Source organism: Camelus bactrianus, chromosome 1, assembly GCF_048773025.1.
Source record: "Camelus bactrianus isolate YW-2024 breed Bactrian camel chromosome 1, ASM4877302v1, whole genome shotgun sequence".
Lineage (NCBI taxonomy): Eukaryota > Metazoa > Chordata > Mammalia > Artiodactyla > Camelidae > Camelus > Camelus bactrianus.
Genome location: NC_133539.1, coordinates 67110240 through 67171187, shown reverse-complemented (window position 1 = coordinate 67171187; position 60948 = coordinate 67110240). Strand labels below are relative to the sequence as shown.

At 39.8% G+C, this 60948-nt stretch overlaps 1 long non-coding RNA gene across 1 annotated transcript; it reads left to right on the top strand.

The window, feature by feature from the left end:
• The first annotated feature begins 24746 nt into the window (after positions 1-24746).
• On the top strand, positions 24747-34080 carry LOC141577959 (uncharacterized). The gene is made up of 3 exons (XR_012507650.1): positions 24747-24994; positions 30461-30519; positions 32028-34080. It is a non-coding gene; the product is annotated as an uncharacterized LOC141577959 (long non-coding RNA).
• The last annotated feature ends 26868 nt before the right edge of the window (positions 34081-60948 follow it).

Here is a 60948-nt window from a genome sequence, read left to right as displayed (position 1 = left end):
ATGGAAGCTTATTTCTCCTTATATAAAAAGTCAGGGCTGGTGGTCTTGTATATAGTCATTCAGGAACCTCGGCTTCTTCCATCTTGTGCCCCTACCAGTCTGTATGTTCTCAAAGTCCTCTCCTTTCAGCTGAAATAAGGAAAAAAGAGGGAGCATGGAATTATCTGTTGGAAGTTTATAGCCCAGCCTGGAAGTGATAAACATCACTTCTGCCCACTTTCCATTGGTCAGACTCATTCATTGGCCACACTAACGGCAAGGAAGGCTGAAAAATATGGTTTAGCTCTGTGGCCAGGAAGGGGATGTTTCTGTGGTCACTTTGATTTATCTCCTTTGATGCAGAGATATGTGGCTTAAAAATACTACACATTAAAAAAAAATTGACTAATATATTAGCTAGTCGACTCCATATTTCAGATTTACTCCTTTCTGATCATTATCCTTAGGTTACATATCAGAGACAGAATGAAGTTTTGGGCAAAAGTATGTACTGGGCTGGAATAAAGTAAGAAGTCATGCATATTATTTGGTGATCAAAACTAGGATTTTTAGATCTTGGTGAACTCTGCTTCCCAAGATTGGTCAAAATAGCTACATCAACATGTCCCATTAAACAATTCATGTTGCAACAGATAACTCCTACCTTCTCTTCTTATTTTTTTCTTTTCTTATTCTTTTAATATGTATTTATTGAACATGGTTATACACCACACATTGAACCTAGGAATCAGTGATAAGCAAAACCTTCATGGTTTCTGCCCCTGTGGAACTCATAGTCCCTATCTTCAGTATATGCAGTTCCTTTTTGACACCTTTTCAGGACTAATCATCCTAAAGAATTATTTGCATGATTCTTTCTCACTAAAATAAATAACACTTAAAGATGCAGTGTGCATAGTGGTTAAGAATAGACAGACTTGGATTTGGCTTCCAACTTCATCATTTACTAACAGAATAAACTTGCAAAAATTATTTTTATCTCAATTTTCTCAGCCTTAAAATAAGGATAATAATATCTAATTGATGGAGGTATTGTGATCAGTGATAAGAACAATAATTTTAAAATTATTAACAATAAATAAGTTAAGTTCTTTTTATGTCATTTAAGACTATTCCACCTAACTCCAAAAATTTTAATAGATTCATTTTCCAACACCCTGAGCTTTAAACATACTACATTATTTGCTCTTTCTGAAACATATTTTCTGAATTTATTTGTGGCTGTTTCATTTACTCTCTTTCTTTACTTCATATAATTTTCAATTTTTTTTAAGGCCCATTTTAGGCACTATCCACTTCATAGAGTTTTTCCAAGTATACTGGCTAGAATTAATTTATATGCCTCTTGTGTTTCAATAGCACCCATTCTTCACTGTTACCAAAACTCTTATCACATTATCATATCATTAATTGTATTATACTTACTATTTTTATATTTAACTATTTTTAAAAATAAAAATTACTTTCATCCCAATCATATAATTTTAGACAGACAATAGTTTAGGCGTTCTTTCTAGATAACTCAGTTGCTTCCTGAAAGTCTAAAGAACACGTTAAGCTCTTCAGACTTCCAGTCTGCCATTCTCACCCTGACTTCTCTTCAAAGTGACATGGATGTATGAATGAGAAAAAGTAGCTAAGTAGTCTCATGGCGATAAGAGTAATAACTCAATGTGGCATCTTCTATATTCTTGCTGATATTGTGTGTGAAGTCAGATGGTTTGTGCTGCTCCTTGGACTGTGATGATTGGAGTATGACTTGTCATGCTTTTCTTCTTTTTTTTTCAATGAGGAAACATGCTGGTGTCTGAGGGGAGAATCCTTCCTTGCCTCTTCCTGCTTCTGGTGGGGGCCATTCATCCTGGGGCTCTTTGGTTTGTGTCTGCATTGGTCCAATCTCTGCCTCTGTCATCACATGGTGTTCTCTCGGTATGAGGATACCACTCACAGTAAGTTAAGACCCACCCCAATGATTTCATCTTAACATGATTAAATTTGCAAAGACCCTTTTTCCAAATAAGGTTATATTTATGGGTCCTGGAGGTTAGGAACTCAATATATCCTTTTAGAGAGGACAAAATTCAACCCATAATGGTAATCATTATGAAATATACCCAGGACCTTCATACCAAAAGCCTATGATTCAGGAGAAGGGATTTTCCCAGGGCCTTAGTACAACGGAGGGAAGGGAGTTCCTCCCATTGCAGGGCCTTCCAGCCTTCTGCCTCACTTAAGAGAAAAAGTGATAAAACATGCTCAACAGGCGTTATGGCTTCAAGAGAACAGGTTGGAAATGTTGTTATCAGGAAAGGCAGTAGGGGACAGACGGGAAACAAACAAACAAACAAACTATACTACTGGAGAAATATTTGTGAAGGTTGCAGTCCCAAGACACACGTCTACAGAAAGACTAAGATTTTAATCAGAGGAGTAAGAAACAGTCTCCCTCCCATACACCTTATCACCACACCAATAGCCCTCTGGTATGATAACAGTGGATTACAGCTTAAAAACTGCAAGACACAGACTCTCTCTTAAGAGGAACACTTAAGGAGGCCCAGAGTCAAGAGAGGAGACAAAACAAGGACACGAAAGGAATCTGAATCTCCTGGCACTTACAGTTACTGCAAACATGAAACACAGCCCAACTCCTAACCAGATTAACACAAATCCTCCCACTAAAGGCCTGTTTATCTCAATGTCTATTACTCAATAAATGTATCCAGCTTTTAGAGCATGCCAAAAGGTAAGGAAAAACACAGTCTGGAGAGACAAATCATCCTCGGAACCATCCTCAGATAGAACGCAGGTGCTGAATTTACCACGTAAGAAATGACCCTGCTGGAGATCTCATCCTCAAAGATACCTTTCCCGTCCCGGGCAGCGAGGGACCTGGCACAAGTTCAACATGCATTTCTGATCGAGTTTCAGAAATCTCAGGTGATGGAACCATTTGTGACAATTACTAGGGAAGATTCATTTCTTCACATACCAAAGTGAACGGTGGTCACAGACGCTGTGATGTACTTCACTGTACCTTTGGTCACCTTTCTGAACTGAGGTGCTCATTCACTCCCCTGGGTGCCGAGAGTGTTAGCTGAGTCCTCTCAGCTCACACCTTCTCCTGGGACTGCTCCCTAGCTAAAGAGAGCTGTCTCACCCAAGATCCTCATTCCTCCTTCCTAGAAGAAGCCCTCACAGAATGACTGCTCAGAGTGGAAGGATACATGTGTAGCTCCCTCACTCTAATTGGGACACCTCTGAAGGGACAACCCAGCTCCAAAGCTTTCTTTCTGTAGGACTGCCTGAAGCCTTTGATGCGACTAGATTGCAATTCAACTCCCCTTCTGCCCAGTCCTGTTTTCTTTGCTCCCCTGGAGGTTTTCCTCCTAAAAGCACTCCCCAATTAGCTTTCTGCATAAATTGCCAAAAGAAAAGAAATCTCTATTTTTTTAAAAAACTGTATGTCAAACTCTACTTTGTGGGGAGCCTGAATTGTAAAAAAGGTCCCAACTTATTTGTGTACATTGTTCTTGCTTAGTTGGAAGCCTCCTATAAGGCACTAACATGCTTGAAGTCCTCCATCCTGCTCCATCACAATTCTAACCTCATCTAGTTACAGCTCTCCAGCTGTAACTCCAGCATACAGATCTTAATTTCTAGGTAAAATATCTGTTAAAGTTAAACATATACATATACTTCTAGGGATATACTCAATTGAAATGTCTCCACATATTTATAAAAGACACATAGTAGAAACTTTGTAGATGCACTATTTATAATTGTCAATTACTGAAAATACCTATTAACAATAGATGGGATAAATAAACTGTGGTGTAGTCCCACAGTGGAATACTATACATCAATGAGAAAGGATGGTCTAAAATTACAACCAGAATTACAGATGAATCTCACAATTAAGATTTGACTGAAAGAAGCCAGACACGAGAGAGCATAAGCATTATTTAATTTAAGGAGAGACAAGAGCAGAGAGTATTTATCTCTACTGTCAGGATGGTGGTTGTCTTTAGGGTAAGAGGAAAGTCACTAGACAGGAAGAGAAGACACACCAAGTAGTATGATATAAATAGTCTTCACAGTTAAGAAACAATAAAATAATTTATTCCCGGAGTATCTGACTAACAAAGGATTAAAAAGTTGTGGAAATAGAAGGGACCCCAGACATCATCTTCACTCTCCTTTTCTGGATGAGGCTGAGGCCAAGGGCGTGACTTTCCAGGGGCCCTGACTTGGGTTAAATTTCTAGTTCCCACACAATCACTGGGTGACCCTGGGCAAGTTACCCACCCTCTTTCTGCCTCAGTTCCTTGGTCTGAAATCTACTGTTAAAAATAACCACCTTAATGCATGGCTTTGAAGGTAGACGTTAAAAACCTGGGAGCATGTCTAACGTACCATCCAGCAACCAGCAGTTCCGAGATGAGTTACTCTTTCTTCCCTCAAGGTGATCTGAGGTGAGTGACTCAACTTCCAGCACCCTCGCTAGCGTGCTTCTCTAAAGAGGTACAAACAAGACATAAAGTGTTAGGTACACTGGGGGTGTGCGGGACATGCCACATCAGCCCTGTCCGCTTTCCAGGGAATCTGCCTTTAGAGTGTCTGTGTTTCATAACCCGTGGGTCTGGAGAGCCTCTGGCCCAGCAGGGAGGCAGGGGCTCTCCCTGGTGTTGACGGCACGGCCGTGAGAGTACACATGAGTCATCCTTTCTGGGAGGAAAGCAGATACAGCAGCCTGGAAAGCACACGTTAGGGGAGGCTGAGCAGGAGAAAGGAGCTTAGATGAGCAAAGACCACCATCCTGGGTGTGTGATGCAAAGCCTCGGGAATGTGTCCGAATCCAGCCCAGCGGCCGTCCTCATCATGCTCTGTAGTCCTGGGAGCCCTGGCAGCTGTTACCGTGGCTGATGCATGACACCCTGACCTTTGATGACACTGTCTTTCCTTCTTGTTTTCCACCCACTGCTGTCCCTGTTTTCCACGGACACACTGACGCACGTCTGTGGAGCTGCTCAGGGAGAAATCTCAGTCCTCACGGTACTTGTCCTAGGACTGCAAATTCCCACTTGTTCAGGAAATTGATGGGAACCCTCATTTCAGTAAAACACTGCCTGCTTCTCTGCAAGAGTCCTGCCCTGCACCAGTCATTCTCCTTATGTTTTTAAAGGAGGACCAGACTCTTCAAAGTGTATTTCCTACCTATGAGGAAGCTCCCGTATATTTTGTAAAGCATCTTCATATAGTGTACTTCATTTGCTCCTCAGGACAGCCCTTTGGTAGAGATGATCCAAACTGCTTTCTTCTCACTGCAGAATAAAGTGAGGTTCAGAGTGGTCTCCTGAATTGCCCAAGGTTACGCAGCAAAGTAAGTGGCTGTCAAAATCTGAACTTGAGTCTACTGAAAACCAGCCCATTGCCTGACACTGTGCTGGCTCACGAGTCCACAGATTCAACTCTACGGCTCCTACGGCTTAGCGGTCTGTTCTTTCCTGATGTTTGTGCCAGAAGGGCTACCAGCAAGAAGAGCTCTCTCCTGCCCTCACCATATTCCATGAGATTGAGGAAAGGGAGTGTGTGGGCCAAACGGACAACCCGAGTTCGTTTTGAGGGTCATCTCTAGGAAGCTGTATCTAACACCCTCAGCCTGGGACTGCACCTCTCCCTCCTTTATGTTCTCATAGCGCCCTGTGCCCACATTTGCACTGCAACTGAGTCATCTACTTCTGCATTTCTCTCTCTCCCTTATATATAAGATCCTTGAATTCAAGGACCATGTCTTATTCATCTCTTTATTTTCTGGCATGTGAACATGGTCAACACAAATGTTTGATTGAATGAATGACTGAATAGAGAATCATGTAGTCAACAGTATTGAGAGTCCAGAGGTATCTAAAAGGTAATGTGCCTTGACCCTCATTTTACTGAGGGGAACAGTGAAACTTAGAGGGTACAGAGGACATATTCAAGGTCAGAAAGTGTAAGACACAGGAACAGGGACCACTTCTCTAAAGGCTAGTCAGTGCTGCTCAACTCTGGATTTCAACCGTAACGCTCAAGTTCTTTCCTTTCGAATCACTCTGTTTGATTTTATTTGAAGAAAATAAAAAATACCCCAGGCTACATTGCTGGAGAAGTCTCCCCTTGCAGAAGCACCCCTGAGCCCCCCTCAGAACTGTTGACATGTCCTGGTTATCTAGCTCTGGGGTTCACCCTCTGCAGTCTCCCTGCCACGTTTGTGGGCTACTTGGCCCCTCCTCTTACTGGTTCCCCTAATCACGTTCATGTTCTTCTCCTATTCCCCAAGCACTGAGCGTGAGGCACAAAACATTTACCAAAGACATGCAGACAGCAGAAGGGAACTGCACAGCCAGAATGAGCAAACTGGGTGTTGGCTATTAGACAGCAATGTCCTGCGAGGACCTGCCCTTCAGAGCGGCCTCTGCCACATCCTTTCCCTGAGGATCAGGCCCTTGCCCCCAGTTCTGGTCTTTAGTCCTGCAGGAAGAAACCTAACATTAACTCTTCACATAGAAAGGAAAAACGTTTGAGAAGATGCATCTCAATTTCCATGATTCGTTAAGAAAAATCTGTCAAGACAGGTCTGAGGAATCTGCATCTGCATCCCTTCATCAATATCGGCTGCTCAAAGACCAAAAAGAGAATGTACTCACACATATAGCCAAAACTTTCCACGCAGTAAACCCTCCCAGAAAAGTGTGCCTCAAAGAAAAATTCTTACTTCTTTACTGAACCACAACAAGAAAATTCACAGTAGGCTTAGAATATCTATTTTGTTCCAATGTCCATCAGTCAAACATTTAGGTCCAGCGCCAGAGCACTGTTCTCAAAACGTGGAAGCTATCTGATCAGGTATAGTTAGCCGCTGGCAAATATTTGAGACTCTTGTATATTAACAACAATAATTAACATTTATTGAGTGGGTACTACATGCCAAGGTCTGTGCTTAGCACTTTACATGCATTTTCCTATTTAATCCTCCCAAAATCCTATGAAAAAAGGCACAATGATGCACTCTGGGTGTGGTTTAGGGCGCGGTTGGTTTGGTGCCCAAATCCTACCATTCATCAGTCCTCTTCTCCAGAGTTCTCAGCCAAAGAGCATATTCACCAAAGAATCAGCAGCCAAACAGGAAAGAAAGTGCTGATATTAATAATGTCTGGGAAAGCCCACAAAGGAAAACTCTTATGAAACAGAAATGGAGAACACAGCTGAGGCCTGAGGCTTAGGAGACGCAGACCCAGCGCCTACTCACCCAGCCTTCAGCTTGAGTAAAGACTAGAACAAAGGGCAGAGTGTGGTCAGCTTCCTGAACGGATGCCAGGAGTGGAAAAAGCGGTCATAAAATCTGAATTTAAGACATTGCTTTTCTGCCCAATGGCCCTCTTAGGTTCGGACCAGTCAGATTAGCAATCCCTGCTCCCTAAAACAAATCCAAGGAGGTCAGACAGAGGGCTGTGATATGGAGGAAGTAGGGTTGTCCCCACTATGGGTCAAGCAAGGCAAATCAGTGAGTTCAGAAAACACAGAGCCATCCACGTGTCCCCTTCCCCTATTTTACAGAGGAGGAAACTTCAACTTAGTCAGGTTAAATATCTTGTTCACTACCACAGGGCTAAAAAGTGGTTTTCAAAGTGGGTTCTTCGGCTCCAAATCCTTAACTTTTAACAGCTGCCTAATGATACCACCTGTTAATCACTGATTCTTGCCCTCTTCAAATATATAGGACCTAAACTCTTTCAAAGTTCTCCCCCACTATTTCTAGGAACCTTCAAGGACTAGCTCTCAGCTGTGTTTATGAACTTGGCTTGCCTTCCTCACATCGTCCCTGTCTCTGCTTTTATTTTCTTCCTCTAGCATCATTGCAGGTGTTACTCTTGGTGAAGCTGCTACCTTATTCTTTTTCATGGTCTCTGGAGACCTACGGGGTTTCCCTCTACTGGCACCTATACACTGCAAGTTTCAAGGGGCCCAAGAGGTCAGGAGTCCTCTTGTACTAAGTTCATTTTGGTTTCTCTGTAAAGGTAGAGACAATTTCCTCCTTACTATGTCTTTGACATGGACTCTGAGGAAGTGCCGCCATGTTTCCAAGAGTTTTGGAGCAATCTGTCCCTTGAGTTTCTGAATACTGAGTCAGACAGTGCTTATGAGACAGGTCAGGATGAACAAGACCACGGCAGTGTGCCACTCAGCCACCCCTTTCCCTTTTTGTGTCTGATATTTTGAATGAATGACCTTGTAGTTTATTTCAGGTGCCCACCCCTAAGATTTCAAGATTTTATAGGACATGTCTTAATCCCAAGAAGAGACCCCATTTAACTCAACTGGGAAGGCTTATTAAGAATTAGAACTAATTCCACTAATCTTTAGAGGGAGCTGCATGCCTCTCATTATTAATGTGCAAGAAAGAGGAAACTAAATGTAAAAGGACCATGTTGTTACTGGCCCCTCAAGTGCTACCAACTCTTCTACACATCGTGCCTTGGGAGCATGCCTAGGCGGCCGTGGGCAACAGCAGTCCTCTCGGATAGTTGCTGAGGACAGGAAGTCTGCCCTGCCACAGTCTCCCCTACTGCTCATTCACTCTCTTCTCTATCCCCTCGCTCTGTCCTCTGTCCTTATAATGCCAGCTTGCTCAGGGTGACTCTCTGGATGGAGATACCATTCCCCCAAACACACAATCAATTCTCACCTATGTGGTCACCCACCCTTCTGAATTAGAGACTTCCTCTATGATTGTTAGCTTCGTGGGATGGACTCAACCCCTCACAGCCCTAAAACAAGGGACGGGTTATTATCTACTCCTGGTGTTTGAATGTTCACATTTTTGACTGTTTGCTGCTCTTAAACAAAAATAGAAAACAAAATTTAACAACCTGGATTTTTGGCATATCAAACCAGCATGACTTAGAAAAGAAAAGTGTTATTTAATAAGTTTGTTCAATCCTCTTTTGTTAAGCACCTTCTCTATGGAAGCTCTCGCCATGTAATGGCAGTAGTGATCTGGATAAGACCCAGGACTTCAAAGAGTACTTACGGAGAAATAGACATGTATTGAATTCTGTTCAGAATCATTCATATGGATACTTAATATGTATCAATAACATAAATGGGTAATTTGAAGGCAGTATGATGTAAGGGCTATTCAAAGATAAAAGAAGTGGCTATTCCAGCTGAGGCGATCATGAAGGATCCGAGAAATTTGCATTACATTTTGATACATGACGAGTGGAGAATAGTGTTATTTTTAAAAGCAGTATTCTTCTTGCAAGGACTCCAGTCTTTACTTGTGGAGAACTGAATGTGGTGTTCAGTTTTTTTAATCTTTTAGATTTAAAAAAAAAAGTGTTATAAGCATAGATACACACTAAGGGGATAGAAACAGAGAGCTCAGTTATTGATGCCAAAATTTTCAAACTCAATCTCATAAGCAGTGTAAGAATGTTCGAAGTGTTCCAATGAGGGGAACCCTGTGATTAGAAAGTGATTTTTAACAGAGTCTATTGGCAGTGTGGAGAATAAAATGGGAGACGGACAAGGAAAGAGTCAAGGAGAGCAGTTGGAATCCTCTCTGAACAGCCTAGAGCTCATATGGACATGAGCAGAAAGAAAAAAAAAATGTTTGTGGGGTAAGCCTTTGTAACAAATAACATCTACTTCTTGTTTTCTTCTTATAAAATCAATTTTATCTTATTGCAAAAAGTTGGAAAAATACTGAAGAAAATAAAGTTAATCCACAACTTCTCAATCAGGAACATGGTAGTTTATACTTTTGTCTACTTACTTCTAATCTTTTTGTCTGTGTAATTAAATTTTCCAGGGTTAAGATCATAACATACATTTAATAGTGTTTTTTAACTTAATATTATAAGCATTTTCCATACATGTTTATTATTGTCTTAATCATCTTTTAGAAAAAATGATAGAAAATTGAATAGAAAAATAATCTTAAGTGATTATAACTGTTAATCATGTTTAAACATTTTGAAAAATATAAAGGCACAAGGAAGAAAATAAAATTCAACTATAAAACCACTATTTAGAAATAAGCAACAATGAGTGTCATTGAAGTACATTTTAAGCATAAAAATACATTAAAAATTGGGATAATACTGTGTAAAATGGTTTCAAACTTTTTTTTGCTTGGGATAAAAAGCATTTAGAACTGTTCCAAGTGTTGTATAATATTACATCATGGAGATATATCATGATTTATTTATTCATACCTGACAATAACTATAATAATTTATTCATTGATTCAGAGCCAAAATAACACTCAGAGGCACACTATTTCTTAATGCTTTCATTACAAATCAAGAAAGTAAGCAAGTACAAAAGATAATAAGTTACAAAGACACCAAGAAAATGAATGTGAAAAAAATAGTAGGAAGGATTAAATAGAAGCAAAAGCAAATACCACTGGATGGGGAAACAAAAAAACAATAGACGATAAATTAACAGAGCTGGAGCACTGCTCTTTGAGACTAACAACTTTTGGCCCTTCAGTGACAACTGTCTCAGGGGAAACTACTTAGTCAGGCCTAATTCCTGGCTTTCCTTACTCCTCTCCATATGAGTGACTTAAAAAAAATAATCTATAAACATGCAATTCATTTGATGGAGATTAAATGTGTTGAGCTTTTGGAAAATTGGGATGTTGTTATTTCAACTTAAAATATTTTAGCCTAAATTAAAACATATCTTGGGAAAGTCAGATCTCACATATATGAAGGTTATATCTCAAAATCCCAAGGATGCATTCCAGAGTTATGGGCCCTTGCACAAGTTGGACATCTGGGGAAAGATCTTAAACTTTCTTCTTCGATTATTTCTGTGAGGAGCACACTATACAGATGAGTAGTCTTGACTCACAGAGGTAGCAGCTGAAGGAGTAGCTTAATCAAGGCATTGTAACGTGAGTTCAATGTCAAACTCCTGCTTTCATTTTGTTTCTCCATCACTTACTGCCCCATAGTCTTGGGTGAGCTGATCTCTCCGCAACTGTTTCTTCAACTGTAACTTGAAGCACTGAGGATGCTCTGCTTTCAAAAGACTGAGAGAAAGGACGGGAAAGTACCATTTTGAAAAACATTTACCAGCAATGATTTTAATGATTTTACTACACACGAGATTTACCTATTCTTCATAGCCTTTTTTAAAAAAAAAATCTTTACAAGGCTAGCTTGCTGAATTTATAAAATTAGATTTGGACAAGACACCAAGAACCAGCACAGCAGAAAAGCACATTTGGAATCTTGAAGGGGGTCGATTTATACCTGTGATTTCTTGCCTCTTCATGTTTGCAGCTTCAAATTTCTCTATAACTTGACTCAGATCTTCTTTATTGAGGTTACACTTTGAGATCAGAAAGTTTTCCATGAGGAAAAGGCAGTCATACCTAAATCTTTCTTATGTTTAACTGTAAGAAACCCATTTACTCATTGTCATTCGTTCAGTAAACCTAAAAATGTGCTTGATTATCCACTTCATTAATATTCTGCAAGATAAAAAATAAACAAGCCATGGTTCCTGCTCTTGGGACTTTCAAAACTTAGAGCAAGGAACTTAATACAAAGCACAGAAAAAAATAGATATGGCTATTCAGAGAATATTTTCATCTGAGCTGAAGCTGGGATGCTTCTTCGGGAAAGTGGTAATTGACCTGTACCTTGAAGAGCGTAGGATTGTCAAGAGTTTTATGGGATGCGGGAGAGTATTCCACCTTGAAGTGGGGTAGAGCTTGAAAGCCTGATTCCAGTATTTTAGATGATGACGGTGTTTAGGATTTATGTGAAAATTGGTAGCATGGTCCAGCCTGCGTTTTGGGAATATTATTTTGGCCCCTAAGTGAGAGATAAGGGGCAGGAAGGTGATGGGGCATAAATCCCTCCCTGCTAGGGCAGAGACGGGAGGGCCTGGAGAGGAGCGACGTTGTGAAGGGGTCACTGAGAGGCTTGTGAGTCCCTGTGTTTTACAAACACTACCAGCAGAAAGCTTTCTCTTTCATTAATGCCTTCTCAGAGATGTAAAACTCAGTTTGCTGGCATTGATTCGCCTTTATTTACCTTCCTTAAAACGCTAGCCGTGCTGCACGGATGGTATCTTCTTGGCATGTTAGATCGCTGGGCCATTTTCTTCCCTCAGTGGGTAAATAGGCACGTCTGACTAAATTTGGAAAGTCTTGTTGCCTGAAATGCAGTAATGCGTTCCACAAAAGCCTGAGAGGGGGCCATGTGCTCGTATCTTTGTCATTGTCGTTGCTGTTGTGATAAACTCACAGTGTGGCACTCGCTCTGGAATTCACCCAGCCCTCTGCCTAGCTGTGAGCTCATGCGAGAACACATCAGCACCTAGCCCCACAGAAAGATTGGAAGTTTATTTTGCTCCAAGATTGGAAGCCAACTAATGTTTGAGCAATTCAGACAAAATGGCTATTTTTAACCACAGTACCAGTAGAAGCATTTTTTTTTTCTTTCTGTAAGTCATTTACAGGGAAACGGTGGCAGCTTATTTTAGGAGTAATCAGTTTTATCACAAGTAGTATAACATTCCTGAGTACAAATTCATTATTTCCCAAGTTTGAGCCTTGCTCTTTGCTAAATTTTCTTTGTGTGCCAACCCCTAGCTAGTTCTGTGTAGTGTTCAGTGATTGACTTTGCCATATTTCTATCTGCTCTGAATTAAGAAATGAGCATGATAAAAATAAAATAGGCATATGTAATTCATTTATGTATGTATTTACCTATTCCAGAAGACCTTTAATGATTGCCTACTGAGTTTCAGGCATCATAATAAATGCCAGGGTGGACTTAACATGGATGGCCCTTGCCCTCCAGAGCTAACATTTTCCTAGGCGTCTAAGGCAGGCCCACCGATGTCTCCACTATAACTCCTAATGTTATGTGGGTCTATGGGCAAAATTTATCATGAGTGGTATAACGTTCCAGAAACTGGAGCACAGAGGAGAGAATATTTATTCCATTAGAGACATGAAAAAAAATATTCACAGAGAATGTGCCATTTTAGATGGGCCTAAGAAATGGGCTGATTTGAACAAGTAGAAATGGAAAGAAGATTCCAGAATGAAGAAAGAGTATGAAGAAATCAAAGTGCAAGGTTTCTTTAGGAAGGCAGCATGGGCAAGCAGGAAGAACAGGGAGATACAGACTTGTGTCTGAGCCCTGCTCACTCCTCTGGTAACTGAGGATCCTTAAGCAAGTTACCCAACCTCTCTTGAAAACTGAGCTAATATTCAGTAAATGTAGTCTGATGTTACTCCAGAGGGACATGTTTCCTTGAGTAGAGTACAGGGCGTCTGGATGAGACTGGAGATGGGGCTGAGGCTGGAAACACTGGTTGGGACGAAATCATGTGAAAGTAAAGCTGAGTAGTTTAGATCTCATTCTGAAGGCAATCAGCAGCCATCTCCTTTTGAAGCAGGTCTTGGCCAAGGTCAGATTTTTGTTCTACAGAGATCAAGCTGAGGCAGGGAGGAGAATTGATTGAGAGAGACAGAAGCCAGGCTTAGTCTGGAAGGCTATTGAAGTGATCCGGGTCAGAGAGGCTGAGATTTAAACTCTGCACTGGCCAAGGGCTATAAGGAAGGAAAGGATCCACAAAAAACTGTAATGCACATGCAGAGACCGAATTGACAAGGTTTAGAGACTACTGAACGTGGAAGTGAAAAATCCCAAATTATCTCTCAGTGAAACTCTAGGAAACACGGGCAACTTTTAATTTTCTACAGTAGCACCAATATATCTACTTACTTGTCCAGCTGCTTGGAATTGGAAGAAGCTAAAGCCACACTGAGAGGAACGTGGTTATTTTCCACTGCTAAATCATTCCTAAGCACGTGGGAGGGTAGACGGAATTCAACTGCACCATCTCCTAAACCTTTTGGTGTTTATTGACCCATCCTTGGCTTCTTGGAAGATGAAGTTGAATCATCTAGTAAATTCCCCTCTCATTTTACAGCTCAAGAAACTGAACTCAGAAATAAGAACTGACCTATCTGAGTATCAGAGCATCCAAAGCACCAGAGCCAAAACTCAAACTCAGGTTTTTCATTCTTGGCCCTTCAGACTTTTCTTTTTACTTCCTTGATATGGTAAACTGCTGAGAATGCAGGCAGACATCTCTAACAGTTCAGGAGTGAGAATTAATTTATTCCACCTCCAACTACCCAGAGAAGTAAGTTGTTTAGCTTTCTTTTTGAGGCTGAAATGCCTGTTGAAGGTCAATCAAATGGAGCTAAAACATCCTGTAGTTTATATGTAAATTAATAGTAAAAGTTAGTTTATTTATGAAATAATGCAAACCTACAGGGGCACATTGCTGAGTCAAGTCAGGCAAAATGGCTTTTAGAATTTTTAGTTTTGATTACAAATTCATGGGGACTTTTTTTTTTTTTTTTTTTTTTTTACAAAATGATGAACTACAGGTTCCAGTTAGAATTAGCTCAAGAATTATTCTCCATGAATAGAAAATATTAATTCCCCCAAATTTGAGGTATATTGGCAACACAACTATTATTAAAACACATTTGAAGTTAAAATTCTCTGTCCTTTACAGTAACTCATCATTTATCCTTTCTGCTTGGGAACAAAATACCGTATAGAACATAATTCTAAATTATTGAGACTTATCTTTTTAAGGGCCATCTAAACAAGCATTTTAGATATTAGCTATTTTATGTATTTCTTACACAGTATATTTGGGAACCATTCCAGAATAACTGGGTTGGAATCATTATGAATATGGAATCACCAAATTTTAGATCTGGAAGTGTCCTTAGATGTGACCTACTACTTGTGATCCCCTATGTGGTGAATGCTATGTTGTGGTCCTAAGATCTTCCAGAAGAATAGGTAGAATTAACACTAATCTACCAGGGGTCTCCAGTTTAAAGTTGGAGCTGTCTGTTGTATCCTCAGCGAGATAAGAGTGTTTAATGTTGAAGAAAGTTTTGAAAGTGGACCAAATGCAAAGTGCAATAAACATTGCTGTCTGGGGCAGGGAAGAAAGCTATGAACTTGGGGAAGAAGAGAGCTGGGTTCTAATTCCCCTTCTGTCACTGCCCTGGGTTAAGTCTCTCTGTCTGGTGGTGGTGGTGGTGTTTTTTCTTTGTTGATTTGTAACCAGGTGATCACTATGAGTGTCCCTTTCAAGTCTGACTTATAATTGTGCCATTCTTCCACTGAGGGTGGGTTACTTTAAGCAGAGTTCAGGATAGGCTGAGTGATGAGTAGCCAATTTCACTCAGAAAATCAAACAATCAAATCCACCCTTATTTAAACCTGCTTTTTATTTTAAAAAGTTACATTTAGTGAGCACTTGCTAAGTGCCATAGTATGTGCAAAGCACATTAAATGTGTTCACTCATTAAATCTTTCAACTCTATGAAGTAGGTACTATTTGGTCTTAGCGACTTCTTAACATCACAGGATATTTTTGTCGTGTATCTAATAGGAAATTTAAGCAGGCTTGCTAGTGTTACTGTAAGCAGGATGTGAATCCAAGACAGCCATCTGAAAGCATTACCAGAGCATCTTTCTTGACTAGAGAGAGCTCATTGGCCACATGGGTCCCTGCTCTGACCAATGATACACCCTCCTGCCCAGAGTTACCAGTATCACTAGGTTGGAAACAAGTCTTAGGAAGTTTACATCATCCCTATATTTTTGAAGTTACTAAATGTGAAAAATATCATGACCTCAGTGTTCCCTTGCTGAGCCAGATTCATAGCATTACCACCAGCTGCTCTTCCAAAGGTTTCCATTTAATGCAGGTTTAAAAATAAGGGCTCTGAACTCTCTCTTGCTTTCTTTAGAGAAAAGGTGTAAGTCTGGTTGGAGTGTTTAAGAAATTCCAGGGTGATGCAGTGGAAAGAACTTGTCTCAGCTCTGCCACATGACCTTGGGCAAGTCAACCGCGCAGGCTTTCAATTTCTCCATCTCTAAAACAATGGTTGAAGAAGGCAATTCAGTTGGAAGAGAAACGACCTGGATTCGATTATGTGTCAGTTTATTGATCTTTAACATCCACACAAAATCTTTAAAACTTAAAATGTATACCACATGGTAAAACGTACACTAGCTAATAAAATGAGCAAAGCAAGTGATTTAAAACCTTTAACTCCCCTTTGCATCTCCCTCCCTTCCCTTCTTCCTTTTATTCCTTTCTTCCTTCCTTCTTCTTTTTTTTTTTTTTCCTTCCTTTTTTCCACCCAGGCACTACTCTAGGTGCTAGGGATACAATTGTGTAAGAAAGAGACAAGGCTACTCCCGTCATGGAACAGACATTCTGGTGGGGGTAAAAAAGACAATAACAAGTAACCCAAAATAAGCAATATAAAGTTGTAATGGGGCCATGAGGCGTATACAATGGGAAGATGGATTTAAAAGTGCTGGTTATAAGTAGGGACTTCTGTATTTATAGAGGGTGTTTGGGATGAGTTTCTCTGAAAAGGGAACATTTTACTGGTGATCTGGATGGTGAAATGGAGCTAACATTTTTTTCTGAGAGGAGAACATCACTGACAGAAGACATGGCAGGTGCAAAGGGGCTGGGGAAGGCATGAGCATGGCCAGTTCAGAGAACAGAAAGAAAGTCTAAGGTTAGGGGTGTGGTGAACATGGAGGAGAGTGAAGGAATGAACTTGGAGAGGTGGACATAAGACAGGCCACGTAGAGCCTGTTAAGGAGTTTGGTTCTTATTCTAAGCATACTTGAAAAATCACTGTTTTAATTTGCAATAGGATGTATTTCCATTTTTTGAGTTACTGCTCTAACTGCAATGGATTTTAAGTGGCAAGAGTAGAAGCAGAAGAACAAGTAACAGGAAATCCAGGATCCAGGAAATGGGAGGAACCAGAAGACTTGTTGGAAGAAGTAAAACTTGCATGGGAATCTGGCTTGAATGCACCCAGTCACAGGCAACCCATTACCTTTTAAGGCAGCCTACTCCATTTTGACACAACTATCTCTCAGAAAGTCCACGCTGGAGTCAATCGCAGTAGACAATAAGTGCGCAACAGGTGTTATTTCATGCATCCGTCCTAGATTCATCCTTTGTGGTCGCACATGATGACTCAAAGACCCTAATTAAAACCCACTGAGTGTACAAAGACTGACCAAACGTTTCAGTTTCCTTTAATCAGTCTAATTGTGCACAACTTTATGCTGGCTTAGTCACAAAACAGCCATTACCCCTCCCCCACATCCTAATTACCGTAAGTGTGCAATTCCTGTTAACACACAGGCTAGGATTATGCTGTGATTAAACTCCTAGGCTGCTTTGCCTATCCATATGCAGTGAGAAGGATCTGGATGCGTGGCTTTAGGCTGCTAGTTGCTAGAGAAAGAATGTCCCTCAAGCTAAGTCAAGTGGACTGGCCTTAACTGGCATTAGTCACAGAGTGACCAGAAGCCCCATGTACTAGATGAAAAGGGGCATGTTTCCAGCCATACGGGGTTGGATGGGGGTCTGGAAAGCAAGGACTCTATAGCTGCAACACAGCTGTGTTGGGAGACTGGGTATGCGGTGGCTCAGGGCTACAATTTTTCAAAGCCCATTAACTAATAGAATCGTCAGATATCCATACAATGTAAGGTAGATTTTCTTCTGCTTCTTGTCCTTTGTTCTCTTCCAATTGGTCTTTAGTACTAGTAAAGTAATTTTGAACAATTCTTTCTTATCTCAGCTATTTACCAGGGAGCCAGGAAACGGGATATGGAATGACATTTGGCCTGGAATATTAACAAGAACATATCTCATCTCTGAGATGTGGCATTTTGAGGGAAGGAGTCAGCAGGCATCCCCAAGGGCATGTGGCTGGACTAATGGTGAGCGTATCAGGTGATCCTTATCTCTGTTCCTTTCCAGGTAAAGGTTCTGCTTTGATTCTTACACCTTGTATGTTGCTTTCAATAAGTGAAGACATTTCCCTTGCATTCCCACCATCCTGGTCCGTCTTCTACACAGACACTTCAATTTCATTGTTTTTCAAAAGTGTGATCCCCAGGCCAGGAGATCAGCAACGTCTGGGCATTGTTAGAAAATGCAAATTCTTAGACCCTAGCCAGGCTTTCTGAACGTGGCACTCCTCGGGTAGGGCCTAGCAATTTCTGTTTAACAAGCCACTCCAGATGATTCTGAAATACACAAAAGTTCAAAAATCTCTGCTCAAATTGATCCTAAAATGAGGACAGAAGTAGAGTCCCACCCTTCACCTGGGGGAGGTAGTAAAGCAGGAAGTCCGGTGGCCTCCTGTGGGCTGGGCGTAGATCTAGGATTGGAAACCAGCTCTCTGGGGCCCCAGTCACGACTTTCCATTATGTCTTGCTCGAAACCTCAGTCCCTGCGAAGAATCGCAGTACTGAAAGTAACTTGTAACAGTATCTTTTCTGAGTTTTGTAGGATTACCAAACTGGAAAAAAAAAAAAACAAAAAAAACAAAACCCAGTTATTTCACACCTAGAATTAGAACTTTAGAAACTAAGCAGAGATGTGCCCACAAGTCTGCATACACAGATATTTACTGAAATATCATTTATGACAAAAATTTAAAAATAAACTGGAACAACCTAAATGATCAAGAGTGGGGAAACGGGATAAATAATTTTATGGTACAGCCAAACGCTCTCACGTGATAGATGCCAGGATCATGCTTTTAAATGCTACATCCTGATATGGAAAAATACATGCTAAAAAATTACAATGGCACAATATAAAACTGTGTATATTTGTAATAATTCAGATGTTTTAAACAAATGATTAGAGAGTGTATGAATAGAATTTATATGTATAGGAAAAAAGAGAAGGAAATGTACCCACATTTTTAAAAAGTTTTAATCACAGAGTAATAGTTTAATGGTGACTTTTTCTTCTTGCTTTTCTTTCTTGTTCAATATTTCTTCAATGAAATAATTTTTTTCAACTCTATTATTAATTTAAAAAAAAAGCTCTTGAGTGTATATCCTTTCAAGCGTATCTGTGCTGGTTTCTTATTTCAGTATTAACGCTCAGATGCTGGATAAGCTCAGGAAACCCAGCCTCTCTATGTTCTCGCTTCCTCCATCCTTATCGGAGATATTAATCCACGAGTACAAAAGGGTTTGTTTGTATAAATAACTCTGTCAGTATTAAGAACCATTACTGAATATGATTATTAACTATGAAATCTCTTGTTTCCAGTTATGTATCTCAACAATACTAAATTCTAAAAGAGATGGAAGTCGGAACTTCATTTCACTAAATAAATCCCAAGTTGCTGTGGTTTTGCATATTCATTCTTAATTTATATATACAACGGTAACAGACAATCCTTTAGGCATTATTAGGAGCTTTTCTCTCATGATTTCTTGATCAAGTCCTTTTTTTTTTCAACATGGCTTAACTAAAGTTAAGAAAAATGTTTTGTTTTCATAACTTCCAAGAAATATACATAAAACTGTTTTTCAATATAAATAATAGGAATTAGAATCATAGTAATAATAAACATTATTATCAGGAGAAATGCTACTGTCTGCAGCTGCACCTCATCCATATACCTATAATCTTCATCATAGAGAAAGAGAGAAAGAGGGAACAAGAGAAAGACAACTGCGAACTCCTGGGAATAAATTCATTCATGAATTTTAAAATGTTCATTGAATGACTGCTATGTGCCAGGGACCATGCTAAGCCTTACCATCATGAGGTTTACAGTCTAATAGAAGTTATAAACATTATTGGACATGAGACACTGGACATGAAATGGAAGTCAAGAAAGAAATTGGATCAGAAGAGAGTTATATGTCAAGGGTTATGAGCATTCAGAAGAGAAACATACACTACCACTGAGATTTGAAATACTTCTGGCTTTCAGTGTTGGAGACATGACGAATGGGAGGTCTTTCCAAAAGAAGCATCAGCAAGGACTTTGGAGGGGAAATGACAAGTGGTTTTCTTTTGCTGGAGAATAGATCCTCCCTTAGAGTGCAATTTTGAGGTTCACCAATCTAGAACAGCGTATAGTAAGCCCTCAGTACGTAGGAAGTCTTTTGATTACTACACATGGGGTAGATCTATTTTGGGGAGAAGAGGAATAGAGTTTGGCTGCTCTGAGGACTGCTTCTGCCCACCAACACATGCCCCCAAACCCCAAAACAAAGGAACAAAAAGTCCAACTAGAGAAATCCTAAAAAAAAATAGTATATTTTTAAAGTACGTTCTCTTGAATAGGTCGGAGAGGAATTTCCAGAGCCTGTCACACATGGAAATTTTCAGAAAATTTCCAACTCTTGCTCCCTTCCTTCTTTTTCTCCTTCCTTTTTTGTGATGGGGCTCATCCTCACCACAAGAGTGAGCAAAGTGAAGTCAGCTTCCCCGACTGGAGCAGGGATTTCTCTCCAGGAAACATCCCCATGGTACTCTGGTGAATAAAAGTATCCATCTTCTCTAGGAAAGAGCAGAACGAGAGGTAGAAGAGGAAAATGGAGAGTGAACAAAAGTGCCTCCTAAGATGTGCCAGCAGGGCCCCGGGGTTCACACTGTGTTACGCATTCAGTCCTCCATCACGTGCCAGGTGGAAGGGAGACCGAAACTCACTGCCATCTTCCTCCAGAACACTTTTTTTTTTTTTTCTCATGACATCAATTTGCCTAGTAAATCAGGAGAGGGTGGCATTAAAAAAGGCATAAAATGAGGAGTGAGAGTTAGGGGGCAGAGAACTTGATAGGAAAATGCTGCAAAGGGAGAAAAAATGTTGAAGACTGTATTTTGTTTTTATAAGTCATGGACTATATGGATTGGTGATAATCTCTGACTTTTCAAAGAACAATGGGAGGGGAAATCAGGAAGGGTAAAACTGGAGGCCAGCAAAGGGGCCGAAGACCACAGTCGTCGTGGCTTTTCCAGAAGTTATGATGCTAAGGAGAAGCTGGTTTGGCAGGACAGCGGCTCTGAAGGAAGGTTTGTCACCACTGTTGTCAGATGGGAAGGACAGGTCTCCTTTGGGAGCCCAGGGAAGAATCCAGGCCCTCTGAATTGGTGCTTCTCAATCTAGGCTGTAAATTAGAATTCTGGAGAGATTTCAAAAACGCAAATGCCCACTCCTGCCCCAGCCCCCCCGTAACTGACCACAGGTCAAGCCTGGCCTTCAGTCTGTCCGGAAGCACCCAAACGATCCTAAGGTGCAGTCAGGGCCGAGAACCCTGCTTTAGAAGAATCAGAAGAAAGTGGAGATGATAATAAAAAAGTAAATATTTATGAGCAAAATAACCAATAATTTTCTGGTATTTATCAGAAATTTCATATATACCCCAAATACCTACATAATCCAAAAACACTTGTTTTTATTTTTATTTCAGTAGTATTTCTGATGATAGCAATTGTTTAAATGAGAATGTGACAAAATAACAGATGTCTCTGGGTAATTGTACATAGGTGAAGTTTTTTTCTGTTTCTTTATATTTGTTGTTTTTTCCAAAACCAATTTAGAATGTGCTAATTTCATCAGAAGATATAAATAGGACACAAAGCAAAAATTTGCATAATGAATCACTTTATCTACCTCATATAGAAATATATACCTATAATTACACGATCATTTGAGGGAGATATTCACATTAAAGAGCTTTTAAACATAACAGCAATTCAAACTTTAAAAAAATTCACTGTTGGCTTTAGATATCATTCGTTTTTCTTAATAAGAAATCCATTCACATCGTCACCAAATGTTGGTGACCCCTGAGTAGTTTGCATTCATCATTTTCACTCACTTCAGCTCCTGGAGGTTAGTATTTTTATTAGTCTTGTCTAACAAGTGGAGAAACAAAGGCACAGATGGGCTAATTAACTTGCCCAAGATCAAGAGACTGCAAAATGTCAGGGAGTGGGACTGGACCTCAGTCTTGCTTCACGGTCCGGACAGTGTGCTGTTCTGCCTGATGCTGACGTGCCTACGGGATCTTGGCAAGTTTTCAGCGCTTACGTACATCTGGGAAGTTGGTTCTCATTTCATTACTCAGCCTTGCCAGCTTATTTTAATGGCCAGGCAGGCACCTAACTATGCATGTCACCAGGTATGCAGCAAACCTCCTTATCTGAAACAACCATTAAAAAAAAAAAACCCTCAAATCTACAATAGTTAATGAATCTTAAACCAATCACACAAGGGATATTCAATGCAAAGCGTTCAAAGTTATTTTCCACTTAAATAAAAACAGTCCCAGGAGGCGACGGTGATCAGGCCTCATTACCCCTCACTTTAGTTTAATAGCCATTAGTGACAACAGAGATAAATTTTATAGGTGCTAATTGACCCTACAGGAAGACTTTGAAGTTCTCCCACTAGTTCAGGATTTCTTTGAAGTTTAGTTTTAGCTAAAGTGCTGGGTCAAAGATCTGGGAAAAAATGCATATTAGAGAAATAAATGCAGGTACCAAGCCTTTGCATTAGGTGAGTAATTGTAAAACTGTGGCTTGGTGACTGCACTCAAGACAGACCTGAGCAGAGCTGGCCATTAAAGGGCTTCCTAAATTGCTCTAATTTTTTTCTGAGCAAGGACTAAAGAAGATTTTGTATGTGTTCCCACTCTGGTCTCATAACATTAGGAAGAGAGGAGAAAACAGCCTGTGTATCTGCAGTGCTTTGCAGCTTCCACAACTCATTTGATGCACATAAAAACAGCAGGAGTACATGTAAAGCTCAGGGAGGAAAAGTGACTTGCCCGAGGTTTCTCTGCCAATGGGTAGAGACATCTGAAGCCACTCGGAAACGCAGTGCAGGCGGTTTTCCACGACAGCAGAGCTCTCTCTGCTTGAGTTGGAGAAGTTGAGTCAGGGAAAGGGGACACAGGTCCAGACATGGGTGATATCAGAAGGAAGTGAAGAGTTAAGGAAACAAAAGTGCACTGGTCCTAAGAGTTTCCATTCTTGTTAAGCTCCACACTGACTAATATTTAATCAAAAGCTGAGCACAATGAGAATAACATTTGCAAGAGTCTGCAATTTGACTCAGGATTGAGTCCACATTTGCTTCCCATCCATTCACTTCCTCCCTCTATGGTCACTAGCTCTATATGCTCTCCACATCGTCTAGAAGCTGTTGAATTTAGGAGATGACAAAAGTCAGAGTCCTAGGGAGGCTGTCATGCTAACCAAACAACAACAACAGCAAAAGAACATCAGGCACAAAGACTCCGACAGGGAGTCCAGTTATGGTGGTGACTGTGTGTCAGGGTGATCCAGACAGCGAGTCATTAACATGCGGGCATGCTGTCACAGTAGTAAGTGCAATGAGTGTCCCTTGAGGAAATGCTCCAGATATCGAACTAGACCTAAGTCAACCACATGGCAAGAGTGGGGACTGATGGCAGAGCTCGGGGCTAGAGAAATAGAGTGGATAGATAATGATACTCTGGGATACGTGTACAACTGACTCTGCCAATGGGAAGGAGAGACGTGGCTTACTTTCACGGTAACTATGCCCGAAACCTGAAGAATGGAATTGGGGACCCCCTTGCTTAACTGATTGTATATGCAGAATCCCTCCTTTTTTATCCCTTGGAATATTGGAAAACTTTCAAAAGGCAAGTAATCTTAGCACATTCCAGGTCTTTTAAGAACTGTGGATGAAAGGGACACATAAATTTCGGTTATTATTACTTACATGCAGTAATTTTTAGTTGGATTTCCCTGACACACCTTCTCCTTTGTAATATTTTTCTGGGAGTATGTTTATGTGCGAGAGTGTGTGTGTGTGTGTGTGTGAGTGGCTTTGACCCTAGGGCTCTCTTTGATTTATAGGCAGCCCTCTGAGTTACGCTGGGGTGGTTTCAGAGCCTGTTTGTTCTGGCATCCCAATAAAGCCTTACTTCCCATGGCAACGCCAGCCTACGAAGACAGGCCTAAGGGGAAACACTGCTTTTGTTGCCAGGATGAGGCAACAGCACTTTTGGGGTGCTATTTTGCTGGGTGGCATATTATTTCTCAAGCAGCCTCACTCAAAAGTAATATTCAGGGTCTAAATATTATCATGGGAAGCAGTGACTTCGGTTTTCCTCAAAGCAGCTGAGTGATTTTTTTTTTTTTTTGAGACTTGATTTAGTTTGAGGGGTTTTCAGTTTGCTCTCTGCTCAGTGGCAAGACTGTGGGACGTGGCCTCCCTGGGGGGACCCAACATAGGCACATCCCCTTCCAAATATTCATCCCTTTGCTATTAGAGGTCAAAGCTGAACTCCAAGGTCAATTCCTGCCTGTCACTGATGCCCTCCTCTGCTCACTTCCAGAAGAAACCTGTGCTTCTCAGTCGTGGTCGCACATCACAATTCCTTGGGGAGCTTTCAAAAATACTAAAGTCCCTAACTCACCAGCAGAGACTCTGACTGGCTGGCTGTCTGGGGGCAGGGCTTGAGCAACAATAGTTTTCAAAGGTCCCTGGGGGATTTTAATGCATGACCAATATGCAGGACCACAGAGCTGGTTCAATCCCTTTGAGACCCTGAGAGGAGAAGTAAACTCCTCAAGGTCATGAAGCAAATAGGTCGTCTTTTGACCACACATGTTGACTGGTAGCTGATTAAAATGCCTGTGTAGTTAATCGTGCTATTATTTAAATCATTTTCAGGCTATTCACACAGTAAATCAGGCAGTCTATGGCAGTAGGGTACCCAAACACGGGGCGCTGACTTCCATTTCTCTCTGCACCACACCAGAATGTGCTGATTTGTCATGAAGAATATGATTTGGGATGAGGGAGGAGGGAAAAAAAGTGGAGAAGCAGACTGTTCTGCCACACCCTTCTGCCTCAAGGACATCTGACAACATGTGTCATCTATACCAGAAAGGTGACTTCTGGGTGTTTTATTGGTTTTATGACTAAGATGGCCCAGTGCTGAAAATTCTCTAGTGGGCTCTGTACTCCTACCCCTGCTTCTTGATGGCTCAGGGAGGTGTGCACAGGTCACAAAAGGTGAGTCCTTGGCAATTTTCTCAGCAAAGTACTTTATGCTCATGAGGACGTTATATCCAAGAGTGCTCAGTTTTTTGCTGTTTGTATTTGAAACCAGAAACCAGGACACATTTTATTTTCTGTTGTTGCTTCTATGTGATGTTCATTTAAAAAAAAAAAAAAGGAGAGAGAGTCATTTTTGGTAATGACTTGTGCCTTTTCTGTGGATTTTAATGCCAGATTCAGAGTATCAGAAGAGTGAAGCAGGAAGTCCTCAAAACAAAAGATTCACATTAACACTTGTCATCTTGTTGCCTCCAGGCATGCTGTTCCCCGATTTCCACAAACACCCAACTTCACCAACAAAGGAGGGAGCTCCCTGGAGCTTCTACCATTGTTGACATTGTCTCTGCCTCTCTTTACCTGCCTCTTTTGATACTTATGTCCAAATAATCTAGATATTTCCATAGACAAAGATATGAGTACTTAAACACTTATGTCAGATTTCTATCTCACTGAAGGATAGGCCTAGAAGCACTCAGAGAAATGTAATATCAAATCTCTCCCCTTTCCCTAGCCTGCCATCTGCTCCCGTTTCACAGATGAAGTCATTGAGGCTCATTGAAGTTAAATGACTTGCCCACAGTCATACAGTAAAATTAAATAGGAAAACTAGGGTCAAAAACTAGGACTCAAAATTCCAAGTCTACAACTTCTATTCATTTCACCCTAGAAAATGAAATAAATCCTAATATAAAGTTAATTAAATGTTAAGGCAAGAGTTCCAATATGCTTTCAGGGATCGTCTTCTGTGCGTAACACACATGTACTAATTCCATGTGCATAAACATCCTTGTTTGCCCCTTGCTTATCTATTCAACTAGAGGCAACAAACACTTTGGTAATCATCAGTCACTGAGAGTGTAACACAGAGAGCATGAAAGTTCAAAGGCGCATTTAACATCGTGCCCCAATACCTCTGTCACCAGGGATGTATACACACTTAGAAAAAGCAAGTGAATTCTCAAAATCACTCACGTGATAAGGGGTGTTTGCATAAAACTATGAGCAATTAACCCTGATTTATTTAGGCTTAATATTTTTTAGAATTCCATGATAAATATGGTTAATATTGTGAATACTAAGTACAACAGAAGAGAAACAGACAACTTCCAACAAAAACTGCAATAATGTGACTTGAGCGTTCTTAGTGATGTCAGACAAAGCTCTTCCCTCTGCTTGGCAGCTCTGCCGACTATCATTCAGGGCATCAGAGCAAGCTCTGCCTTTGCCTGAAGGACCCCCTTTTCCGTGAAACTGGTAAAGACCCAGCAGTTGACTGTGATCACTGAGTGGATGGAGGAGGAAAATCCTTATCAAGCCATGCTTCACCTTGGAGGGTTTTTTTTTTTTTTTTGTGCCAAGTTTAAAAGGACTATGAAAGAAGGAAAACAGAGATTTAATCCCTCAGGTCCATGGAGATGTGTGAGCTTTCCCTTTTGGCTTCTCTAGATGAAAGTTATGGGAATCTCAAAAGTACAGGAAAGTGAAGTGAAGAACAAGAGAATCTATTGTGGTTAAAAATGAATACATACATAGTACACACATTAAGTGTATGGTGAATATTCCATTTCCTGAAAAGGAAAGAATCCTAGGAGAGGCCTCTGTGTAAGTATAGCTTCTTCGGAGGAAAAGGGCCACACGCAGGCACAAAGTTCCCAAAGACCAAAATAACCCAGAGACTTCACTCTCACAAGCTCACCTTACTAAGGGTAATGAGGAAATACCTCTTAATTTTCATACTAGGGGTGACTTGGACCCAAAGCTCTTGAGAAAGGAAGGTAGGTGTAACCTAATTGGGGTAACTGGCTCTTCACGGAGTTTGGTTTTTTTGTTTTGTTTTGTTTTGATTTTTTTTTAAGATTTTTTAGGGGAAGAGGTAACTAGGTTAATGTATTTTTTTTTAAATGGAGGTGCTGGGGGACCCAGCTGCTGAACCCAGGACCTCTTGCATGCTAAGCACACGCTCTACCACTGAGCTGTACCCTCCCCCTTCACGGGGTTTTAAGTGGCTGCAGGGGAGAAAGTGCAGGTGACAGCAGCCCCACCCACAGTGCCTGAGCGCCCTCAGAGCTAATACTTCCCGATGAATTTTCTAGAAGGGAGAGTTCCTCAGGTGATCTGCAGAGCAGCTTGAAAGGTTGAAATATACCTACCATGCTGCTGGCTACTTTTTCCAGCACAGATGCAAATGCACTTAAGACGCCGACTGCAGGTCGGATACCCCTCACCTTTAGAAGCACTGATCCCGTCAGTTCAAGGAATTGCGTTTTGCTTTCCTGAATACTGAGAATAGGAAAAATTGGTGGTTTTCTCCCCGCTTCCAAGACCTGGAAGACTTTTTGACTCAGGAAGCCAAATTCATCTCCTTAATGTAGACGGGAAGGTGAGTGTAGGTGTTTGCTTAATGTTCGGATGACAAGCGGTGCATACCTTTCTGAGGCGAGGTCTGGGTGTACTGGGGTGTGTCCCAGAGGAAGGCAATGTTCTGAGTTTTATTTTTTATGTGTGAGCTATTCAGTTTAATTATACCCATGCTGCTAGTGCACTTTTTATTATTACTCTTATTCATTTTAATATCCACTTCCCTTGGCTAAGTGTAGAGAGAAGATTCGTTTATTATTTGAACAGATTCACATTTATGATGTCCTATTAGTGTGCAAAGCTGGAGACTCCACTGTAAACGTGCTGTAATAATAGTCAGAGAAGATGAGCTCTAATCCAGCTCCTAGCTCGGGGCACAGGAGCTTCGGAATTGCTCAGAATTTGAAGGCACTTGGCTGACATGAGGCGGGGGCGGGAGGAGGGAGTATAAAACAGGGCAGGAGTGAGGGGACTGGGGTCCAGGAGCAAGATCAGACAAATGAGACTGACAGTGCATATGTCTCTGTTCAGTTTTAAGTTGGTAAGAGAATGACAGATTATGCTTGACATCTCGAGAACAGCAGCTGTCAAAGCTGTCAGTCAGTGGGAGATTGATTCCTCTCAATTACTTGTTGAACCAAGAAGTTAAGAGACAGAAAAGATCTATGGGGCCATCCAACTCACTTCAAGTCCCACAGCATTAGCAAATTTACTCGGTAAAATCAGCATCTCGGGCCCAAGGCAGGTTTATGATTATTTTGTGCTGACATAATAGAAAAGACGACGAGGAGGAACAACATCTATTCATTCATTCCATCATTTCATTCATTTACTCCACAATCTTCCCTCCCATAGCAGTTAGCTTTGTGCCGGCCCAGGTGCTCAGTCCTGATGACACGAAGTTGTGCTAAGTGCTAAATGCTGGTCATTCAAAATGGGTAAGATTCAATCACTGTCCTCAAGGACCTCACCATCTTCTGTGTGAGTCAGATACAGGAGCCAAAGATGCAAATACACTGTGATGGGAGCACTCACTCGAAAGTGGCCCAGCTGCTGATGTGCAACAAAGAAGAATGAGGTGATCACACCTCCTTATGGGATTCAGAGAAGCCACCCCTTTCAAAGTTAAAGCTGGTAAACTGTCTCTTGGAGGAAGGGGAAGAATAAGCTTCTTATTCCTTTTTCTGACAAGGTCAGAGCCTCTCATTACCTTCAAGCCAAAAGACATAGAATAAGCACATCTCCCTTTATTATTTCAGAGTTGAAATCATCTTGGAGAAATGATCCAACTTAATTATAATCAGCTGAGAAAATTGAGGAAATCCACATTCCAGAACTCTGATCTTTCAGCTTCTGTTTCTGTAGATCCAGAGGGGATTATAAGAATCTGTATTTTTATGTAGTTCAGGAAGTAATCCTGATATGTGGCCACACTTGGGAATTACTGTCAAGCAATTATTCTTAAAATGTGCTCTCTGGACCAGCGACATCACCATAACCTGGGAACTTGTTAGGAATGAAAATTCTTGGGCCCCATCCCAGCCTCACTGGCTCAGAAATCCTGGGGCGAGGCCCAGGTCTGTTGTTTGACAAGCCTTAGATGATGCTGATGCAGTTTACAGACTCAGAACCCCTTCTCTGAGGCAGCCACCCCGCTCATTGGATGATGTTCCCATGCCATAGCTGAGGAGAGTTTACTGAATGGACTGTTTGTTTGCATAGGTGTGGGCAATTTCAGTCGAACCGACAAGGATGAAGCAGCCCAGGATTAGCACCATTTGATGTGGTTATCACCCCACGTCCAAAAGGGCACAGGGAAGGAACGACGTTACAGGGATTTGACAAGTGCTGGAGTAAGGAGGAGAATTCATGTAATGGGACCTGTCCTGTCTGATGTCAAGAGGCAGTGGTAGGAGTGGAATAAACACACAACGTGATCTCCTCTCTCACCGTCCAGTTTCTTCCCTGTGTCTTCCACTTGGCAAACCCAACAAGAAGTTGAGGGACAGCCATGCCCAGGTGGTGAAGGCTGGGGAGATCAATTTCCCAGGGCGCAGAACAGGACAGAGCACTACAGAGGACGAATTAGGCATAGGAGTAGAAAATAAAGTATAGCCAGCACGTACCTAACCCCTCAGATTCTCTCCTCCTCCAACTCAACTGCTGGCGTTACCTTTTCTACATTTTAAGTCACTTCTACTGGGTCTATCTCCCAAATCTGTTTTGTCTACAGAAACTTTGGAGACAGGAAACTGACTATTGCTGGAGAAGAGTAACAAAGTCTTTCTTCTATTATCTGTGTCTGTGGTTTCATGTTCCACAATATGGAAGACCTCCAGCTATATGAAGATGCCCATCTCACTCCACCAATATCATTAATTCTGTGGGTTAAACAACTGCTATTTCCTTTACTGTTCCTTTTCTGACAAGGTTTGGAGTATCTTCCAGTCCAGTTACCCTGTTCACAGCCCGATTTGCCATGCTGCTCCAGTTATACAGATCTTCCTTGACTTACAGTTAGGTTACATCTGGATGAACCCATCATGAATTGGAAATATCCTAAGTGAAAAATGCATTTAACCTGCAGAACATCAGAACTCAGCTTAGCCTACCTTAATCATGTTCAGAAACTTACGTTCGCCTGATATGTGGCCACATTTGGGAATTACTGTCAAGCAATTATTGACAGTTGGGCAAAATCACCTAACACGGGACCTATTTGATGGTGAAGTGTCAAATACATCATTTATTGAATACTGTACTGCAAGTGAAAAACCAGACGGGTAACATGGGTACAGAATAGTTATAAGCGTATTGGTTGTTTACCCTCGGGATCATGTGACTGGCTAGGCGCTGCGGCTGGGTGCCCGCTGCCCAGCGTCACAAGAATACTGGACCATGTACAGCCGGCCCGGGAAAGACCAAAATTCAAAATTCAAATAGCGGTGACTGCTGACTGTGTACTGCTTTCACACCACGGCAAAGTTGAAAAATTGTAAGGCCAACCATATGTCAGGGGCCATCTGCACTTATAACACTTTGTTTCTTTATATTCTCCCACAGAAATCTGCACAGACCAATCTGATTCAACGAGCATTTACCCACCACCTAATATATGTCAGGTAATGTGCTTAAACAAAGAAGACATTTCCAAGGCCCTGCCTTAGGCTCCTCACTGCAGCATCTATACATAATGAAATGTTTCTAAATTGTGTCTTGATTCTCAGGAACTACGAAAACCTTGACTTGTATTATTTCATGTATCTTTCTAACATTCTAGAGAGGTAAAAACCAGCAACGAATATTATGTCATATTTTCCCCGGGGCCTGCAACATTCAGTTAGATGCTGTCTCTCCCCAGTCACAGTAAATGGGGGAGCAGCCCTGCGTCCCGCTGACTCTCTGCTTTGGTCAGCTACGGTTCTAACCCTGAGTTGTAGAAAGGATAAGTGTGTTTTACTTTGAGGAAGAGAAGCATTGCATGTTGCTCCCTCACATCTTTCTATAGTTTCTGGAGGCTTGGGCTTCAGTTTCTCTGCCACCAGAAAGAGAGAAGATTAATACCTACCTTCTTCACAGAGCTTGAAAATGAACTAGTATGTGTTCTGAAGAATGTCTTAAAACGTCCTTAAAATGATCTGAAAAGATGCAATTCATCATGTCAATAATGTGATGGATTCAGCATCTTAGAGCTGGAAGGCCTTTCTAGAGAAGTTTTGGTCTGATCATCTTCAAATGTTAGCACTCATCAGAATTGCCTGAAAGTCTTCAAAAACTAGATTTCAGGCCCTCTTCCCAGCAATTCTGATTTATTATGTGAAGGGTGAGACCTGAGAATTCACATTTCTAAAAAGGTTCCAGGTGATGCTAATGCCGCTGACCTGAGAACCATGCCTTGAGGACCATTGATCTAGTCCATCCCTGTCTTTTAAAGATGAGAGCCCTGAAGCTCAGAGTGATAAAGAAACTTGCTTAAGGAGACAGGGCCAGGACCCAAAGCTGAGTCTTCCATTTCTCATTTCAAGTTTTCCTGCACTATAAAACTGCTTCCCTCTTCTGAGTGGCCGTGGCCGTTTTGTTTAGGCTGTTCCTATCAGTTTTGTCACAGGCAGTACCAAGGCACTGTCTTCCTCACCAACCTTTCCCCAAAAGACACACGATCAGTTAAAGACTGTGCTTTTACTACACAAAAAATGGCTTCAAGATAAGTTTCCTGTCTGCCTCTTCACCAGATCTCAGCCAACAAGCCCCTCCCAAAGAGAAAACCTGGAACCAATGTTCTTTCCTTCTCTTAGCTTTAATAAAGGGCCAGTGTGACTTGGTTTACTCCTATCCAATGGCAGATGTCAGAAAACGGATTAGAAACTTTGAGAAATTCATTTACTCTCCCCATGTTTCTATTCTCTCCATCTGCAAAACGGGGTCAGCTGTATTGTACCTCATGTGCAAATCTGTGTGCTGTGAGGTTTAGCGCGTAAGTGACTGCAAACCATGTTGCAGATGGATGTGTTATGGAGGAATGCTTAATATCAAAGCGAGATGTCATTTTCTTTCACTCTGCATCTGTAGTTTGTAAAACAAATGCTTCTAAATTCACAGTATTTTTCTCACATGTACTATTTTTTTCCAGAGTGATATTTTCCCAAAGACTCATGCTGACTTAAGCTTCTGGAACCTTGTGGGTGGATCTGCTAAATTAAAGACTTGTATTTAAATTTTCTGCATAACACTGGTGGGCTGAATGCATCACAGTGACTGAGGAAAGTAGGAAAGATTTCGAGTCCTGAGGGGCATGGGTAGAACTCTGTGGGTCATGGGTCTGTGAATCCAACCAAATGTGAAGCCATTTCTCTACCAAAAGGTATAAACAGAAGCATCACTGGTACCCGGAAAAAGCCTGAACATAGTAAAATATAAGGCTAGCTAGCTATATGATAGGAGGATGGATGGATGGATGGATAGATAGATAGATAATATATTAGGACTACAATCACTTTTCAGAAATAAGGAAATAATTATGGTAAAAAGTATACAGGATTTAAGTTGCGATGATCTGGACTTCAGATCTCGTTGTATTCATTTGTGTGGAATATTCAGCATGAATCTGACTTTCAGTTTATTCATGTTTTAAAACAGGTTAATAACATCTCTCTTGCCTCCTGATAAGCCTGTTACAAGGATCAGATGAGACAGTGAGAACGCAAGCTCTTTGTCAAGTGCTGTCCATATGCAAGGTTTTCCTACTGTTAATATTCTGCATTCTTTAACTTTCCTTCATTTTCTACATGGAAAACTTGATATTTTAACATTTTGAATATCCTATGACCACATGCTGAAACTGTTTTTAAAAAGAATATAGGTGATTGCAGCTAAGGTGTGAACTGAACTCCGATATGGATATATATCTGTGTGTATGTCTGTGTGTGTACATACATGTGTGTATGTTTGTGTATGTATATGTGTAGTGTGGTTCAAAAGTTATTTCCAGACATAAAAATATTTGTGGAGATCTTATCTGCAAATAAAGCAAGGAAAGAATGGCCTGCTTGGGGGTGGAATAGACCTGGTGGATACATCCAGAGAGAGGCTGCCTCTCCTTATAACACAAATTCAGACCCTTTGTCCATTTTCTACAAATTCAGGATTACAAGTGTAAAGGTTAACATGTTAAGTGATGGGGCATCTTCTGTGGAGTGTCTAAGAATGTGTGTTATTGATTCCCATTAACAAGCATGGGTTTCTAACTCATGACTCAAGGCAGCCTCAGTTGCAGGTACAACCCAGTTCTGACTGTGGCTTTGCTTGCCCTTGAGTTACATATAGTTTATGCGAGGAATTTCACTGTCATCCAGAAACATACACACACAGAAACGTTCATCTCTATTTGAGAGCTGAATCACATTAAAATAAAAATGATCTGGCAATAGTGCTCTCTGCAGTGGAGAAATTGCTGGTGATCTTGTATGCATTTATATTTACTTACAACTGATTGTAATCCCTCACATCAAGTTTTAGGAAACGGCAGATAAAGACCTGAAGAAATGCAACAGTCTTGCGGAGAACAGAGCTCCCTTGGTCTGACAAGTTCTCTTAGACTCAGTCCTCATTTACAATCTGGGGTTCATAATGCCCATCTCAAGTGTTATCAAGAGAGTTAAATGATCGAAATGTACATAAGACACCTGGCAAAAAAATACAGGCTCAAAGATGTCATTTCTTCTCTCTTTGATAAGTTTGATCAGAAGCATTCCATTTACAACTGGGAGATTCTTCCTGCTCAGAATGGTAAGACATAGTGGAGGTTAGATGGAAAACAAATAATTCATCACATGTGAGTGGATTGAAGTGGCCTAGGTGGTGAAAATAAAGCTGCAGGAAAAGAGAGACTTTGTTTTCCACTAAAAGGATAATAGTGATGTCTTTTTTTTTTGTTTTGTTTTTCTTCCCAGCAAGATCTGGGTGAAAATAAAGGGAAGCACAGGTTTTTAACAATGACTGTAATATTCAAAACTATAAAAATTTTCATTTTGGAGTTTGAAACTTTTCTGTGGAAAGTCAGACATTAGTGTAAGAATCTCCAGACATACTGACTGAACAATAATGAACAATAAACAAATACAGTAAGTGATTTTTCTTTATTCAGTATTCTAATCTTCTATAGTTAATAAATAACTATATCTCACATGGACTTAAAAATTTATATATCTATATATATATAAATATATATATGTATATAACACACACACACACACACACACACACACACACACACACACAATGGAATACTACTCAGCCATAAAAAAAGAATAAAATAATGCCATTTGCAGCAACATGGATGGACCTAGAGATTGTCATACAAAGTGAAGTAAGTCAGAAAGAGAAAGAAAAATACTACATGATATCACTTACATATGGAATCTAAAAAAAAGACACAAATGAACTTACTTATGAAAAAGAAACAGACTTGCAGACAGAAAACAAACTATGGTTACCGGGGGGAAAGGGGAGGGTGGAGGGATAAACTGAGTGTTTGGAATTTGCAGATACTAACTACATATGAAAAATAAACAACAAGTTTCTTCTGTATAGCACAGGGAACTGTATTCAATATCTGGTACTAAGTTTATAATGAAAAAATAATGTGAAAACAAATATACGTATGTTCATGTATGACTGAAACATAATGCTATACACCAGAAATTGACACAACATTGGAAACTGACTATACTTCAATAAAAAGAAAAGAGAATTCAGTAACACATTATTAAAATCAAATGTTTTACATAGACAAGAACCCATACAATTATTTGACTAAGGCCTTGCATATCCAAGGGATGTCTCTGGTCATAATTGTTCCCCCAAAGTGACAAATGTGTGCCAAGACTGTGACTTAGTCTTAGCAGGAGGAGGCTAAGGAGGAGGAGAGGGAGGAGCATTATTTGTTATGGTTCAAAAAAATCACAGTCTTAGAACCACTGCATCCGAACAGAAAGTCACTGGGTCCATTCAGATGCCTAGAGTCCCACTTTAACACTATCGTTTGTCTCTAAAGGCCTATACTTGAAACTCAGCCTAACGTACAAGAAGAAAGTAGAAACAGCTCCCTGGTCTACACTTATTATATGTCTTCCTTATGATTCTTCTGAGTCAAGAAATTGATTTGCCTTAAGGAACATTTTGGAACAGCAGTACCAATATATTTCAAGGTGCAAAATCCTTTTTTGCAAAATACACCTTCAGAGAAATCCCAGAATATCAAAAGGTTAAAATGGGGGTGAAGAGTTTTAGAGGGGGACCAGGTTCATCAGAGCAGAACTACACCAGCCTTTGGGGCTTCTCTAGGGAGACATACATATGAAGATGCTGGTTTATGGGTGTAGCTGAAAGGACTGTAAGCAAATAAAGGGACTCTGGGAACTTCTGAAGACATTCCACCTCTATCTCTTCTTAAATTGTTTGCATCCAGGGACGGTGTAAAGGATAATTTTGTTTGTAGGGATTTTGAGAAGTTGTCAAGAATCTTTAGATGGCAGCTTGATCTGAGGACCTTTTATGAACTTAATAAATCAATATGATACAAAGCATTTTGATCACCAGGATGATATTTCTCCACTTACCCCCATTAAATGACTTTCTGGTTCTGTTTTGCTCCCTTAAGGATCTGTCTGTTTCCCCGATTCTGCATGGTAAAAATTCTCCTCTGTTGCAAGAGTTGTCTGGTGTGTTCTAGTAACCGGAGATGAGATGCCTTAAGTCCCGAGCCAGTTGCCTTTACCAGCCCGGTGCCTTGCTCCTAGCTCTGCCCTTTTCTCCTTTCTCCTCTTTATCCATCCTCCAATTTTGTTCCCCATCACTGGATGCAGAAATGCATGCTTTTCTGTGTATATTTTTCTTTGGGATAAATCTATAAACCAGCAAAATCTAAGAAATCTCTCAATTCTTGTGGGTACTTGTTTGAGAGGAGTTCAACAATTTACCTTTGAGGTCAATAGCAAAATGATATCTTTTATCACAGGCATTTCTTTTGACAGACCTCTTGTCTTTGACAAAGATTAAATCATCCAGCCTTATAAGAACACCACTGACAATCTTTACCACCATTGTTTGCCTTTTCTGGAGGCCTATGCTATCAAAAGAAAGCACAAAAAATAATGCTTATTAAATAATGTTTGATTAATTAATTATGAAATACTCTGCTTTCTTATGATTTTGTGTGTTTTTACTCCCTAAGAACAGCAATATATTTCTCTACTTCTAATGGTGATATACTGTCTTACATACACAGTAAGTTTAATGGATTCCTAGATCCACTTTATTGAAAAAAATTACATTTCTAGCTAGCTAGCCAGCTATTTGTTTATTTATCTATAATACAAAAACAGAGTGGTTAAGATGAGATCCCATGATTTCTGTGCTAGGGGTCCAGGCAAATTATTTTAGAGTTTGTTCTTGGTAGAAGCTGCTGTCTTTCCATATCTATTAAATGAGAAGCTCAGACTTGGAGACTGAAAGTAAATTCCTTGTGGTCTTTTTATTAACCACTAGAGTTGTTCACTGAATAGTCTAGGCACATAGTATAATTGCATGTCCTTATCCTCTTCAAATAAGACATGGCTTTTTAACTAGCTTTGGCCAGTGGAGTATGATCCTATGATATATGTCACTTCCAGGCAACAGCCTTTACAAATTGTCACCTGACTCATCATGTTTCTTTCTGCTTGTCGTGGTAACTGCTGATGTCCAGGCAACATAGGCTCTCTCAGCTTGCATGTCTGAGTCAGAATGATGTGGAGAAGAACCTCCAATAAATCCACAATGGATTTGTGTTATGAATGAGAAATAACCTTTTACTGTTTAAGTCACCGGAATTTGAAAGTATTTATAAAGCAGAACAACGTACATTATCCCGCTTATACAATCATCAAAATTATTCACTCTATGACATCAGCACAGTTACGGTAACATAACATAGTTTGGTAACACCACAAGTGTGTTACCAAGTTGGTTGAACTTCCATGGAGTCCTCTTTAACCATGACTTGGCATTGGGTTGATAAGAATGAATGACAGATCCTCTACCCTCCAGGCCGTATAGAGAAGGCAGAAACTATCCCTTATAGAGAAGGTACCAAAAGCTACAAAGAAAAGCAATATGTATTCAGGACCCTAAGGCAGAAAGAGGGTGATAGGAAATTTTGGATAGGTAACAATTTTTTCCTCTCACAATGTCATGGAAGCTTCCAAGAGGATGTGACCATGGAGGAAGGCTTAAAGGATGGGTAGGATTTGGATGTACAAAGCTGGTAGAGATGGAGTCCTCAAGTATGATGTAGGGTGAACGGTCTCAAAGCAAACAAATGTACAGCATACTCCAGAAAGGTGGATATGATTGCCTCCCTGATGAAGTAAGGTATCCACTGATACCTTGGGGCTGGATTCTCAGGAGGTTAGGAGCCAACCTCTCCTTTGGGATTAGTAGCTCTGCTCCTCCAGACAAATCAAGTTCTGCTGGTTTCCGACACAGAGGCACCATCTATGTGACTCTGTCTTCCTCTTGCAGCAGAGTGAGACATTTTACCCAATGTGACACAGAGCTGAGACAACTTATTTCAAACAAGTGGCTCTCTACACGTTTTTTTTTATAAAACTACATCCAAGCTCATTTAGTTTCCTTTTCATCAGTTTGCAGTGTCTAATATAGTATTCTTTTTATCTCTCAATACAAATTCCCTGAACTATTGTCTTCCAAAGCCAGAACTAAGCATGAGTATTTGCCCTCCTTTCTTTCCACCCTTCCTTCTGTCACACATTTACCGATAGTCTACTAACGCCAAGGATCATGCTTTTCCTGCAGGACTTTCTCTAGTTCTCGTTACACTTAGCAGTTTCTACTTTGTGCCATGCTTAGCCTAAAGGATAATTTTCATGTTTTATTCATCTTTGTCTTTTCTTTCCATTTACTACCCCCACCCAACACAGAAATTTCTGGTATGTACTAGATATTTGCTGAATGAATGGTTTTTCCTCTTGTTTTCTTTGGCTATTCTTTTTTGCTCAAGAGTGGATACCTCCCCATTGTATCTACCCAAAGGCAGATTTGACCAGTTTTGACCACAGTGGGCACCCGGTCATCAAAGATCTTTCCTTCCCTGTGCTAACCAGGGGCCCTAGCCATCCTATTTCAGCTGTGTAAACAAAGAGTCAGACCACAAGGCTGCCAGGATATTTGTGGTTAAACCACTCGACCACCTTGGGATTGTGTTAACTCTGTGTTATGGTTTGAGGGACTGTGTGTGGGTTGGGACTGAATGAACTTAGCCTGATTATTATTATTTTTTTTTTTTTTTTGAGAGCTGTAACTGGATAGCATGCTTTAGGTTCACTTTGTGAAAATAAAGCTCACGGCTCTGAGAAATGGTTTTGTTTGCTTTCCACCAGTTTGATATAAAACTGGTGCCCATGCAAGGTGAGGGGCCATGAAGGCATTCTACTTGAAGAGGCGGCAACTTCCTTTCTGGCATCCATCTCTTTGAATGTAATCTGAAGAGTCCTTGAACTGATCAATGGTGAGAAAAGAGGAGGGAACTGACTTCTTTTAGATTGTATGTTTGCCCCAGGATATGAAGATTTCCTGTTAAAAGCAATTCTGGCGGAAAGAGTAGAGCAGGCACGTAAAAGGTTTATCTGGAATCCAGGAGTAGTTAATAGGTTCCGATTTCTCAATAATGCTTTTAGTCTCTTGGGCTCAAATTTATTGACTCAGTCTTGTTATGAAACTGGACTCTCTCTCTCCCTCTTCCTTTGACACTGTTTTCTTTTAATTGAGAAATGGTCAAAGCTACGTGTATACTATCCTTCCTATAGGAAGTGGCCAATCTGTCATTGATGGTACCTTCTGGCAGTGTGAACAGATGCACATTTAATCATCTCTCAGTTCTTCCTATAAGATGAATAACTTGATTTAGGTATCAAATTAGCCTAGTGGGACAGAGTAAGCTTATGACAAATCCTAGAAATTTTAAGCCTGGAAAAAAGATGATATCCAACCTCTTGTAAATGAAGAAAATGACATTTCAGATGGAGAAATTACCTTTCCAAGACAACATAGCTATTCAATGGCAAACCCAAGAGACATAGATTGAAAATATCCTGTATTTTCAAATGTGTCAAGGTTAGGATGGCCAAAGAAAGACTGAGTAACTGTTCTAGAGTAAAAGAAACTAAAGAAAAATGATGACTAAAGGGAACATGTAATCCTCGATTAGATCTTTTTTGCAATAAAAGAAATTGTTTTATCGCAATTGGGTGGAAGGTGAATGGGGTCTGAGGATTAGATGGTCCTAGTGAATCAATGTTCATTTCTTGATTTTAATGACAGTATTATGGCTACATAGAAGAACGTCTTTGTCAGAATTACATTCTAAAATACTCCAGGGTGGTGTGGCCTCATGTAAGCAACATCCTTTCTAATGATTCTAATGAGCAGCATCTTTTCTAATGGGGAAAACTCTGTACCATTCTTGCAACATATTTAAAATTTGACATTATATTTTAAAGATAACAAAAAGAAAAAGAAAGAATAAATACTTTTTAAAAATGAATTCTTGTCTCTATGAACAACAGAGAAAGACGTGTCAAAAGACCCTTTAGGGTTACCCACCATATATGGTGGCCCTTCAAGTTCCCCTGCTTGCAACTTTTTATCAATAGCAGCTAGAGAATCAGTGTTTTTCCTCAAGATAATAATCGTGGACTTGGCCCTTTCCCCTTTTCTTCTCTTTGACATCTCTCATTCACAATGGAATAACAAGTCATTAATATATACCTTTACACAGTACTTTGAGGTAAAAAGCTATCTTATTACATTATGCCAAGACTCTTAGGTCTCTTTCCATTTAGTGCAGCCCCTCCTCACTCAGTTCTCCAGCAGAATGCTCCTCGTTCTGAATCTGATTGTCTGGGTCTAGGTGGTATCACTCAACATCTTCCTCTACCTGCTCTGTTGCCAGTGAGGGCATGAGTGATAGGACACCCATCTGTTATGTACAAAGTGGATTCAGTGGCTCCTTCTTGGTTTAGTAATCCAGTGACCAGGTATTTTCAAGTCCTACCCTGGTTCTAGCTCGGGACAGCTGCCTACTACAATATAATTTGAAGGAAGAGAAAGGAATATCTCTTCAGAATTCTTCAAATCCCTTAAAACCACTGAAGATTGATGCCTCAGTGGGAAGATAGTGATGATGATGTAGTTTTTCAATCTTTTCACTCCTCTACATAAAAACAGAGCAACAAAAGAGCAAAAGCAAAACAAACAGTTAAAAGCAAAACCCCACAAACAACATATATAATTAAACTGGGTGACAAAGGTATTCTACAAATGCCAAGATACACCAATGACCAGCCAACATATCAACCATTGAGTGGGTAAAAACGGATAGAAGCTACCTGTAAAAAGAGATGTAAAAAGAGGAAAGTCCCAAAATAGACCCTGGATATTTGCTGTAAATCACAGCAGCCCAATTTGAGAACTGCCCTGAGACTGGGAGGGGTTTATCTACTCCAATCTCAGGTGGGAGCAAGGAGCCTGCGGGAAGGCCAGGGAAGGCTGGACAGTCTAGACCCTGTTAAATCATGAACCAGCCAGGATTCCTTTCCAGAACAGAGCCTCACACAGAGGAGAAATGACAGTCAAAATCATGCAAGGTGTTGCAGGAGAGACGGATGAATGAGAAGAGACAGATACATGTGGGAAGAGAATCAGAACCAGGAAGTCTTAGAAAGAAATCCAGTGACATTTTTTGAACACTACAAGAAAACAGCAGAGAATCTGACCAATGACCAAACATTTTGACAGCAATGCTTTCTGCCAAAAGAAAATAGGGGGAGGGAATATTTATGACACTCAAGGAAATGTAAGCCAAAGGTTTTATATCTAGCACCATTGACTTTCAAGTGGAAAAGGCAAATGTTATCAATATTTAAGAACTCAAGGAATATTTTCCCCATAAGCCCATTCTGAGAAATTGCTACAAGAATAAACTTTAGAAAGTCCAGATGAATAAAGAGACATCATCATAAGGTCCGGGGGGTTGAGTATTAAAGAACTAGTTCCTAGGAGAACAGCAGATGAGGCCTGAAGGGGAGCACATCCAGTAAGTCACAGTCACATATTCAGACAGAGTAGACAGGGCACCGCCATGAGACATGGGAAGAGAAGCGGGAAAAAACGGGCAAAATCTGCTGACTTGTCCTCAATAATTACATTGATGATGATGACATTAGCGTTGTTCTGAGACTGTTACATGCGTAATGAGTGAGAAGGAGATAACTAATTGTGCGATATGCCATTTCTATCAGCGCCTATGCCATTGAGAACTAAGATTCTCTTTCTGGAAGAAAAGAGAGAACACACATCAATACAGAAGAGGATAAGGAAAAACTCCGTAATTCTAAATTTGAATTTCAAGGGTCAGTATGATCTCATGAGGTAATCTATTTTAAATAAATGTGTACTTCCTAGTCTCTTTCCATTAAAGAAGGCTAGAAATAAAGTCCAATGAAGTAGCATGGAAGCGTACTAGTACCCATTTGTGATGCTGAAATGCCATTTCCCACTAAGAGAAACTAGGGATTTTTGGAGAAACGAGTAATTCCAGGTCTGGGGCAAGGAATGTAGAAGATACGCTTGGAGTATTTTGTCATAACAAAGAAGCTATGCCATGTCAAAATTGGGGATCAAATAACTTCAGTTCTCTAAGCATCTTCCATGGACCATATTCGGCCACTATAGGGTGACAATAAACTTCCTCCACAGGACTTGCTTAGATTACACGCAAATCTTTGTTTAGAGGCTCTTTCAGTCTCTAACCTCTCTGGTTCATAGTGATGGCTAATTTTATGGCAAGGACACCTGTTCCTTGGGATCTAAATTCTAATCCACTGCAAGCTCCCTGCATACTGGCAGCAGTGATGTCCAGCTCCTATCTACTTGGGATAGATCCAAACAGGTGTCTTAGAGGCAAAAGTCCCCTCATCACATTACAAAATGCTTTGCCATGTGGTAATATCCATTAATGAAATCCTTCTCAAATTGGCGCATGCTAGATGCCAAGATCTCTTTGAATAGGAGATTTGAAAAATCACTCTTGTTTCTTTTTGCTTCATGCATTAATAAATCAGTTAATTCATTTGATAAACTTGATTTAACACCTACCATGAGCCAGGTGCTGTGCCAGGCTTAAGAGAGAGAGAGCAAAAAGCAATACACATTTGAGTCCTAGTCTGAGACTCTTCATCCTGACCGTCAGAGGGAAGCTCAGAAGGAGAGAACTGTTTATGATGGGCAGTGCAGGGAAAGCTCTGTCATGAGTCTCATGAGAATGTAGCTTCAAAAGTGGAACTCCAGACCAGCAATTATCTCCTTGAAAGAGGCAGGAAAATGTTTTTTTATTTCCTAAAGAATCATCACCCACCTACCTACCCCCCACCCCCCACGCACAAACACACACACACACACACACACACACACACACACACACACACACAAGCACGGAGTAAACAATATGGATGGGAATTAGTTGTGCATTTTAGGCAATTTTTAAATCCTTTCACTGTGTTTGAAGATACACTAGACAAAAATCAGTATATTTAGAGCAATGTATGTGTGTCAAATTCCTGAAAATTTGCCATATTTTAATAGGCATTTGAACAACTGCCCTGCTTATTCCATATAAATGCCTTTATTCCAGCTGGATTCTCTGCTGTGTAGTCACCAGACCTTCTCCTCTGGCAATCCCAGAGCCCTCCCAGAGTAAGCCCCAATAGTTTTAATCCTTCACTCAGTTCTGATGTTTCATATATTTTAATTTTGACTCTTCATTTAAAGATGAGGATGTGAGGGATGTATGTGTTCCTGGAGCCAGGTAGATAATACATGACCAAAAAAAAAATTGTTCCTTAAGTAACGCTCAATGCATTAAGGAAGATTTTTAGGAAATAATCTTACTTTGGCTTTTTCTATAAAATTAAGTCCAGATATCTCTTTTGTTAGTTAAAATTTAATTTTACGTCATGTTTGCTTAAAATGAGGAGCACCAATCCCTTCATGCAAATTGTAAGCAAAAGAATTATCCTCCAGCATATTGTCCCTCTGCATTTTGTTACATCATGTAAAAGACATCGAAGTTTCACTCACATAAAAGCCTCCTTCGTTTTGTTTTCTTTCATGATAAAGCAAGGGCCTTGTCTGTTCTCTCTCTCTCTCTTTTTTTTTTTTTTTTTTTTCGCAGATAGCAGTTTTTTTTTTTTTCTTTTCACATTTAATCTGAGGTCTGTATCTTTCCTTATATTTATCCAGCCCTAGATCTTTTCACCAGGAAAGACTGTCTATATTCTTTAGAAATGGATGACCAAATGTCTAATTTTCTGTTATCTCAAGAGATTACTGATTATGGTAGCATTTTTTTCAACCAGTCAGACTTTATTTCAGTATCTATTCTAATACTGTGCGTCATATAATCAAGAAGGAACTTCTTTGTGGAATAGGCGGTCCGACTGCACCAATGAGAGTTTGTAATAGTTTAAAGCGGGTAAGACAAGACCATCCTGTTCCATGCTTGTGCTGAATTTAAGATATCATGGCAGCTTGTAGAAAATAAATGAGACCGGAAATACAGCAGGTATCTAGTGTTTGACTCACACTCCTCCTGCCACCTCTGAAAGTGCTTCTGGATGGGGTTTTTGTTTTTGTTTTTTTAAGAGATACAATTATATTTCCTTTTTCCCCCTAGCGGTAAGATTAAGGCTTTGGCTTAATAGGAAATATTGTTGCAGTTTCTTCCGCTCTCTCCTTCTTCTAACTCCTCCCGCTTCCCCTCCCCACTTCTTTCCTCTTTTTTCTCTTTCTTATTTCCATTCTTCTTTTCTTTCCATCTAAAACTTAGAGATACATTTAAATTTCTCCTTCCTTTCTTCTCCTTCTCTTTCTTCCCAAAGGTAACTACTGTTTAAGTTGAGTGTGTATTATTCTTATACATATTTGTATATTATCCTACATATATCTGCCCTTAAATAATAAGAAAGTATCATTTTGGGTGTCTTTAAAGTTGACACACTTGGTGTGACATTGTGTCTGTCTGGAGCTTGCTCCTTCGCTCGCCATTATGACTGGTTGTGTTTTCACAGTGGGTGCTTCCATTGTGACCCAAGTCTCTTTCTCAAGGTTTGGGAGGAACGCACCACACCCAAGCGGAAGTAATGATGGAATCCTGCCCTCAGTTGACTGGTCCAGGAGTGCAGTGACCAATTGGAATCAGGTGTTTCAATCTGAAACCAGAGAAATTGTCCCAGTGCCTCTGTGGTGGCAAGGCAGGGAGATGTGACCTGGGATTTGCCAGCAGTCATGTTCTAACCAAGGGAAAGGGTGATGTGAGCTGCCGGGACAGGGCAGCAATCAGAAAGAAGCCGAGAGGAGAGGTGGAGAGGGTACTGACGGAACTCAGATCCTTGGTTCCAAACATCTGTCAGGCTGTCTGCTTCTCCCAGAGTTTATGAGAGCAATACGTGCTTCTTTTTATCCTACTTGACTTGTGTTGAGTTTCTGTTACTAGCAATCAGTAATCAACTATTGACTAATAAACAATATATATTTTTTCTTTTACTAGAGGAGAGAGAGGGCTGCTATTTGTTGAGGACCTACTATGTGCTGGTCATTGTATAATGAACTATATGTATTATCTCAATCAATCCTAATAGCACTGTTATGAGGTAAATATTATTATTTAAAATTAAGGAATTTATAGCTGAGAAGCTGAGATGCAGAGAACATAAATCATCTGATTAAGTGAGATAGCTAATACATGCCAGAGCCAGGATTCACATCCAGGTTCTTCTGACCTTGGAATCTGTGCTGTTTTGCTGTTCTCCATTATACCACACTAATCAGAAGGTAAACCAATACCAAATGCAAAATTACTGAGTAAAGCCATGTGATTTAGTGGAAACATGTCACTTGATCAGGAAATTGAGTCCCAGCTCTTCCTGGTCATGTGACATTGGACAAGCAAATCTCTTCTTTGATTACCTTCCTTCATCCATAGCAGTTTATCTTGGGCACAGTATGTGTCGTATATCTACCATCCGATGTACACAAACTCTATTTTCCAAGTGTGGCATGGATATCTAGAGAGCTTCCCATAAGCCCTGGCTCTGCATCCAGGGTCACACATTTGCATTACAGTGGGGGAGGGTTAATATTTTTGTTTATCTGTACCTGAGAACAAAGATAAATTAAAGGACCTATTCGGGGATTCAGCCCCCAAAATCAAACCCACCACTGACACAGGACACAATTCTTAATTCATAAAAATCTACTGAAAATATTAGCTATTGGTTAGTAGTGGGCTTTAAAAACCTATGTTTACTAAAGTCCCTTTGGTGTCAGTAGGATAATATCAATCAAACTTTGTTTAGCTTATATCAAAAGTAATGCAATAGTGCTCCTTTATGAAATTATACAGTCTGATTTTGTTCATATTTTATAGATTAAAATAGACTTTCTAATCATAAACTCCAGTGGCAGATTCTGAGGCAAAATTTAACCTTTAGTCAAGGTTTGGTCCCATCCAAAAACATGAGAAATGTCTTAAAGTATTTTTAAACTCTTAAAAAAAGTTACGCTAACTGAAAAGAAAAATATTTTTTACTAAGAACTGCTGTTTATCTGAGTACTTTTAGGTGTAGTCAGGTTTTTCACACATCCCACATTCACCTAGAATTTAGGACTGAATATTAATATTTCTTCTTTTTATTCCTACTATAAATACTGTATTTTGAGATTTTTGGATTGGATGAGCTTTTATAGTTTCTTTTATACCCATTTAAATATTTGATCCTGTCAGATCTTCTCCTGACATGATGATGTTGACACATACAAGGCTGCATGAAGAACAAAAGCAAAAAGGAGGTTCAATTCGGTCACACAACTGGCTGGCTGCTTATTGTGAAAACCGATGCAGTGATTAAACTTGCAAATCTAACTTCTCTCTCTTCCCAGGTTTATTAAAAAACAAAACAAAACAAAACAAAGACTGTGTTCTTAAATGCCTACCACTTTCTACAAGAAAACAATATTTTAGGTCAGAATTGTTACTCCTCATTCCTTATATGTAAAAAATCAATAGAATCTCACATGCTAGGACATGTCACCCTCAACCTATTGGGCCACACACACAAAAATAAACCCATGGTATTTTAATTTATGACATTTTCTTCCATAGCTATATAAATTCTCAAGGTTTTTTACTGGAGAGTCTTCTGCTGTCCAGATTCCTATTGCTGGCTGGAGATGCCCACCAATGCTACAGATAGAACATTGCAGTCCCATGGGTTCCTATTGAAGTTGAGGACAGTCACCAGTCAGATCCTTTCAACTATAACTTACTTAATGATAATGAACAGTAACCTGCCTTCACCGATCAAGCTCACTTTAATGTTTTCACAAAAACTTGCATGTCCTCCAAGGATCATGTAGCCTAAACAATAGGATGTTTGCCCAAGTTGCTTTTCAGGGACTTGGAGTCAGCTTTGTCTAGTTGGAGCTCGAGCCAGGTAAGACTGGTTGAGACCACCAACCCTCCAGCTGGGCATGCGTGACTTTTGATGGCACAGGGCTGGAAACTCCACCCTCAGAACATGCGGGGGCAGCCCTTTTCACCCCATGAAGAAGCCTGTAGCTTAGTTGTGTCTGTCGCGCCTGCACAGGACTTCCACTACCCCACCTTTCCCTGACCTTCAGTCACCTTTCCCCACACTCCCTATACCTCAGCTTTGTCCTAAATGCCAAGATCCCCTCATCTTGAGGGAGATGGATTTGAGATTTGTTCTCCCATCTCCTTGCTTGGCTACCTTGTGAATAAACCTCTTCTCTACTGCAAGCCTTGGTGTCTCAGTGTTTGCGCTGCTGTGTGTCAGGCAAACAAATCTAGTTTGGTGACACTGTCAGTGCCTTTTAATTCATTCTCATTTTCCATTGTGAATATTTTTCAGAAGAGAAACTCCAGAAGGGATGATGCGAGAATTGGCGTGGCTGACTAAAATCTGAGGAGACAAAACATTTAAAACTTGGTTTTTCCACCATTTTTATTCTATGTCTCCGAGAATGATACTTCTAAGAGCGTTCTCTAGGTACAGTCTTGGAAAATAGTAATTTCCTCACCTGAAATGTATTTCTCTGGTTATAAGACTTCAAAGAAAGGATGCATTTCTGGAGTGGAGAAACTTCTGGGTCACTGCTGCGTTTCTATAAGCCCTCCAGCCCTCCCATATTCCTTGCTCTTTAGCTTTCAAACTCTTCTCAGTCTCTGGGCATCTTCTTCCTCCTTCTTTGCTTGCTTCTTAAAATGTTCTCAAATGTTCTGTCTGTAGCCATTTGCTCAGTCTGCACACAAATTCAAATTTCCCATGAGTTCTATGTATTGTTGATTCCAATATCTCTATTTTTGGTACTGATTTTTTTCTTAACAACTGCAGACCCGTATAACCAAATGACCCTGGTGATCTCTCCCATAAGGACCTCAAATTTAACATGTCAGAAAACTGAATTATCCTCTCTCCTGAAGTAGAAGTAGATTGGAGACCCTGTTTGGCCTATGACATTTCCCTTCACCTGAGTGAATAAAGTTGACAGGTGTAGGTTGGGCCAATCACATTCTGTTTTCCAGAAACTTGAAACCTGAATGGAGAAACTAGGAAACGTAGATGGCTAGAGCTTAATCACTTTTATGGCAGTTCCAGGAAATCTCCTGTTGCCAGGAACTCAGAGGTATCCAAGTTTCTGCCAGAGTTTGTTTCTGTTTCTTATTAATACAGCATTAAAACTTTTGCCTCTTCACGTGTTCCTTATATTTAATAACTGTACCATTATCTACCCAGAAACCCAAGCTAGAAGCTGGAAATCTCAGTGCTCATCTTTCTCTCCATCTTCAGTCATTTACTCAGGGCAGAGCTAGGACATTTTAGGCAGAGATGATGTTTCAAAGTCTGAAATTGTCCACAGTCAAAACTTATCCTTTCAAGTCCCATAAAATTGGAGACTATCTTTCTGTCTCTCAATAGGTCTAATGCACTGAATTTTTCATTCAGGGCTGGAACAGATTGCTGTTTCTTTAATTGAACAGCAGATGAAGTAGTTAATTTGCATTTAGGCACTAAGCATATGCAAACTTTAAAACATTAGTCTCACGTGTAGCCCAGTGAGATGATTATAGAATCCATGGTACTCAGGACCCGGGTCTGACCAAAGAAATAGGAAGGGCGTATCTCCCCTTCAAGCTCATGTTCATCACATAAACTTTTTCATACTCTCTTTCTCTGTGTTTGCACAAATTAAATGAGCATATTACAGAACTGTGTGGTGTTTCCTACATGTCTCAGCCTCTTTATTGCCATATTGTTATTTTGATCCAATATAACACTTTGTTGGAATGAGAATTATTTTCCCCATTCATAGGTAAGATATTGGAGTTCAAAGTTATCAAGTTGATTGAAATTACACAGAGAGTTAGAGACAGAGCTGAACTTCAAATCCAGAAATATTGCGCTATTTACACTGCATGATATAGAACTGCCTGGAGTACACAAAAGAGTTTCTATGGTTGAGATAATCCAAGTTGACTTGATGGAGAAAATGACATTTGATCTGGCCCTTGAAGAATGGACACAGCATGGACAAGAAGACACAAAGAAAGAGAATACTAAGTTGAGGGAAGATCGTAAGAAAAACCCTCCGTATGTCAGTTCAGAACATGGCTGGGGAGAGGCGAGAATAGGCCAGGAGTTTGCACACAAGGAAGTAGGAGGAAACAAGTTTGGAAACATAAACTGAGAGTGGGAATTGATGTCATCAATGACTAATAAAAGAATGGGAGAAGAGATAGAAGGAATGAAAGGAGGTAGTAAAAAAGAAAGGGAAGGGGGATGGAGAAAAGAAGAGAGAGAAGAAAAGGCGAAATAAATTTATTGTTCAATAATAAGCAACATGATTGCCTAGCATGTCCCAGGGATGTGGTAGCTAGGACATGGAGCCACAAAAACCTCGTTTTGACTAGCGTAGATGAGATACGTGGTTACTGGCTACTTTAATTGGAGGAAGAGCTGAATTGAACCACAGAGTTACCAAAATATCTGGCAGTGTGATAAAAGATTATATAGTTTTTAAAAATAAAACAGCTAACTGTGAAACTGTCAACATGGATGAATTTCTAAACTGAAGTCTTAGTGTAAAAGTGAGTTACAGAATGATTCATCTATATAAAGGCATATAAGTAGAATACCATTTATGCAAAATTTTAAGCACATGAAACAACACAAAAATGACTGTGGATACACACATTTAGTAAAAGAGAGGGTATAGACAGAAAGGATATATACTAACTTCAGGACAGTGTTTCCTCTGCAGAGTAAAGGAGGGAGGGGGTAGCTTTAAGCGGATCCAGAGTACTTCATTTTTAAATAGAAATGAGAGTAAGAAAGAGAGAGGCAAATCTGAAGCATATGAAAAAAGCCTTAACATTTACTCATTCTGAATAGAAGAAACATGGGTATTTATTATATTACATCCCTACTTCTCTGTGTACTTGAAATTATTTACCAATAAAAATAGAAGTTAAAATAAACCATCATCTCACTGAAAAGAGAAGGAAGGGCAGGAAAGAAGATTATGGCAGAAAACCAGAGTGGAGATACAGAGCAGGACGAGAGCAACAGCTCCGGAAGTCGGAGGCGTGCGGGAGGCGTTGGTAACTGAGCAGCATGCTGGGTGTTCTCTTGGGCGGATGCTTTCCCCATATTTCCCTTAGGTGCTTTGACAGGAGAGGAAGTAAACGCAAGCCCTTCAGGAACACATATACAAACAGGATGAACATCATTGGGAAATCGTATCAGTAATTCTAGAAATGTTTGGCTATATAAAACCTACCAGAATGACCAGGAAATGTGATCAAAATGAATGTTATACTCCTTTAAGATTCTAAACTTAAATATTTACTACATGTCAAAAATACCAACAATAGAAAAATAAACCAGTGGGGCAACATAACAATTCCCAAACTGGATATTTATATATATCAGACCTTGGTGTATGACAGAACTGTCTTTGCATACGAGTAAGGAAATTAGTTTATTAAGTTTATTATGGGAGAAATAAATAAAGGAATCATTCTCTACTTGAAATCATTTACAAAATCTTTTCTAGGTTGATGAAAAACCTAAATGTTAATGGTAACACTTTAAAACTTGTAGACAAAAATAGAGAAAGATATAAAAATAAGACAAAAAATATAAACTATTAAATATGGATATATTTTATAACATTAAAATTAATATATCTGGGCTTTTGCCTTTGGTCAAAACAGAGTGACAGAGTTTGGAATTTCTCATCCCACTTGAAACAACAATAAAACAGACAAAATACATAACACAGTGGCACTCAAGACACTGGGTGTCAGGAAATGAAGAACAGTGATGGATGAGAGATAGGAAATAGATGGGGTGAGCCCTGTAATTATCCCAGCTTGCTGCCCTGAGAGTTTCCAGGCTGCATTGCAGTAAAGGGGATCCAAGCAGAGCTCAGAGGTCTCCCTGAGTTGAGCAGATGGAACTGGGAGTCTGAGGAAACCAAGGATGCTAGAGTTCATGGGGCAGAATGTCAGAGTAAAAATGGCTACATGAGAAGAGAGTTTTGAAGATGTGCAGATGGTTTCCGGCAAGCGTTTACCAGCGCACTAATTAGCATATGCATATGGGGAAACTTTTTGAAGCCAGGGGTTGAAAACATCTGAAAGTATTACAGGGGAAAGTAATTAAATCTTGTAAGGGGAGATAGTGTCTGTTCTCTGCAGGCAGGATGGAAATCCTCATAATTCAGGGGAATATAAGACTACTAAGAAGAGCCTTGCCTTAGTAGTGGGGAAAAATTAACAGACTGAATGCTGTGTAGGTCCCACTTAACAAAGCTTAGAAGTAAGACCCAAGAAGATGAAATTGTTTCCCCGTAACTTAACTGCATATCAGAACAAAGCCAAAGTTTATTTTTAAGAATGCAAAACCATCCAGTACCCAACAAGGTAAATTTTTCAATAAAAAATTTCAAGACAAGCAAAGAAGCCAGAATATACAACTCATAACGAAAGGAAAACCAATCAATCAAAACTGACCCAAAGCGGCAGAGACTATAGAATTATCACACATATACAGAATACTAAAATAGTTGTTATCACTGCACTCCTCAGTAATGGATAAAATAAGCAGACAGTCAATAAGAACACAGACTATTTGAGTAACACTATCTGCCAACTTGACCAAAATAACATTTCTAGAACACTCCACACAGCAACAGCAGAACACATGTTCTTTTTAAGTATGAATGGAACATTTACCAAGATAGACCATACTCTAGCCATAAAACAAGGATCAATAACCTTGAAGGATTTAAGTCATACAAAGTATGCAATCTGATCACATAAAATTAAATGATAAATCAATAACAGAAAGACTTCTGGAAAATTCCAAAACGTTTAGAAACTAAATGAACTGTGGGTCAAACTTCTAAATAAACTGTGGGTCAAATAAAAAATAAAAGTAGAAATTAGGAAGTATTTTCAACTGAATAAAATGAAATCATAATATATTAAAATGTGTGAGATGACACTAAACTATACTTGGTAGTGGTGTTTTATAACACAAACGTCTACATTGTAAAAGAAGAAAGATAAAGATGTCAAATCAATGGCCCCAGCGTTAGCTTTAAGAAACTAGAAAAGGAAGAGCAAATGAATTTCAAAGGAAGAACAAGAAAGGAGATAATCAAGATCAGAGCAGAAATCAATGAAACAAAAATAATAAAATAGGGAAATTAATGAAACTAAAAATTGATTATTTTTAAAAAAAATTTTATTCTTTTGAAATTTATTTCAATTATATTTTTTGGTGGGGAGAGGTGGTTAGGTTTTACTTATTTATTTATTTTTAGTGGAGGTACTGGGGATTGAACCCAGGACCCTGTGCATGCTAAGCATGCACTATACCACTTGAGCTATACCCTACCCCCTTAAAAATTGATTCTTAAATCAATACAATATATAAACCTCTAGCCAGACTTGCCAGAAAAAAAAAAGGAGAAAAAACACAAACTACCAATATCAGGAACATGAGAGATACCATCACTACAGATCTGGCAGATACTTAGAGGATAAGAAGGATGTATTATTATGAACTACGTATGCCAGTACATTCAACAGCTTAGATGGCATGGACGAATTCCTTGAGAAATACAAGCTACCACAGCTCACTCAAGGAGAAATGCACAACCTTAATATATTACCTAACCTGAAGTTAAAAAAAAAAATCAAATGTATGTATTTATTGAATTTTCAATAAAACAGATTGAATTGCTAGTGAAAACCATCCCCCCCGCCCCGCCCCACACACAACTACATTCTAGTTTCAGATGCCTTCATGGCAAATTTTATCCAACATGTAAGACATCACAGAAAACGAACAAATACAAGAGGTAATAAACACTCAAAATCCACACTTTCTAGTTTGCTGCCTTCACTGCTGTCTGTGCTGTTGAGGTTGCCGTCTCTCCCAATTCCACATGCAGTGACACCATGTTTATAGCTTGAAATCGATCGTGGTGAAAATACTTACCACTGAAATCAGCAAATACTACAAATAAGGGCTTGGTTTATTGTTCTGTTGATGGTTAAGAAAATGATGAAGAAAATGTCAGTGATATAGATTAAATTAAAACTTATCAAGTTCATAGTCACTATATTGTGAATAGCATAATAAATTTGAGGAAATATTCCAGTATTTGAAAATTATTTATCTGATTCAGCAAATAAATTGGTTTGGTAATTGGCAAATCAAAGTTGTGAGAAATGTTTTATTGTCTGTTTCAATTTTGTCCTACACATTAACAAAGGCAAAAATATCAACCAACATCCATATTGAAACTATGTCCATTCATCAGTTGCAAACATGAGTTGGCTATACAAGAGTTTACCAAAAACCAAGGGAAGTATTCCATTGTATATTCTACTATTATTTGTAAATTTGGGCTAGGTAAAGAAAAACATGGTATCATTAAAATTTACTGTAAACTTAAGTACATGAAAATATGCATTCATTTTTCCTCAAAGTCAACAGCAAAACATTTAAGGGTATATCACTGGGCTACTTCCACAGTGCGTAAACCAGACCCTATTCAGAGGTTTTCCTTCTGGGCATCTTTGTCTTGGCCCCTTCCGGTCGTTAGGTTGTAGGCGCCAGTTCTCTTCCCTCCAATGGGAGTTGCCCGTCCATGAAGTGTGAACCATGAATAAGGATATTTTATTTATATTTCCATAACTAATCAGTCCCGTGGAATAATTTTCTCAAAACAAGGCAAATCTTAACTTTAAAAGTGGCAGTTTTTCTGGCATTGCTTTTTCATCTTCAACAGGTATCCTGTTATATAAATTAGACACCAAAGGCAGAAACTATATGAATAGACAGATAAATTTGCTATGTTAAAAAAAGCAAAAGGATTATTATGGGATTATATGAAATCATGTGTGTGAAACTTTTGAAAATTGTAAAACACTATAGAATTTAAAGAATCTTTCATTCAATGAAAAACAATTTTTTTAAAAAAGCAATGCTTTTGTAGTACAAGAAACATCACTCATGGTTTAAAAAGCTAATGACAAATAAGGAAAGTAGATGCAATGAATATTTCACAGTTAGTAGATTTAATCTATAAATAATTGTTGCATATCTATAAGAAAAAGATGATGTTATAGGGGAAAAAACAGACAAAAGTCATGAACATAAATTTCACAAAGAAATACAAGTGGCCAATAAAATGCAATAACAATCTCACCAGTAATAATTAAGTCTGAAATAAGATGTCATATTCACTTTTAAATTTGAAGATTTTTAAATGATGCTCTTGGAGAATGAGATATGGGGAAATATAAGGACCCTCAAATACTCTTTTTTTAAAATTGAAGTATAATTGATTTATTACAATGTTGGGTTAGTTTCTAGGGCACAGCATGGTGACTCTATATATATATACACACACACACACACACACATACATACATACATATATATATATATATATATATATATGTATATTCTTCAATGGAAGTGAATTGGCTCACATTTTCTGTAGGAATCTTTGACAGTGTTCTCTGCAACTTTTGACCTTACATTTCCACATCTAGTAATTCATATTAAGGTAGTAGTTAAGGACATGTGGAAAAATGTAGCTAAGACGATGTTTGTTACAACTTTGTTTTTATAATTATAAATATATACATATTTAATATCTAATAATTCAATACAAATTTTATTTATAATACTTTAAATTATTTATAAATCTGATAATAATGAATTGGTTAAACTATTTCTCTACATACTGAATACTAAGCAATCATAACTATTATATAATGAAATATGAATAATTATCTTGGAATGATTAATGATACATAACTTTGTATAATTTTGGTGTGAAAAATAGCAGATTTTAAAACTATATGCACTATCAGCTAATCTTTGACATAAATATTTATTATGTACATGCAGATACACATACACACAATCAAAAAATACTGAAATGCACACTAAAAATTATGAACAGAGCTTTTATTTCAGGTCTTTTACTTCCTTCTTATGTTTTCATTTTTTTAGCTTATTTGTGTTTAATTGTTCTGCACGAAGCATGCATCACTTGTACCATCTCTACACTATTTAGCACTTTATGAGTTTCATAACCAGGTGATTCAAGGACTTGTTAGTGCTTTGGAATTGCAGCTGTTTTGCCTAAGATGCGTTTGGAAGCAACTCCGTAGCATAAGTATGACCTAAGAGGGCACTCCTGGAAGGAGGAGAATTCTGTGTGTTTTCACTTTTTCTGGCTGTGCAAATGCTGTGCTGACTTGAGCAGCCCGCAGTGGCTGCTCTCTGTGTGTCTCGGTGTGGAAATGTGAAGAGACTGACTCATTTTACTGAATCATTTTACTGGGTATGTGACCCTGGGTTTGGTTACCCACAGCATTCCTGCTCTGATTGAATATCCTGGGGTAGTTTTTTTTTCCTTTCTTTCTTTTAAACATGTTAGCAGAGGCTCTTCAAGCCCAAGTGAATGGTTGTGAATGACAGGGAGGGAGACCATACCCTCTCACTTACATCCATTTACAAGGATTGGGACAGCCTGACCTGGGTCTGTGCCCTTCTTTGGCATCCCTGGGTAAAAAGCCTCAGGCTTCTGACTCCAAAACTGGAATTTTGACTGCAGGATAATGACATATTTAAACCATCTCTATGTTTCTATCCTTTAAGATAATCCTAAAGAGATCTCTATACATCTACTGAGAAAGGTCCAACACAAAGGTTGCTTTTGGAAATGAGAATGTGGATTTTGCAGCCTAAGACATTGGGAAGGCTTTTTCTACATCTGGATGTGAAGTCTCGTTTGATAAGATCTATGTTCTATGTTATGAACAATCTCCCATCATTTCTTCAGTTGAATATATTGACAAAGGTATCGTTAAGAACAATCAATGTACATTTCAATTTGACAACTTATACTGAACTTCAAAAATGGCTCAGGATGTATGCTAGATGCTGAGAATTAAAAAAAAAAAAAGAATTAGATAAAATCTAGAGGTCAACTCTGGTAACATAGCCACAAAGGACTTTGTGTGAATGAATATGGGGTGTCCATAATGTCTGGAAACATAGGAAATATATAATAATATATGCACAATGTCAAGAATTTCACCAATACATAAAACCAACTATGTATTATTACCTATATCTCCAGACTTAATAGGCACCTTATTGAATACAATATAAGTATTGTGGTGACAGTGTGAGTCAGACCCTAGATTCCAATCAGTAATTAATTTTGCCTGGTAGAGGCTTGTCAGGGAAAGAGACAGAGAGAAGATAACATTAAATAGAGTTCTAGAGGATGCGTAGATGTTCATAAGGTCAAGGTAATGAGAAAGTTTTTCCATGTAAAGGAAACAACACTGAAAGTAGGAACAGACTCTGGTCTTGTAGAGGATTGTCACAAGAACTTTCAAAGGAATGAAGATGCAGTGTACTGTTGACTGGGGTTGGAGGGGCTGGGGTATTGAAAACTAACTGGAGAGATCATGGTGCCCATTTCCTTCCATTCATGACCTTCCGCTGGCAGCCAGAGGTCTGACAATCATCAGATGGATGCTGGTAGGAAACATACTTAATGTATCTTCAGGGGGTGGGCTAGGCAGTTAACAGGGGTGGCAGCTTGTATTTAGGAAGCATTTGGGCAAATCAGAGATGTGCCTGACTGATAATCTGTAGAGGCTTCCAATGCTACCAGATTCATGATAAATACCCGTGGAGTCTTACACAGTACCTGGCATAGTCCTCTGCTGGGCTGGGGTCTGACAGGAGAATTTCTAGAGCCAACATTCTTGAGCCTGAGTCCTGGGGGCTCTGTTCAGTTGACATCTATGAGGAACAATGCAGTAGAATAGAATCAAAGCCCCAGCATCAGGGGCTGGGGGTAGGGTGAGTAGAATCCTGGGGAGGAATCTCAGAGGCTCACCTGTCATCACCTGCAAGTTTGTTAGAAATGCAGATTTTCTGCCATATCCCAGGCCTAAAGAACACAAATGTGCATTTCAGCAAGATCTTCAGATGACTATATGCTACTAGTCTACAGAGCACATGTTTCGAGTTTAAGTATCAAGGGTCTACGCTGCTGGTTCTCTAATTTGGATGTCTGCTGGAATTAGCTAGGGGGTTTTAAGAAATCCTGATCTCTGATCTCCGGGACGTACTAGCAGATACTCTGATTTAATTGGTGGGGTTCGAACATCAAAGGACAGAAGACAGGAGAGGTAATCAGGAAAATTTGTCACCAAGAAACAGGTCCTCACTGTCAGAAATCAATGGAAATGCAGATTGAATGGATGGACAGGCTGATGGGTGGATGAATGGATAAGAAGAAGTTAGAGGACCATGAGAGAAACATCTACAATTTTGATCAGAACCTTTGGGATGTGCTCCCTTTGGATCAGCTCAGGCCAGCATTTCATACAAGCATCAACTGCAAACTAACTAGGAGAGTACACATTTTAAAATATGGATTCCGGTCACACTCCACATCCTGAACGATCATCTTTAGAGGTGAGGCCAAGTAATCTGCATCTTCAATGCATGGTTCAGGAGAACGTGATATGTACTAAAGTTTAATATGTGCCTGTCTATGAGTCCTGGCTAACTCTAGAAGAGCAATCTAAATTTAAGTATTTCTCATTGAAGGACCTCTTGGTATTTATTTAGACAGGACAATCCTTCCTTGTACACGATTGGCCCACACATCGGGAAATGTTTAGAATGCCCTGGCTCTGATTACTAAATGCTAATAACATGCCCTGGTCATTGTGACAAACCAAAACACCTCCTCTCACATTTCCAAATGGTGCCTCCACAAGCTGCAAATTGCTAGCCCGAAGTCCCAAGCTCCCTGCCAGGGTCATGTGAGAGACTGATAAGGTGTAGGGAGCGTTGCCTACAGCTAACACTTGACTACGTCAGAGTCTGAGTTTGGGCAAGCCAAATCGCACCTCCTGACGCTGTGGACACGTGCAAGTGAGGAAGTGGGGAGTAAAGAGCAAAGAACCCTGAACCTTTAATCAGTGGCTTAGGTTCGAGGCCCCTCTCCACCTGCACGCCATCCGGTTACTGCTTCCTCTGCCTGGGATTTCCCACTTTATAAAATGGGAATAAAAATGCCTGGTTCAGTTGTCTCATAGGACTCTTAGGAGATGATGACTATAGAAACACTTTAGAAATCATATAATTTTATGTGGATAAAACTTAGTATTATTCTAAATCATTCCTTTTCTCTCTATGATGTGGGATGTCTCCAAGGTGGATGCCAACTTGTACTCAGACAGCACCACAATGTTGTGTGTTTTAGAAGTTCTTCTGCAGCCCTGTCTGCCGGCCAGCAAGCCCTTTCGTGGGGCGAAATATTTGTATCAAGTTGCTCAAATAAAAATAAACTGCAGCTGCAATTTTAAAGGTTGTTTTTGATTCTAGCTCCCGCATCCTAAAGCCTCTTAGAATTTCCCCCATACACATTCAAAAGCAGGTGGTCAGTGGGAAATTCCCATAAGTCCCCTGCACGGCTATTTTTAGCCTGCCTCCGATAGTGAGGTTCTGCTCTATCAATTTCTTTTCTGCTGTCTCTTCCTGTGTACCTTTTCCTTGCTCTCAAACATATGCAAAATCATAATGTATGCATTTGTGCCAAGTATCATCCTTTCCCCCCCATATCTGCTCTCCATCCACTCTTTGTCCCGGGAGCCTGACACCATGGAATATGTAAACATGTCTCTACCTTCCAGTTGAGTTCAGCCAGTAGGTAGCTCCAGTTGGAAGTCAGAAGTGGGGAGGGGAGTGAAGTGAGACTCTTTATTTCTCTAGTCCCCACTTCCTGTGAAATCTACACAGGCTGGCTGTGCCCCTTCATAGAAGGTCACCTCCTATTTTGAAGGCAGCTGCTCTGCAGGGTTTTCTTTTTGTAGGTGAATTGCTCCCACCCTGTGACACTTTGGATCTTGGGATGGGCCCCTGCCACTGCTGCTGCTCTGTTTCTGCACTAACCTTTGTGTTTCCCCTAAACTCTGCCTACAGCTTTGTATCTATTCTTTTTGAGGATAGACCCACTTTGAATTATCCTATTTTGAGTGGGACATCCATGTCCTGTTGGGACCTTTACTGATACACTAGCTCACCAAAACACTGGAGGGGACCAAAATTAGCCATGTCTCTGCCAATCCTTTGTCAAGGGACTTTCCTTAAGGCTTCAGTCTTCTCTACATAAAGTAAAATGAAAATTTTAGATTATGTTATCTCAAAGTTACATCCCCCAGCTGCCAGCTCTAGAGTTTACCATAGAGTAGAGTAAGAAATTATTGTACAGGTGTGAAATTTTACTATGATTATCATTAGCTAGAACTTGCATACCCATGTTCTCTTCAGTGTCATATCATCAACAGGGACTTGTGGCATCTGTGCAGGTGGAAAAGGAGCTTTCTGATGTTTGAAATCCGTTGACACTTATTAATGTATGTGAGTCCTGGTGGGTGGCGGTTTTGACCGTCGTTTGCATATTTGGAAATGGTGTGCACATTAAATTTAGAAATGTCTGATTGTTGGCCTATGTTGTCCAAATTTGAATGGTTTCAAAAAGGAAACATAGCTTTCTGTTCTTTTAGACAACATTCATCATCTTCCATCAATCAATCAGCTAGCTGTCTTGTGACACTTACTGTCACTCACGCTGATGCCAGCTTCTCAGTTACCATTGTTTTGACTCTTGGGAGGCAAAGAAAAGCACCCCGAGAAAAGGAAATGACAAGGACTGCTTGGCCATGGCAGCCTTTCATTTGGAGCCAGCAGGGACGCTGTCGGCTTCCTTCAAAGCAATGTTGCTATTTTGTCATGTTACAATTTTCAGTAAACCTCCCCTGAAGAATCTTAAATCAGAAAACTTGCTGTTTGCTGTCGTTGGCTAGAAAGGGTCTATTGAGCTGACAGGGTGACCTGTCAAGACTCATTTAAGAATAAAAAGCCTCTTTCATTTCAGCCTTTCCGAGTGAATTCAAACCTAGGTTTCTGTTGTTATTTTCCCTGTTCTATCAAAGCATTTTTATCGCTTTCTTTGAAAAAAACATAAAGCATAAGAGTTCTAAAACTAGTAATATTTGTTTACATGACATCTCGCCAAGAGTTTATTTTTCATTATCTTATTTCATCCTCACCTATTAGCTTGTGAACTTTGGTGGTGATGACGTTTGGTAAACAGTGGCACCCTGACACAAATCCATGTTTTCCAAAACGAGCAATGCTGCATTACACTGTGTCTAAACAAGAGCAATGCTGTGTTACACTGTTTCTACCTGCAGATGTGTTTCTAGCCACTGAGCAGTGTTACAGGCTTGGAGCCTAAGCTTTTGTTACTCCTCCCAGTAGCCCGGGACAGAAGGAGCCCACAAAACTGCCTGAATGAAACAGAAGACAGAAATGAGCAGACTCATCTGAAATGGAAAATGCGAGAATAACTCCTCACTCCTCTGGCAAGAAGTAAAGCTCCCCAAACGAAGATGACAACTTCAAGTCCAATTCAAACTTCCATTCAATTCAATCATCATCTCTGCACCTCACTCACATGGAACCACCCTACATCCTTTCAATAACCAAAGCCTGTGAATTCTAGCTGCACTATGTCATCCCTAATCAGTTCCTTCTTTCCACATCGGCAGCATCTTCCATTATCTAAGCCTTTACAATCTCTCTCCTTGACTTTGCAGTTACGTCAACCTTAAATGGCACCTCTGTCCGTCTTCACATCACCATTAGGTTAGTCTTCCGGTTCTCATCATAGATGCTCACCGAAGATTTGCTGGAAGGAGAAGCTGATCTGTTTGTTTGGAGAAGCTGATTACAGAACATGATTAAAGTAACAAAGAAATATTACAGGAGGGCTACAAGTTGCTCCAAGGCTAAATCTTTCTGGATAAGATCTAAGGAAGTGCTTCAAAGATTTTACATTGAAAATCTATTACAAAATTTTACATTGTAATAGGTTGTGTTAATGCAATGCTCTCACTCCATACTCAATATTTAAACTAAGGTACTTTCTCAGTCTGCTGGGACTCCTACAACAACATGCCACACACTGGGTGGTTTAAACAACAGGAATTTATTTTCTTGCAGTTCTGGAGGCTAAAAGTCTGAGATTAGGGTGCCGCTGTGGTTGGGTTCTGGCAAGAGCTCTTTTCCTGGCTTGTAGATTGCTGCCTTCTTGCTGTGTCCTAAAATAACCTTTTCTTGGTGTGTGCCCATGGACAGAGAAAGATTGAATTTTCTGATGTCCATTTTTATAAGGGCACTAACCTCTTCAGGAGGTCCCCACCCTCATGACCTCATCTAACCCTA